The sequence below is a fragment of the Moschus berezovskii genome, chromosome X (assembly GCF_049115385.1).
Source record: "Moschus berezovskii isolate FMDL1 chromosome X, NW_MosBer_1.0, whole genome shotgun sequence".
Lineage (NCBI taxonomy): Eukaryota > Metazoa > Chordata > Mammalia > Artiodactyla > Moschidae > Moschus > Moschus berezovskii.
This window is the reverse complement of record NC_142488.1, coordinates 90,102,180-90,174,268: the sequence shown is the minus strand read 5'-3', so window position 1 is coordinate 90,174,268 and position 72,089 is coordinate 90,102,180. Positions and strand designations below refer to the sequence as shown.

The 72,089-nt window shown below is 41.4% G+C and overlaps 2 protein-coding genes and 1 pseudogene across 2 annotated transcripts in view; 2 read left to right on the top strand and 1 right to left on the bottom strand.

The window, feature by feature from the left end:
• The window catches only part of LOC129535139 (nuclear RNA export factor 3-like), an 8,355-nt gene extending 391 nt beyond the window's left edge, over positions 1 to 7,964 (top strand). Inside the window, exons 2-18 of the mRNA XM_088834283.1 lie at positions 2,123 to 2,273; positions 2,502 to 2,655; positions 3,271 to 3,354; positions 3,461 to 3,565; positions 3,688 to 3,768; positions 4,085 to 4,180; positions 4,298 to 4,405; positions 4,553 to 4,662; positions 5,242 to 5,278; positions 5,642 to 5,710; positions 5,793 to 5,848; positions 5,989 to 6,096; positions 6,217 to 6,275; positions 6,368 to 6,483; positions 6,585 to 6,627; positions 7,239 to 7,311; positions 7,883 to 7,964. Of these exons, the coding sequence (XP_088690409.1) occupies positions 2,123 to 2,273; positions 2,502 to 2,655; positions 3,271 to 3,354; positions 3,461 to 3,565; positions 3,688 to 3,768; positions 4,085 to 4,180; positions 4,298 to 4,405; positions 4,553 to 4,662; positions 5,242 to 5,278; positions 5,642 to 5,710; positions 5,793 to 5,848; positions 5,989 to 6,096; positions 6,217 to 6,275; positions 6,368 to 6,483; positions 6,585 to 6,627; positions 7,239 to 7,311; positions 7,883 to 7,964 (1,532 nt within the window). The remainder of the gene's footprint in view (positions 1 to 2,122; positions 2,274 to 2,501; positions 2,656 to 3,270; positions 3,355 to 3,460; positions 3,566 to 3,687; positions 3,769 to 4,084; positions 4,181 to 4,297; positions 4,406 to 4,552; positions 4,663 to 5,241; positions 5,279 to 5,641; positions 5,711 to 5,792; positions 5,849 to 5,988; positions 6,097 to 6,216; positions 6,276 to 6,367; positions 6,484 to 6,584; positions 6,628 to 7,238; positions 7,312 to 7,882) is intronic.
• A 34,001-nt stretch (positions 7,965 to 41,965) lies between these two features.
• LOC129534849 (protein BEX2) lies at positions 41,966 to 43,499 on the bottom strand. The gene is made up of 3 exons (XM_055393342.2): positions 43,373 to 43,499; positions 42,911 to 42,988; positions 41,966 to 42,553 (listed from the first exon to the last, which is right to left on the bottom strand). The coding sequence occupies exon 3, from the start codon at positions 42,546 to 42,548 to the stop codon at positions 42,162 to 42,164; it is 387 nt and encodes a 128-aa protein (XP_055249317.1). The 5' UTR covers positions 42,549 to 42,553; positions 42,911 to 42,988; positions 43,373 to 43,499; the 3' UTR covers positions 41,966 to 42,161.
• A 21,686-nt stretch (positions 43,500 to 65,185) lies between these two features.
• Positions 65,186 to 67,178, top strand: LOC129535245 (E3 ubiquitin-protein ligase RNF168-like; annotated as a pseudogene).
• The last annotated feature ends 4,911 nt before the right edge of the window (positions 67,179 to 72,089 follow it).

Here is a 72,089-nt window from a genome sequence, read left to right as displayed (position 1 = left end):
TAAGTCACATTTAAAAATCCTCTCCCTCTAGCTGAGTTTTGTTTGCCATTTTATGTGTCACTCAGTGAGATGTGTTAAAATTTCTCACTGTGACTGTGGGTTTGTCCATTCCCTCTTATTTCTGTCAGGTTTTATTGTGCACATTTTGGCTCTATTTTAAGACGTGCATACAAATTTGGAATTTTGTATTAATATCTTCTTATTGCATTGAACCTGTCATCATAAGGAGATCTCCCTCTTTCTCTTATAATGTTTCTCTTTAAACTGTACCTTTTCTTTTACTAATATGGTTATACCAGTTTTCTGTAGGTTAATGTGGACAAGATATACATTTTGTCATTTTTTACTTTCAGATTTTCCTGATCATTAAATTTCACGTTTCTCTTTTCAAGAGTGTTTGATGAAATGTTTCTTGTCCAGTCTGAAAATATCTGTCTTTCTATTTAGAATATTTAGCTTGAATCTTTTAATGTAAAAATAGATATAATTTGCTTTGTGTGTATCATATTGCTACGTATTTATTTTGCTGCTTCTAAGTTCCTTTTCCTTTCCTTTGAAATGGTTAATATTTTGTAACTATTGAATTCTTAATTCATGCAGATATCTAAACATTTTTTTGCTATTCTTGTAGTGCTTACCCTTCATATTACAATGTGCATTTTTGCCTTTTTACAGTCTGGTAGTGGTGCATGGTAAGTCGCTTCAATTGTGTCCAACTTTTTGGGACACCACTGACTGTAGCCTGCCAGGCTCTTCTGTCCATGGAATTCTCCAGGCAAGAATACTGGACGGGGCTGCCATTCCCTTCAGCAGGGTATCCTTCCAACCCAGGAATTGAACCCAGGTCTCCTTCATTGTAGGTGGATTCTTTACCATCTGAGTCACTAGGGAAGTCCTTTCACAGTCTAATATTAGTTAATTAGTTCTTTAATACTCCTCAGACAATTATGGGACCTTGAGACGCTTTGATTCCACATACTCTCTCCAAATTTATTGTCATTTTCATTCTCTATATATATGAGCCCCCAGAAAATATTGCTATCATCATTTTATATAGTTTAAATTTGCCTACTCGTTTAAATTTCCTTACATATTCACAAATGACATTAGTCTTTCTTTCCTGTATCTATGTAACTCCACCTGGGATGATATTTCTTTTGCCCAAAGAAGAGCCTGTAATATTACTTTTAGTTTGAGTCTTCCGGTCACACAGTTTCTGGCTTTTTGTTAAGTTATGGTGAAATGAATACATTTTTAAAGAAATGTTTTTCCTTAAAATTTATTTTTTCTCCAATAAACATTGTTATCCTAATTTGATATCTTGTTACTTTTGGAAACTTCTCAACCAAGTTCTCTTCAAATATCATTTCTCTACTTTTTCCTCTCCTTCTTCCTGGGATTCACATTAACCATGTGTTTGGTATACTCACTGCATCACATTTAATTCTCTACACCTCGCTTTTGGTATTTTCCATATTATATGTGGGAGGAGAAGGGGAAGACAGAGGATGAGATGGTTGGATTGCATCACCAACTCAGTGGACATGAGTTTGAGTAAACTCTGGGAGTTGGTGATGGACAGGGAGGCCTGGCGTGCTGCAGTTCATGGGGTCACAAAGAGACACGACTGAGCGACTGAACTGAACTGAATTATCTTTCCAGGCTCCATTCTGGATATTTTCATCAGACTTATCTTTCATTTCTCTAACTCTTCCTCCAGTGAGGCAAACGAGCTTTAATCCTTGGTCATCACACCAGGGTAGAGTTCAGGGTATGCTTTATTGTCCCCCTAGAGCAGAGCAGAGAAGTGAGACTTGGGGATTAAAAGTCACTTGTCCCACATCACCTAGCCTGAACCAAGTAGAGCAGGATCTAACATCACAGACTACACTCTAGGTCCAGACCCTCTCCTCTGTGCCTGTTTTCTTCTTGGCTGGGAATGCTCTGCACCTCTCATTTCCTGAAAAGTGGAGCCACAGTGAAGTCTCTCAGCCTTTGTTTTTAGCACGGTGATGCATTTCTGTTTAGATGATACAGTCAGTGATATGTTTTCCTTAGCCATGATATTTACCCAAGACTTCTTCTGGTATTGGGACCACTGATCTGTTGTTGTCAATTTTAGATCACACTGATAAACTGAACCCTTTACAAAGAAGAGCACGAAGCTGGAGTTTTTACCGAAGGCGACGCAGCTATTCGTCTGAACATGTCACTTCCCAGCAGCAGCAAGATAGAGATTCAGGTGATGTTCCCATGGACATCCAAGCAAGATAGTAAGTGACCAGTCAGCATGGCTGACATGTGAACAACAGTCGACCAGTGAACAACAAAACCTTGTAGTTAAACGTGTTCCTCTTCTCTCCAATCTGGAAGAGTGAGGAATGATGGGATACGGCTAATGTTTAAGCAATCTTTATTGTAGCTCTGATATCATGTGGGAAAATGTGGAGAAGACTTTCTAAGTCTATATGGACCACTTTCTTCTCTCCACTTCCCCACAGTGCTCCCTATGCTGTTCCATCCCATCGTCAGAGAAGCCGTTTTCAGAAACAAGACCAGATGAATATGAATATGGAGACAAAGCAAAAGCCTCCAGAGAGAAGAATGGAGAGAGACAGACAGAATGAGACCTTGGGGAGCTGGTTCAAGATCATAGTGAGTGTCCTGGCTAAATGGACCTCATATGTAGAAGATGACAGAGAGAGTCATGTTGGATTTGTGGCGAGATGCTGGGAATTTTTCTGGGGCAGTGGTGTTGGTAATGTCTTGTTATTACTAGGGACTATCTTCCTAGATCATCTAAGGGCAAGTTCAGAGAAGCAATAGAAAGGAAACAGACTGAATGCAAGGAGGAGCATGGGAGAGGTTGTCTAAAAGCAAAGGAGGAAACCTACTGCCAGGGAGATGAAGCACTTCACACCAGATCACACAGTTTGACTCAAGCTGAGTGTGGGAGGAGGTTGGGTCTCTGGGGTCCATGTCAGAGTGGCAGGCCTGGTCTATCTCACGTGGATCTCTTGGAGCTTTATAAAAGGAAACACATGTGAAACATATTAAGTTATTTTTTTCAGGAAGAGGATATGAATGAAAAGAAACTATATTTAACAAATCCATGCCTTGTACAAAAGTTAGTGATAACAGATATTGCCCTATCTTAAGAATTTATTTAAAGCCTGAAAATAGGTTCTAAAGTAAGACACAGTTGAGTCTTATCTTAACCTTGGATTCTATTGCATCAATTTTCTTTCCCATTTCTTCTTTGACCCCTAGATTCCCTTTGGTGTAAAATATGATGACAAGTGGCTGCTGAATTTGATTCAGAAGCAATGCAGTGTCCCCTTCATCCCAGTCGAAGTAAGAGAGGACATGGAGGCAATGAGAAGAAACGGGGTAGATGGCAGGCCCAGATGAGAAATGGCTCTGGTCTCATCTTCTGCTTCTCTTGTCACTCTTGCTACAGTTTCACTATGAGAAAATGCAGGCCCAGTTCTTTGTAGAGAATGCCAACATTGCCTGTGCATTGAAGAATGTCAATGGCAAGATTTTCAATGAGGATAATGAACAGGTGTGTGTCAAAGGCATGAACAGGGATGAATAGGGGCAAGAGGGAAGGAGAGGGGCATGGTCTTGCTTGATCCCATGCACAGATTTCCTGAGATTACCCAGCCCCTCTTGTGTCCTCTGCAGGTATTTATCTTGGTTGAGCCCTGTGATGCGCCCGAATCTGTGCAGAAAACACTGAAGTCTGAAAAGGTGGAGCAGATGAAGGTAATGCAGACTCAGCACAAGCTGTGCACTGATACCCAGACCCACCTCTTCCCCCCGCTCACCCTCAGACACAGAGCCACTGAACCCCATCCCTAACTCTGCAGCTGACCATGAACAAACCATACGATGTCCACCAGCAATCTCTTGACGTTCAGAGACTCTGCTTTGGCCCTGGTATGGCTGTAGCAGTAACTGTAGGGCAGGTGAGGGTAGAGGGTCTGTCTGGGAAGGACACTCGGGGATGATATCATGGGGATGTCCTGGTGCTGGAGGTACACCAGCCAGGGCCCTCTCAGCCTGTGTTTCCCTCCTGGAGGAGGGAGACTTGATGATCTATGATATTGGAATGACGTGGAACCCTAGAAATGGCATGCCTGCCTCCCTGCACATCCATCCAGGGATCAGGTCCAAGGTGAGGACCTAGGCCCAATGTTGAGGCTGATGGTGAGGATTGGAGAGATCAGATAGAAGAGGCATATTGGTCTCAGATATCCCCTTTGGGGTCCTCACTCTTCTTTCTTCATCATAGCTTTCGTCCTTGGACCAGAGCAACAAAAAACCCTACGTGGAGCCTAGCCTGTCCACTATTATGGAGAGTGCTTCCCACACCAAGAACTTGAATGTTTCCGACACTGAGGTGAGGTGGAGCACTCAGATCTTCCTTTAAAAGGGATGTGGGAAGGCTTATGGGGTGGTGACAGATGAGGGGAAGTGGATTTGTAGGGAAAGGGTGGGTGTGGATGCAGAGCCATCAAGTCCTTGTGGGTGTTCCCCATAATTCCAGGTGAAGTCTGCAGGGGAGATGGACAAGGATCAACAGCTGGAACCAGAAGGGATGTGGGCTGGCAGAAACGCCAAGGGCACCACCTTCCCTGATAAGTCAACCAACATAAGGTCTCTCTCTGCCTTGTCTCTACACCCTTATGTCTCTCTCATCTCTCCCCTCCTCCCTCCACTCCATGTCTGTCTTCATCCCCCTCCCTCCCTCCTGAGTCCCACCTCACTCACCTCCCTGTCATAGCCTCCTGGGTCATCCCTGAGGTTTGTCCTGACTTGACAGAGTGATGAAGCCCCTGTGAAGTAGCAAAGCCCTGGGCTCTCATCCCCCCATTTCCTCTTCTCTCCACAGCCTTCACTGGGTGGTGGAGGAAGGAAGGGAGGGAGGGGAGGAAGACCTCCAGCAAGGGTTTGAATTGCTGGTCCTTGTGGCACTGGAGAAGGGAGTCAGGACAGTCTGGCTGGGAGCTACTCAGGGGAAAGGAGTGGGAAGAGGGGGTGGGAGGAAGGGATGCAGGGAACAGTCTTCCTTTGGGTCAGTCCATGGAGTGGTGACCAAGGCCCTGGAAGGCTAGCATACTGCGTTGTGGGAAGGGGCCACACACAGGGCTGTGACTGCTGTAAGTGACTTGCTCCCATGAGGAGGGTCACGTCCACAGTTTCACTGGCTTTTCTCTTTTGTCTTGACTTTGGCAGCACCATCCTGGAGTTGTTCCCCAGGTTACTAAGCTTGGTAAGCCTACCCCTTGATCACAGACTCCTCTAACTAGCACTGACGGTGCCCACAAACTACTCTGAAACCCATTAGGACCTGTCCAAGTTCCATTTTTGAACCTGACCCTTACGTGTCCTGTGGGAGGAAGAGTGTACCATCCTCTGTGGGAACCTGAAAAGGCCCTGGATCTTCTTCAGCCATATTCTCCACAGGCTTTGGGGACCCATGGAGATGACAGAACATGTAGTCCTGCCCCTGGCAATTCCAGCACCCTTTCTCCTCTGATCTCAGACCCCTACCCCATCCTGGGCCCATTCTTTCCCCTGATTATCTAGCATCACATCCTGGACTGCCCTGCTGACTTCCTCTTCCCTCCCCTAGGATGGCCAGGAGACACCCTCAGGGTCTAAGTGTGCTATTGAAGCCCCCAAGTGCTTACCAACATGCAAGGTGAGCACGGAGGATCCAGCAGGGTTCTAGGTGGTACATGACGGGGTGTCAGTCCTGGTCCTGAGGACTGTTTTGGTTCTAGGGAAGCTTCTTTGGATCTGATGAGCTGAAGAGTCTAATCCTGCAATTCCTGCAGCAGTAAGTACCCTTGGGAATCTGAGCAAGGGGAGGGCTAGTACAGGGGAGGCCACCCAACCTCAGGTCTGCTCATGGGAGTTTTCAAGTCTCCTTTGAGCTCCATACCACAGAACTAGACTGTCCTCACTGTTCCCCCTCAGGTATTACTTGATCCATGACTATGGGGACCGCCAGGGACTCCTGTGTGCTTATCACGAGGAGGCCTGCTTCTCCTTGACCATTTCATCCCACCTCAAGGACCCAGGCCCGTGAGTATCACAGCCCAGACTCCTCCCTTGTGCCATCTGGTTCCCCAGCAGATGCAGGCCAGCTCCTGCTGACACCTCTGCTGGTGGGACCACCACCCAAGTTTCCTCTGTGTCTCCTAGAAGCAGCGTGTGTGCATACTCCAAGAACAGCAGGAATATGCAGAACCTCAAGGACCCCGGTGAGTGTGTTGTGGGAAGACTAGGCAGGAAAGGGTGGTGAGTGGAAGATTCATAGGGTCCCTGACCTTTGCTTGCTTCCCCTCCCCCACAGATCTGAGGTTCCAGCTGCTGAAACGCACAAAACGTGACATTGTGCATGCCCTCTGTGGGTTGCCCAAAACTCAGCATGACTTCAAGTCCTTCACGGTGGACATGTTGTTCCAGTCGGTGGGCACCTGCTTCCTGCCTTGTTGGGAGCAGGGGGGAAACTGCAGATGGGGAGGAGTCAATTTGAGGGGTAACTGAGTACCTGGGTTCTTTCCTTTCAGGAAACAATGCTCTGCTTCTCTGTGAATGGGGTGTTCAAGGAAGGTGAGTGTTCACAGATCCCTCCCAGACCCTCCACGGCTCCCTCCCCTGGCTGGGCTCCCTCCCTCCCTCCTTCCAGCTTCCCTCCCCTCCCCTGCCCTCCATTCCGTCCCCTCCTCTGGACTCCCCTCCCTCCCCTTCCCTTCCCCTTCTTTCCCTCCCCTCCCCTCCCTTTCCCCTCTGTGATCTCCAGCCCTCAGTTTTCCACCGACAACCCAGGTCTGAACCGACCCAGGTCTGAACCGCGTCCGTGTCTGCCCTGTTCACCCTGGGCATTAGGGACAGAGGCGGTGGAGTTTCGTGGCTCCCATACCAGATCCTTACACCGAGAACTTGGGCCAGTACTTAAACTCGCAGTTTCCCCATACACCCACATCTTGGCCAGTTAAGAAAAATGTATCCCATGAACTTGTGAAGTGGTTGTCATGGGAACATGTTACTGGGAGCAAACCGCCCTCCTGTTGCCCTCCCCATTCCCCACACCCAGGCTCCCCAAGTGAACAACTGACCCCTCAGCAAGAGTGTCAAGTCAGACTCTGACTGGGGACCCCTGTGGGAACCTGTAAACACATGGGGCTCTAAGGGGTACTCTTGTTTATTGTTTGTTGTTGAAGTAGAAGGAAGGTTTCCTGGCTGTGTGCGTGCCTTCACCCGGACCTTCGTCACTACTCCCGCCACCCCATTCAGGTAAGAGCTGTGTTGTGGGTGGGATGGTCCATCCAGTCTAGTCTCAGGGCCCTGGGCATGTGGGGGTGCAGACCTTAGGCTGACTCAGTATTTTGAAAGCCAGCAGGTAGTTCCAAGGAGCAGTCTAGCCTAGTGGTTAGGAAGAACATGGGCTTTCTCACCGGCACATGGGTTTTCTCCTTGAGCACATGGATTTTTCTCCTTGACCCAACACTCATTCTCTGTGTGACCTTGGTTAAGTCACAGGGCCTCTCTGTGACTTGGTATCTTCTTCTGAAAATGGGGATCAGAATGTACACTCCTGTATTGTAGTGTACTGGGCTGCTGTTCAGGGTAGATGTGAAGTTGTCCCTGGGCTGGGGATCAGGCTATCCATTGAGTGAAGCTGGGAGACAATCTCTCTGAAAGTGGGCTCTGTACAAGGGGCAGAGGAACCAGTCAAGGAGCCTGGGGACAGACACAGGACGGGGATGGAAGGAATCTGGTTGCTGAGTGCCAGTGGAAGCAGATCGTTGTTGGGGGTGTGGGTCGGTACATCTGTCAACTGTCTAAGAGTCCATATTTCCTCCAGTTTTTGTATTGTGAATGATAAGCTGTTTGTGAGTGACTTCAGCCCCAAGAAGACAGCCTATGCTCTTCATCCCAAAGCCTAAACCTTCTGTCAACTCCATGCCCAACTTCTCCTTGGAGCAACAGGAAACGGTGCAGGATTTCTCCATCCAGTCGGGGATGAACTTCCAGAGTCTCAGAAGTGATGCTGAAGATCATAGTGCACATGCATGCACACATATACTCATTGCCTTGGAAAATCATTCATTCTGTTCAATTTTGTGGGGAGATGAAGTTTAATCAAAATGTAATTGACAGCATATCTGTGTGTGTATGTTTCTCTTTCTAGGTCTCCTCTAGCCCAATCACCCCCTTCTCACTAGTGTAAATTTTCCTTCAGCTCATACTCCCACTGGATTCCAACCTCAGGATTCAGTAATCCAGAAAATGATAGATAAGGAGGGATTGCTGCCAGGTGGTGAAAAATTCCAGAAAACTATGATTGAAGCCATTATACCAAGATCCCAAGTTCCATCCCTTCTTTCCCCTTGCTGAACACCCTAGTCTGAGGCTCTCATAGCTGACATTCTTATCTGGCCACCTGGTTCCATCCATTTTCACTTTTAAGGAACAGAAGTACACTTTGCAAAGAATAACAGATGTCTTGGAGTGGCTTGTTTAGTATGAATCCAGTTCTGATTGGAAAATTCTATGTATATCACAGCAATTCCATCTATTGTTGACCCCAAAGCTACATCACATTCATTGGTGTATCTCTTCCCCCATCAATGTAGGTTGACTTGTTCCCACTGTAGAGGGTCCCTCCCAAGGAGCAGAGTGTTTACCTCCGTCACCCACCTCTGTATGAGCTGCCCAGTTCTTCTCCCACACCCTGTCTGTCATTCCATGACTGGGACACTGGATACAGCTGTCCAGACTTCAGTCTCTGCCCCATTCCTCTTAGAACCCTGTGTTTCCCTCTGCTGACTGCCGATGCGCTACTGCTACCTGGTGATTCGTTGTATGCAGGCTCTGGAGTATGTTTTAACAGCTTCTTTAACACCTATCAGATTTCTTTTTTCAGACAGAATTAAAATGACTTTATACTTAGTTCAATATGCTGGCTTTTAAGGGAGAACATTGTCTCTTTTTTTCTGCTCTTTAAATAAAATTCTTTGTAGAGAACTCGGATACTGGAGTTATGTTGGCGCTACCTCATGACAGAAGCCTGACAGCAGCTTGAACAGGCAGAGCAGGCAGGTGGGAGGGAAGGTCTATGTGTTGCCAAAATTCACCAGACAGAGCTTTCTGAAATGTTTTATAATGGTTGAAGTCATTATATCAAGATCCCAAATTCCATCCCTTCTTTCCCCTTGCCGAGCATCCTGGTCTGAGGCTCTCATAGCTGACATTCTGATCTGGCCACCTGGTGTGTGAAGAGAGAAACCCAGTTACAGGTACACTGTGGTATCCAGACAGAAAGCACAGCCCCTCTCCACGTGCTAGCACTCTATTCACCCTTTGATTTACTTTCTCTGCAACCTCTCACAGATTTTTCACTAAGGGCCTTCTCCTCACTGACTGATGAGCTCTGCTCATCAGCTCAACACAATACTGTTCTGCCAAGTTTACCCCAAATTTAACATTCACCTTCATTATCTTTTTAAAATTTTTACTTGTGATTAAAAAAGCATAAAATATAGTTTTATACCTTAATCACTTAAACATTTTAAAGTGTGTAGTTCAGTAGTATTAGTTTTAATAATCTTTTCATTTAGCCTTTATATTAAGTGGTTAATATCCCAATCTGTTACAGAATTAGATTTTTCCAAACATGACAGTATATTTACCTTTACCAATGCATTGTATGCTTTCATATGTTTTTATGTCACTGACTAGCATCTTTTTCATTTCAGCGTTAAGAACTTCTTTCAGCATTTCTTGCAAGGCAGGCCTAGCAGCGATGAACTCCCTTAACTTTCATTTGCTTGGGAAAGTCTTCATTTTTCCTTTATACCTGAGGGATAACTTTGCTGGGTAGAGTATTCTTGGCTGAATTTTTTGTTAACAATGTGACAAATTATATCATTCCATCCTTTTCTGACCTATAGACTTTCTGCAGAGAAATATTCTGATAGCCAAATGGGGATTCCTTTATAGGTTACAATCTTTTTTCCTCTGGTTGCTTTTAGGATTCTATATGTTTGATTTTTTTTGACAGTTTCATTTAATGTGTCTTGGAGAAGGCTCTTTTACCTTGAGATGAAGGTGATTTATTAGCTTCATGAACTTGGATGTCTAAGTTTCTCCTCAGGTTTGGGAAGTCCTAATCCATTTTTAAATAATAAACTTTCTGTACCTTCTCCCTTTCTTTTTCTCCTGGAATCCCCATTATTTAACATTTTACATTTCAAAAGGGCCCCCCAGGTGGCTCAGATGGTAAAGACTCCGCCTGCAATGCAGGAGACTTGAGTTCAATCCCTGGGTTGGAAGATGCCCTGCAGGAGGGCATGGTAACCCAGTCCAATATTCTTGCCTGGAGAATTCCATGGACAGAGGAGCCTGGAGGGCCACGGTCCATGGGGTTGCAAAGAGTCGGACATGACTGGATGCAACTAAGCACATAGATCATTCAGGCTTTCTTTGCTCTTACTTCTTTGTTCTCTGTTATTTCACATTTTCTGTCCTTCAGATCACTTATTATATCTTCCATTTTGTCTACCCTGCTGTATATATATGCTGTACATATATATATATATATGCTGTATATATATATGTAGTTGTATATATATAGTTAATTGCATTTTTCATTTCATTAATTGATTTCTTCTGCTTCAGAATTTCTGTTTGATTCTTTTTAATGATTTCTGTTCTTTTGTTAAATTTCTCATTTTGCTTACGTATTGTTTTCCTGTGTTTTATTGAACTGTCTTTCTGTGCTTTCTTTGAGTTTCCTCAAAACTACTGTTCTGAATTCTTTATCAGCTAGATCTAGGTCATTGAGTTTGATAACTGAAAAGTTTATCACTATCTTTTGGTGATGACATGTTTCCTCGTTTCTTCATGATCCTTGGATTTTTGTTGCTACTTTCACATTTGAAGTATTGACAGCAGTCATCTCACAAAGTTTATTATCTGTCTTCAAGTAGAATGTTTTTTGTTGGTCCTGCTTGTATCTAGGGTTTTCTCAAATCTTGGATGGAGACACCTGCTCTGCTCTTCTGCACTCACTCTGGTAGCAGAATTCTTAGCCTTTTATGTCCTTTTTGGTTCTTGCCAGGCTAGATGCTGGAAAACTGTTTTATTTTCCATAAGGTGGCACCATAGCTCAATGTGTATTTTTCCCCTACCTGAAACCCTGGTCTGTTTTTCTGAAAGCACTCTGTTTACTCTCCCCTCTGCACTTGGAGGCACACACAGGGAGCCAGTTTCAGAATGAGGGAGGTGTGAGTTTAGCACTCAGTATTGGGATAGCCCACAGACCAGTGGGAGGATCCTTCAGTGAAGTTCTCTCAGAGGTTTGTGGGCCAACTTCTGCCCCGTTCCCAATATATTTCCTCTCCTGAGTCATTGGGGTCCCCCCTCAGTCCTCTAGGTGCTGCTGGTGAGAAATGCATCCCACAAAGCTGGAATAACTGGTACTCACTCACTACTCTTCTTTTCCCTTACGAGAGAGGTCACCACCAACTGGGTCACCCTCATGCTCTTTTGCCTTAGGGGATGAGCAGCATTCGTAAAGTTCCTCTTATCTTCTTGAATGCATTCAAACTCAAGGAAAAATATAATTGCTTAGAATGGTAAATAGCTTCTAAGCAGAGTATTCCTTATACAAGAAACTATTGTTCACTAATCTAGTAGCTCATATGGTAGATAAGAACTGCTCTAAGCTGAAAGTTTTATCACTGTTTTCTTCATGGTATTAAAGATTTTTTGTTGCATTTATTTCAAGTTGAAATATTTTTCATATGATAAAACAAGTTGCTAACAATGGTGATTGTAAAAGTTATTGATACTTTAAAATATGTAACAGTAAATGTAACACATCAAGTTCAAAGCTTGATAAGATTTTTGTTCAAGATAGAAATTTGTTTTCCCTCTGTGGAAGTCAGTTTGTCTCGATAACATAAGGAAGAATTATTTTAAAATTTTCTTCCAATTGAGACAAAAACCAAAGTAAGTGTGGCAGTGTTCTTAAATCTTAAATGCAGTGCAAAAGATTGTGTTTTATTTACATCTCCATCATGCAGAATCACATATAAATTTATGCACACATAGAAGCATCTTACTCTTTTTAATGGATGCATAGCATTCCACTGTATTGGTATACTCAGTATTGTTTAACAACAAGTGTGGTTGATGCCTCACAAGAAAAAGGGAACCCTCTTACACTGTTGGTGGGAATGCAAACTAGTACAGCCACTATGGAGAACAGTGTGGAGATTCCTCAAAAAACTGGAAATAGAACTGCCATATCATCCAGCAATCACACTCCTGGGCATACACACCGAGGAAACCAGCATTGAAAGAGACACATGTACTCCAATGTTCATCGCAGCACTGTTTATAATAGCCAGGACATGGAAGCAACCTAGATGTCCATCTGCAGATGAATGGATAAGAAAGCTTTGGTATATATACACAATGGAGTATTTTTCAGCCATCAAAAAGAATGCATTTGAATCAGTTCTAATGAGGTGGATGAAATTGGAGCCTATTATACAGAGTGAAGTAAGCCAGAAAGAAAAACATCAATACAGTATACTAACGCATATATATGGAATTTAGAAAGATGGTAACCTGAACCCTGTATAGGAGACAGCAAAAGAGACACAGGTGTATAGAACAGTCTTTGGGACTCTGTGGGAGAGGGTGAGGGTGGGATGATTTGGGAGAATGGCATTGTAGCATGTGTATTATCATATGTGAAATGAATCACCAATCCAGGTTCGATGCATGATACAGGATGCTTGGGGCTGGTGCACCGGATGACCTGGAGGGAGGATATGGGGAAGAGGGAGGTGGGAGGGAGGTTCAAGAAGGGGAGCACATGTACACCCGGGGCAGATTCATGTCAATGTATGGCAAAAACCAACCAATATATTAATGTAAGGTAATTTGCCTCCAATAAAATTAAAAAAATAAAAATAAAAAAAAGAAGATTGACCTCATACCCCCAAACACCAGTGTTGCTCCTGTTGAAAAACACTTGGAGTTTTGGATTCTTAATAAAATTTCACAGTCATCAAATCACTCCCATTAAGCTCCATGAATGTTATTTGTTCTCTATAAAGATTGTGAAATTTAGATATTACAGTATCTGTTTGCCCACACTTTCAAGTTATTTTAAAATGCAACATGACAAACATATATGCATGTGCAATAAAGTGCAGAGAATAAATTTACAAACACCAAAGTACCCATTACCCAGATTTGCCACCTGCTGCTATTTAGCATTCTCTCTTTATAGTCCTCACACTAATTGCATCAGAGCAACATACTAGAAAAATAAGTGACATGCTTTGGATGAACAGACTAGAAAGATAAGTGACACGCTGTGGATGAAGAGCGTATGGGTGTTTCCTGCCAATAGTGGGATTGGGAATTGTCAGTGAAGCTTCAAGAAGGAGGTGCGATTTGAACTGATGAAGGATGAGTAGCCATGGAAAGGTCTCCAGAGGACATTCCAGGTATGAGCCAAGATACAGAAGAGACAGTGTACAAAGGTATACTTGGTAGTTATGATGAACAGTCCAGTGTTGCTTCAGTTAAGATACTTGGATGGATGATATGAGTGAGAACTGATGAAAGGATAGGAGCAGACAAATCTCAGAGCTTAGAACACTGTATCCAGGGGATCAAGATGCTACCCTGTAGGTTTGTTGCTGCCAAACCTGGCAAGCAACAGAATCTGATTTTTGTTTGCTTGCTTAATTAATTTTGCTGATGGGAGTGGTGAGGGGAGAAAATGTCAAGATCTGATCTAGAAACCTTCAAGGTAACATCTCAACCTATCATTAGGCTTGGACAGTCTATGTCTGTAGTTTTTGTCTAGAGATGATTAACGGTCTCTAAAACTTTGGATCCTAATGAGAGAGGATCTACAAGTTTTACCTGAAGTCTCCACATTTATATCTCGAAGAAGTTGCACACCACCAGCACCAGTGACTTTCCACTGTGTCTGTAAAGTACGAATCCTCAATTAAAAACTTAATATCTCAGAAATGTGGGGGTACCGGAACTGTACAAGGTGTGAGTTCAACAACAACACTTTTCATGAACACCACCATATAACTCCAACCCCAATCAGGTATCGAACATTGCCATAACCCCTGAGGAGTCCTTCATGGCATCCTCCCAGCCATTACTACCACTGCCCCTATGCAAAGTTCACTACTACTTGGATTGCTAAGTCATGGATTAGTTTTGCCTGGTTTTGATGTTTGCAAATAAAGAACCATACAGCCTGAATTCTTTTGTGTCTGGCTTCTTTATGTCTGTTATCACTTTTTGCAATATTTTGTTCATTTTCATTGTACTGCAGTTTTCCATTCTTTGACTTTACTAAATTTAATTTATCTGTTCTTGTTTATGAGCATTTGGCTGTTTCCAGCATTGGATTTTTATGAATGATGCTCCTATGAACATTTTATACATATATTTTTCCATACACACAAATTAATTGTTGTGAAGTATTATGTAGTTGTCCATGGGGTTGCAAAGAGTTGGACATGACTGAGTGATTAACACTTTCAATATATATTTGCCTATGGGTGTAATATAGGCTATCAGGATAACCTGTAGACTATCAGGTACATGCAAGTTCAGCCTTAGTAGATACAGCCTAACAGTTTTCCAAAGTGGCTGTACCAATTCACACCCGTATCAGCCATGTGAAGGGTTCCACTTACTTTATAGCTTCACCATTATTAGTGAGTTAGTTTTACTTTCAGTCATTCCACAGGGCACTGCATTATGTTTTTAGTTTGGATTTTCCCAAGGAATAATGATATTGAGCAGCGTATTATATGCTAAGTAGTCACTTGGATAAAGTAAGGTCATATCTTTTTCTCATAGCATATGCAATATGATTATATTTGGCTAAAACATATATATGAAATTTATGAATGTGTGCATTTATATGCATTTATATAAAGAATATGAACCTAACTACTGTTAGTGGCAATATTGAGCATTTGTTCTTTTCCAGGCACATTTCTAAAATGCTTCATTCATATAAACTTATTTAGTCCTTATAAAACTTTATAGGGTATATTTTTGAAGCCAATGAAAAATTCAAAATGCAGAAATATTAATATCACATCTATTTGTTATACTGGTTGTCGATGGTTAGTGAGATCCCTGATTATATGCATTTTCTTCTTTATGCTTGATTGAAATGTTGAACGTTGCCAGCACCTAGGAGGAATTCTTCCATGTGTAAAGGGATGAATATGTTGTTTCCCAGTGGTTACTAAAATTCCTCTTAGGACTGGTATGGCAAAAAAATCATGTGGTATTAATCCCTTGCACCCTGATCCTTTGTATATTTCTTAGGTCATAAAGGTGTTATCCGATATAAGCGCAGAGACGAATAGTCCTAAGGCCATTTGGTAAAGTATTTAGAAAAGAGCAAAGTTGTACTATACCACCTGCAGTATAGTTTCATTTAATTTTTTATTGTATGTATGATGTTATATATATGTGCATCTATGGTCATGTGCAGAAAAATAGGTGCAACTGAATAATAGTCAAAGATAATGATTATAAGTGTCAGGGCATTTTCTCTGTACCCCTTTGCCCTTCAAAATCTGACACCTTTGTCACTTGACAAAGTCCTTTCAAAGTGCAGACACCTTTCCAGTCCTCATGGTGAAGTGGATATGAAAAAAGCGTTATTTTGGTTCAGAAGAGCCCTCTGCCTTCTACAGAAAAACCTACAGAGGGAAATACTGCACAGTGTTAACAATGGTTGCCAGCAGGTCTTTTGGTTGCCTGTGTTTACATTATATTTTCACGTGTCCACAGTTTTAAGAAATTGTAAATGGCCACCTAAGGAACATAAATGAGGCAGGCTGAGTGCTGAGGTAATATGTTAACTAGGAAGTGGTTCATACAACAGGTAAGAGTTTGGGGTAGATTGAAAGTAAGCATGTCAACAAGAATGTACTTTTTATCTACAGTTATATGTTTAAGAAGATGGACTTCAATAGAGGGACGAATGTTCCCAGAACATTTTTTGGTGCTTTAATAGATGTTTGGCTTAACATCTTTATATTGAATGCTCTAGTTTTTGCTTTATTTTGTTGTAGACTTCTGGGGAGAGGGACAAATTTAGATCATTTAATGAAAATATTTGTATTAATTTTAATTAAACAAAGCAGACTGAACATATGTATAATGACATCTTTCTTAAAAGAATTACTAACGTGTTAAAATATGCATACACGAAATGCAAACACTACAATGAAACTAACAGCAACTGTCATTAGAAGAGTACCAAAGAATCTTACTTTCTGTGCTCTATATTTGTGTACTCTTTTTTTAAAAAAACAAATGGAGCATATATTCTTTTTTCATTTTTAAATTTTGGTGAAATACACAGAACATAAAATTTTCCGTATTCACCATTTTAAGTGTGCAGTTCAGTGATATTAAATATTTATAATGTTGTACAACCATCATCACCATCCACCTCCATTTATTTTTTCATCTTATAAAACTGAAACTCTATACCTATTAAACCAAAACTCCCCATTTCACTTCCTCCAGTCTCTGGCAGCTGCCATTCTATTTGCTCTCTACTCTAAATACCTCATATAATGAACTAATACAGTGTTTGTCTTTTTGTGACTGGCATACTTCACATAGCAAAATGTCCTCACGGTTCATTCATGATGTAGCATATGAGAGAATTTCATTCTTTTTTTCAGGCTGTGTAATATACCATTGTATGTATATATTGCATTTTTGTTCATCCATTCATCTGTCAGTGGTCCCTTGGTTTGCCCCCATGTTTTAGCTATTTGTGATAATGCTGCTCTCTATCATTGTGGGTGTATAAATATTTCAAGTTCCTGCTTTCAAAGTTTTTGGATAAATATCCAGATTTAGATCATATGGCAATTCTCTTTTTTAATTCTTGTGGAACCACCATACTGTTTGCCACAGTGGCTATACCATTTTACATTCCCATCTACAGTGAAGATGCTCCACATCCTCAATGACACTTGTTTTCTGTTTTTTTTCTCATATTAGCTATCCTAATGTGTGTGAAGTGGTATCTCATTGTAGTTTTAATTTGCATTTCATGGTGACCGCAACCATGAAATTAAAACATGCTTGCTCCTTGGAAGGAAAGCTGTGACAAACCTAGACTGCATATTAAAAAGTGAAGACATCACTTTGCCAACAAAATCTGTATGGTCAAAGCTATAGTTTTTCTAGTAATATATGGATGTGAGATTTGGACCATAAAGAAGGCGGAGGTCTGAAGAATTGATGCTTTCAAATTGTGATGCTGGAGAAGACTCTGGAGAATCTCTTGGACAACCAGGAGATCAAACTAGACAATCCTAAAGGAAATTAACCCTGCATATTCATTGGAAGGACTGATACTGAAGCTGAAGCTCTAATAATTTGGCCATCTGTTGTGAAGAGCCAACTCTTTGGAAAAGACCCTGATGCTGGGAAAGACTGAAGGCAAAAGGAGAAGTGGGCAGCAGAGGATGAGATGATTAGATAGCATTACTGACTCAATGGACATAAATCTAAGCAAACTCTGGGAGATAGTGACAGACAGGGAAGCATGGTGTGCTGCAGTCCATGAGGTCACAGAGTGGGACACGACTTAACAACTGAACAACAACGAATAATTAGTGATGCTGAGCATCTTTTCATGTACTTACTGGACATCTGTATTTGTTTTTTAGAGAAATGTCTATTCATGTCCTTTGCTCTGCTTATTTTTGAATCAGGTTGTTTGGATTTTGTTGTTGATATTAATTTCTTATTATAAATATGATTTGTAAATATTTTCTCTCATTCTACAGGTTGCCTCTGTGGGTTTACTCTGCTGATAGTGTCTTTTGATGAACAAATTGAAAGATTTTTCATGAAGTCCAATTTGACTATTTTTTCTTTTGTTATCTGTGTCTTTGGTGTCATGCCAAAGAAATCGCCAAGTCCAACACTGTGAAATTTTTGTTTTAAAAGTTTTTATAAAGATTTTATCTATTTATTTGGCTGGGTCAGGTCTTAGTTGCAGTACATGGGATCTATGTTGCATTGTGTGGAATCTTTCATTGCAGTGTGCTAACTCTAGTTGTAGCACATGGGCTTAGTTGCTCTGTGACATGTTGGATCATAGTCTCCCAACCAGGATTGAACCTGCATCCCCTGCATTGCAAGGCAGATTCTTAGCCACTGAATGACGAGGGAAGTTCCTTTTGAATAATTCTTTATATTTTTGCTTAAAAATTTTTTTTTTCGAATTGGAGGATAATTATTATACTGTGGTTGTTTTTGCCATACGTCAAGGTGAATCAGTCATAGATATACATGTGTCCCCTCCCTCTTGATCCCCCCTCCCACTTCCCTCATTGTTTTAGATCTTACATTTACGTCTTTGATGCATTTTGAGTCAATGTTTTCATATGTTGTTAGGTAAGGATTCAGTTTAATTCTTTTGCATGTGCATATCCAAATTTTCCAGCACTGTTTGTTGAATGGCCTTGGTACCCTTGTGAAAAATCATTTGACTAGATATATAAGGGTTTATTTCTGGAGTCTCTATTCTTTATCAGTTCAGTTCAGTCGCTCAGTCATGTCCGACTCTCTGCGACCCCATGAATCACAGCATGCCAGGCCTCCCTGTCTATCACCAACTCCCGGAGCTCACACAAACTAATGTCCACAGAGTCAGTGATGCCATCCAGCCATCTCATTCTCGGTCGTCCCCTTCTCCTCCTGCCCCCAACCTTTCCCAGCATCAGAGTCTTTTCCAGTGAGTCAAATCGTTGCATGAGGTGGCCAAAATATTGCAGTTTCGGCTTTAGCATCAGTCCTTCCAAAGAACATCCAGGATTGATCTCCTTTAGAATGGACTGGTTGGATCTCCTTGCAGTCCAAAGGACTCTCAAGAGTCTTCTCCAACACCACAGTTCAAAAGCATCAATTCTTCGGTGATCAGCTTTCTTCACAGTCCAACTCTCACATCCATACATGACCACGGGAAAAGCCATAGCCTTGACTAGACGGACCTTTGTTGGCAAAGTAATGTCTCTGCTTTTTAATATACTATCTAGGTTGGTCATAACTTTCCTTCCAAGGAGTAAGCGTCTTTTAATTTCATGGCTGCAATCAGCATCCGCAGTGATTTTGGAGCCCAAAAAAATAAAGTCTGACTCTGTTTCCACTGTTTTTCCATCTATTTCCCATGAAGTGATGGGACCAGATGCCATGATCTTTGTTTTCTGAATGTTGAGCTTCAAGCCAACCTTTTCACTCTCCTCTTTCACTTTCATCAAGAGGCTTTTGAGTTCCTCTTCACTTTCTGCCATAAGGGTGGTGTCATCTGCATATCTGAGGTTATTGATATTTCTCCCAGCAATCTTGATTCCAGCTTGTGCTTCTTCCAGCCCAGCGTTCCTCATGATGTACTCTGCATATAAGTTAAATAAGCAAGGTGACAATATCCAGCCTTGACGTACTCCTTTTCCTATTTGGAACCAGTCTGTTGTTCCATGTACAGTTCTGACTGTTGCTTCCTGACCTGCATACAGGTTTCTCAAGAGGCAGGTCAGGTGGTCTGGTATTCCCATCTTCTTTATAGTCTCTTTATGCCAGTACTTCACTGACTACTGTACTTTGTAATATGTTTTGAAATTAGAAAGTGTGACTCCTCCAAATTTGTTCTTTTATTTCAAGATTGTTTGGGCTATTTATGGTTTCTTGAAATTCTAAATGAATTTAAAGATAATTTTTTCTCTACCTGTTAAAAACATGATTGGGATTTTGATCAGGATTGAATTAATCTATAATTTGGATACCACTGACATTTGAACAATATTATGTCTTCCAATCCATGAACGTGAGTTGTGATTTCATTTGCCTGTCTTCTTTCATTTCTTTAAGCAGTTTCATTTTTATTGTTCAAGTCTTTAACACCCTTGGTTATTTTCTATTTCCTTATTCTTTTGATGCTATTATAAATGAAATTGTTCTCATAATTTCCTTTTCAGATTATTCACTGCTAAAGTGTAGAAATACAACTGATTTTTGCATGTTAGCTTTGTATTCTGAAAATTTGCTGGATTCATTTATTAATTCTAACAGCTTTTTTTGTAGAACCTTTAAGGTTTCTACATACAAGATCAATTCTTTGGTGCTCAGCCTTCTTTACGATCCAGCTCTTACATCCATACATGACTACTGGAAAAACCATAGCTTTGACTCTACAGACTTTTGTTGGCAAAGTGATGTCTCTGCTTTTTAATACTCTGTCTAGGTTTGTCATAGCTTTTCTTTCAAGGTGCAAGAGTCTTTTAGTATCATGGCTGCTTTCAAATTGTGGTGCTGGAGTAGACTCTTGAGAGTCCCTTGGACTGCAGGGAGATCAACCCAGTCAATCCTAAAGGAAATAGACCCTGTATATTCATTGGAAGGACTAATGCTAAAGCTGAAACTCCAATACTTTGGCCACCTCATGCAAAGAGCTGACTCATTGGAAATACCCTGAGGCTGGGAAAGATTGAAGGGAAAAGGAGAAAGGGCAGCAGAGGATGAGATGGCTAGATAGCATCACTGACTCAAGGGACATGAATCTGAGCAATGTCTAGGAGATAGTGGCGGACAGAGGACCCTGGCGTGCTGCAGTCCTTGGGGTCACAGAATCAGACATGACTTAATGACTGAACAACAACAAATAAGACAACATCATCTACATTTTATTTCTTCCTTTCTAATTTGGATGACTTTATTATTTTTTTCTTGCCTAATTCTTCTGGCTAGAACTTCCAGTACAGTGCTGAACAGATGTGGTGAAAATAGACATCCTTACTTTGTTTCTTGGAGGAGGAAATGGCAACCCACTCCAGCATTCTTGCCTGGAAAATCCCATGGGCAGAGGCGCCTGGTGGGCTACAGTCCATGGGGTTGCAAAGAGTTGGACACGACTGAGTGACTTCACTCACTCACTCAGTTTGTTTCTTACCTTAGAGGGAAACTTTCAGTCTTTCCCCATTAAGTATGATGCTTACTATGTTTTTTGTGTATGGCTTTTATTATGCTGAGGTACATTCCTTCTGTTCCTAGTTTATTGAGTACTTTTGTATCATTAAATGGTGTTAAATTTTGTCAAATGATTTTCCTGCCTCAATTGAAATAATTATGTAGTCTTTTTCAGTCATTATGTTAATGTGGTGAATTACATTGATCAATTGTTGTATGTTGAACCATACTAGAATTCCTGGATCATGTATAAACTGGATCAAACTCTCTTAAATTGTGTTTATCTGAGAAAATCTTTATCTCTCCTTCACTTCTGAAGGATAATTTTATTGGATACAAAACTCTAAGTGAGTGATTTTTTTCTTTTCAACAGTTTAAATAATTTACTCCATTCTCTTCTTGTTTGCATGATTTTTGAAGAGAAGACTGGGGTAATTCTTATCCTTGCTCCCATATAGACTTTTCCCCCTTTCTTTGATTTCTGTCAATATTTTCTTTGTCTTTGATTTCCTAAAATTTGAATATGATATATACTGATGTACATTTTTTAGGCATTTTTACTGCTTGGTGTTCCTGAACTTTATTGATCTGTGCTTTAGTGTCCGTCCTTAATTTTGGAAAATTCTCATCCATTATTATACTATGTATTCTGTTCCTTTATTTCTTTCTTTTAATTCTGGTATTCCTATTCCACATATGTTACACCTTTGGTTCTCGGATAGTCTATACTATTATTTTCTTTCTTTCTTCTTATTTCAGTTTGGGAAGTCCCTGTTGACATACCTTTAACTGAAATCTTTCCTCAGCCGTGCCCAGTCTATGGCATATGCCTACAAAAGACATTCGTCACTCCTTTTACAGTGCTGGGTTTTTTTTTAGCATTTACTTTTGAATCTTTCAATCTCCGTGCTTACATTGCATACCCACTCTTTCGCATTGTCTACTTTTCCTGTTATAGCCCTCACCATAAGTCCATGGTCTGATAATTCAAAAATCTCTATCATACCTGAGTCTAATAGTTGTGCTCTCTCAGAACTATGTTTTTGATATTTGGTGTGACTCATAATTTTTGTTAAAAGCCAAAAATGATGTAGTATGGGAAAGGAATTGAGGTACATAGGCTTTTAGTGTGAGGCTTATGTCTATCTGACTAGAAGTTATGCTGTACTCACTATTTGCTGTAGCTGTAGGTACCAGAGATTAAAATTTTCTCTTGTATTCTTCTTTTTGCCTTCTTTGTTGACTTTGGATTTCCCCAGAGACTTTTAAAGTAAGTTCTCATATATGCAATGTTCATTTTTTTCCATCATGTTCCTCTGTTACTATACAGGAGCCCTATTGATGTGATGGTAAGATGTGAGGGAAAGGGAAGTGTTTTTCTCTTCTATAATTAAGTTTTTGTCTTGTCGTGAGGAAGATCAAGATGGAGGAGTAGGAAGCAGAGTTCACTTTCCTGCAGAGAAACATTGAAAATACATCTACAGGAGGAATGATTTACACAGAACAGCTGCTGAGAGCTGACAGAGGACCTCAAAAAGACAATAAAACCTTCACATAAGCAGGTAGAACAGAAGGATAAAGAAGGAATCAGGATGGGGCTTGCACCCCAGGGAGGGAACCGAAGGAAAGGTTCCTGCACCTTGGGAAGGCTCTTCACCAGCAAAGAAATTAGACTGGGTGGAGGGCAAGTTTCAGAACCTAAAAGCGGGGAAGAGTAACTGGTTTGTGAAAGGCAAAATGGAGTAACCTGCACAGAGGGTTGGCAGCACTACTCTGTGTTTCCCAACCTGAAACACTCCTCTGTCAGTGAGGGTGGAGGTCAGGTGTTAAAGCTCAGACTCCAAAGATCAGCCCCAGAGAAAAGACCAGGGTTAGGTGTGGAAAGAGCTTGAAGAAGATGCGCTGTGGCAGCTGAGGGTGTACTAGTGAGAGAGTTAACTTCTGTTCTGTTCTGTCGCTCAGTCGTGTCCGACTCTTTGCGACCCCGTGGACTGTAGCCTGCCAGGCTTCTCCATCCAAGGGATTCTCCAGGCAAGAATACTGGAGTGGGTTACTGTTTCCTCCTCCAGGGGATCTTCCCAACCGAGGGATCAAACCCGGGTCTCCCGCTTTGGAGGCAGAAGACGCTTTAACCTCTGAGCCACCAGGGAAGCCCGAGAGAGTTAACTTAGGCAGGTTGATAAGGAGTCCAAGCCTAAGGCCCCTTTAGGGTGGAGGTGAACATTCTTTCTTTTTCACATTCTTTTGTCTTAGACAAGTAGGCCTCATAGGCAGCAATATCTCTTGTTCAAGGATGTGTCTTTTTTTGAGCTCAGAATATATGTTATGGAAGAACGTCTGGGTAAAACTTCCACAGCCTTGAGCTCTGGGTCAAGCCGTTCCTTCTGATTAATCTCATGCTGATGTCATCCCAGAATGTATGTAACGGGAAAGGGTCTGGGCAAAATTTTGTCAGCCTTGAGGTATTGTTTTCTATTCTCAACAGCTAGCAAAAAATATGTAATGCCCTGCTTAAAACTAGCAAGACAGGTAATCTCTTTACCCGCTTCTGATATCTATGTCAGAAGCTTTTTCCTGTCACTATCAGACAGGAAATAATAAAATTTCTACTACACAAAGCTCTGAGTGGCTGGGACTGTCTTTGGCCCCAGAGTTAAATCTTCTCCTTTGGAGACAACGAATATGGCAGAACACCGTAAGCTTTCAACTATCACTAGGAAGAAACCTGCCCCACCAGAGAGGCAAGGCACCATTATTGGCAGATGCACACGGAGAAAGGTGGGACAACCATAAGAAATTCTATCCCTGTGAGTGTACCCAGGCCACAGGACAATGCCTATAGGAGCTCAGTGGGCAGGCGTGAGTTGCCGCCACCATCTTGGGTTCCAGAGGTGGGCACTAACTGCCTCTTCCAGACTTGCAGGAAGGCACCAGGCCTTGCCCCTGCAGACACAAAAAGGTGCAGACAGCTTTCCCCACTAGCAATTCTGCCAGTAGGCCTCAGTATCTGCCCCTGCTGGCCTAGAAGGCCATGGTTAGCTCTTGCTACTAAGAAATCCACCAGTGAGTGGATTTATTGGATACAAAACTCTAAGTGAGTGTCAGGACCTGCCCCACTGTCCCAGGAAGGTACAAATAGCTACCCCCACTAGGAAATTCTCCCATAGGAGGGAAGAAAGCAGAGCTGAGCCCTAGGGGTTGGGTGACTAAGGAAGAAGAGCTGAAATCTCTCCTTGTGGTGGTGCAAAATGTCAAGTTATATCTCTACTTATGGCTTCCTTAATTCAGAGCCTACAAAACATCTGAAAGGAAAATTACTCTTGCATCTGGGATGGGGGTGGCTTTAGAAGCTGTGGCCTCTGTGGACATGTACACATGGGGGTTGGGCCAGAACAGAGTACAAGCTCCCACAGAAGGTCCAGGTGCATGAAGCTGCAGTCCTGGGATCTACCCTTGGTGGACCTGCACTGGTGGCCAGGTGAAAACAATGCCTGAGAGTCATCAAGGCCAATTGCTGGCATATCCACAGTTAAGGTGGGCCTGAGAGCAGCACCAGCAGCAGTGCACTTTGTGAGCCCACACAATGGGCAGAAGGGGACAAAACCAACCACATTCACAGGTGAACATCTCCAGTAGATGCGTACTCAGTGACTTCTCTCCCAGTGGGAATGCTCCAATCCCACCTACCTCACACCACAAATCAGAACCACAGCTAAGAAACAGATCTTGGGGGTTTTACTCCAACACCTAGGGAGCAGACCCTGCCCCTGACAAGGCAACGACAACCACAGAGCAAAGGGGAGCCCCCACTCAATATCTAGGGCAGGCTCTGATCACCGCAACTCCAATCAAACTTCATATCAAGGGGATAATGGCAAAAGCCTCTGGACCAACCTCACCCACCAGGGAGCAGACACCATAAACAAGAGGAAATACATTCCTGTAGCCTACAGAAACGGAGAAGGCAATGGCAAGCCACTCCAGTACTCTTGCCTAGAAAATCCCATGGATGGAGGAGCCTGGTAGGCTGCAGTCCGTGGGGTCGCTACAAGTCAGACATGACTGAGCGACTTCACTTTCACTTTTCACTTTCACACATTGGAGAAGGAAATGGCAACCCACTCCAGTGTTCTTGCCTGGAGAATCCCAGGGACGGGGGAGCCTGGTGGGCTGCCGTCTATGGGGTCACACAGAGTCAGACACGACTGAAGTGACTTAGCAGCAGCAGCAGCAGCAGCAGCAGCCTACAGAAAGGAGACCACAAACACAGTAAGTCCAACAAAATGAGACAACAAATAAATATATTGCAAAGGAGAAAGATGGAAACCTACAGAAACAACTAAATGAAGAGAAGATAAGCAATTATCTGAAAAGAACTCAGAGTAATGATAGTAAAGAAGATCTGGGATCTCAAAAAAGAGTGGAGGCATGGATCAAGAAGATATAAGAAAATTTTAACAAAGATCTAGAAGAACTAAGGAACAAACAGACAGATGAACAAGACAATAACTGAAAAGAAAACTGCACTAGAAGGAGTCAATAGCAGAATAGCTGAAGCAGAACTGATAAGCGACCTGGAAGACAGAATGGTGAAAATCTCTGCCATGGAGCAGAATTAAAAAAAAAAGAATGAAATGAAATGAGGACAGTCTCAGAAGCCTCTAGGACAACACCAACTTTCAAATTATAGGGGTCCGAGAAAAAGAAGAAAAATAGAAAGAGTCTGAGAAAATATTTGAAGAGATCATAGCTGAAAACTTCAGTAATATGGGAAAGGAAATAGCCACCCAAGTCCAGAAAGTGCAGAGAGTCCCATACAGGATAAACCCAAGGAGGATCATGCTGAGACACATATTAAACAAACTAAAAAATTAAATACAAAGAGAAAATATTAAAAACAACTAAAGAAAAGCAACAAATAACACACAATGGAATTCCAATAAGGTTATCAGCTGATATTTCAGCAGAAACATTGCAGATCAGAAGAGAGTAGCAGGATATATTTAAAGTGATGAAAGGGGACGACCTACAACCAAGAATACTCTACCCAGCAAGCTCTCATTCAGATTTCATGTGTGTGTGTGTGTGTGTGTGTGTGTGTGTGTGTGTGTGTGTGTGTTAGCCATTCAGTTGTGTCCCACTCTTTGAGATTCCATGAGCTGTATAGCCTACCAGACTCCTCTGTCCATGGAATTCTCCAGGCAAGAATACTGGAGTGGAGAAATCAAAAACTTTACAGATAAGCAAAAGCTAAGAGAATTCATCACCACCAAACCAGCTTTACAACTGCTAAAGGAACTTCTCTAGGCAAGAAACACAAGAAAAGGTAACAAAGGAAGAAGGGAAGGAAAAAGAACTACAAAAACAAACAAAACAATTAAGAAAATGGCAATATGCGTGCTTAGTTGCTCAGTCATGTCTGTTTGAGACCCTATGGAATGTAACCCGCCAGTCTCCTCTGCCATAGTAATTCTCCAGGCAGGAATACTGGAGTGGGTTGCCATGCCCTCCTCCAGGGGATCTTCCCAACCCAGGGATCTAACTCAGGTCTCCCACATTGCAGGAGGATTCTTTACCATCTGAGCCACCAGGGAAGCCCATGAATACTGGAGTGGGTAAGCCTATCTCTTCTCCAGGGGATCTTCCCGACCCAGGAGTTGCACCAGGGTCTCCTGCATTGCAGGTGGATTCTTCACCAGCTGAGCTACCAGGAAAGCCCATATGTATAGATAATTACATTAAATGCAAATAGATTCGGAGAAGGCAATGGCAAGCCACTCCAGTACTCTTGCCTAGAAAATCCCATGGATGGAGGAGCCTGGTAGGCTGTAGTCCATGGGGTCGCTAAGGGTCGGACACGACTGAGCGACTTCACTTTCACTTTTCACTTTCACACATTGGAGAAGGAAATGGCAACCCACTCCAGTGTTCTTGCCTGGAGAATCCCAGGGATGGGGGAGCCTGGTGGGCTTCCATCTATGGGGTCACACAGAGTCGGACACGACTGAAGTGACTTAGCAGCAGCAGCAAATAGATTAAATGCCCCAAATAAAAGACATAGATTGGCTGAATGGATACAAAAACAAGATCCAAATATATGCTGTCTATAAGAGACCCACTTCAGATCTAGGGGCACATATGGATTTTCAAACCATGAGGAGATTGAAAAAGTAACTCTATGCAAGTAAAAATCTAAAGAAAGCTGGAGTATCAACACTCATATCAGACTAAATAGTCTTTAAAATAAAGACTGTTACAAGAGACAAGGAAGGACACTACATAATGATCAAAAGATCAATCCGAGAATGGTGTCTGTGTGTATACATGCTCATTTGTGTCTGATTCTTTGTGATCCCATGGACTGTAGCCTGCCAGGCTCCTCTGTCCATGGGATTTTCCAGGCAAGAATACCAGAGTGGGTTGCCATTTCCTACTCCAGGGTATCTTCCCAACCCAGGGATCGAACCAGCATGTCTCTTGCATCTCCTGCATTGGCAGATGGATTCTTTACCAACTGTGCCACCTCCACCAAAGAAGACATAACAGTTGTAAATATTTATGCACTTAACATGAAGGCACCTCTGTATATAAGGCAAATGCTAACAATCATAAAAGGAGATTGAGCTTAAGCAGGTTGCCTATATGTGTTTGTGTTTTTTTATTTTACCTTAAAAAATGGCAGTTTATTAGGATTTAATCTACTATTTCGTGGGACTTATGTGTCAGGCCCTGGGCTAGTTGCAGGATATGCCCTCTTAAATAAGAAAGATACGATCTCTCAGAGCATGAAATGAACAGTCTAGGGTGGAAGAGAAACACTAAACAAACATGTAATCCCAAATTACAACAAAGAAAGAAAACAAGTTTCTGTGAAGCATAACATGAGGAGCTAGACCAGGGATTAAGAGTAGGCATGATGTTTAAATTGAGTCCTAAAGGGGAAATAAGGAAATGAGTTAATCGGGGCCAGTGAGTAGGTTGGGAGGGAAAGTGGTTAGCCTTTAAGGAGCCATGGCACGTGCACAGGCTCTAGGGCAGAAAAGTCCTTGGCCCAGTTAGAAGCAAAGGAGGGCACTGTAGCTGGAGCTTATCAAAAGAGGGGGAGGGTGGCCTGGCTGAGTGGGAGAGGTGACCAGGAACCAAGTCTTGCAGAGCTTGAAGGCCATGGTAATGATTTGTTTTGTTTTGTTTTAAAGTATTCAATTGCAATGGAGGAATTTAAGGGATATAATCGAAAGAAGGAGCATGTTTTAATTCTTCTTTAAAGTATTAAAATATTCCTTGGACTCCCATATAGAGACTGGATTGGAAAGGGGCAAGAAGAGAAACAGACTAGTTCACTGAGTCAGTGGTCTAAAGTCTGTGAAAGATATAAAACAATTATAAAACACGATCCAAGATATCTCAGGGAAAGGAGAACAAGATGGGCCTGGGATGGTCTGCTATTGCACATAACTTCTAGTAAAAAAAGAAATTGAAAAACTATGGGGTTCTGTCAGCTTAATAGGAGTCTAAGAAGGGAGATTTCCACAGAGCCAGGAAAGCTGTCATGAGGAAGAAGGATCTTGGTTGAGCCTTGAAATGTAGCTAAGTTTGGAACTGTTTTTTCTAGGAGAAGGAGTTCTGGAAAGAAATAATAAATAAAAGAGAGTAGCCTGGCTCGGGTAGAGGTCATGAGCCCACCAAGTGAGCAAGCAATGTCCAGTGGAAATCCCTACAAACCCCAATAAGGTTAAAAGCTGAGATGACTAAAACTTGCTTTTTAGAAATGTTGTTAAGCGACATTCAAGGCTGACTTTCTACCTACTTCAGAACAAAGGAATGTGCCCAACACATCTGGCACTGGTCCACAGGGCAAGGCAAGATTCTAAGAAGGGAGGAGTTACATACGTGACGAAAGTGGAAACTGTGAAAAATTTATCTCCTTGGAGTTATCTCCACTGGGTTCTCTTTCTCACTGACTGGTTTCTCGGGCATCTGTGGGCACAGACCCACATGAAGTCCGTTGAGCCATGGTGAGTGGTCTTACTGGACCTGGTAACATGGAGCAACTTCCCCTTGTTTTGGTTTTGGTTTTTGATCATAGGACTCCAGGGACATCTCAGATTTCTATCAACTGGGCAGCTTTTGCCAAGTCACATTCATGATTTCTTCTCTCTCTCTCTTTCTCCCCCTCCCTCCTTTCCCCCCACTCTGTCTCTTTTACCTTCCTCTGCATGTTGGCATTTTTTTTTGAAAGTTCTGTTTTTTATGGTCTATCTCCTTTCCTTCCAACGTTTATTCAAGTGTGTCTTCATTTGCCACTCAGGGCCTCTTGGAGGTCAGAGTGTTCTGAGGCATTCTTATTTTTGAGGCATCCAGTGTATGCTTAGCTAACACCAGTTTCCCACTTCCTCACTAACAGAACTCCAGACATCGGAATGTTTACCTCCCTGATAGCTTCTGGGTGCAAGTCATTATTCTGAACCTATCAGGATCTCGAATCTCCCTGAGTACTGTTACTGTCTGAGGGTGGCCAACAATCTTAAATGGCCCAGTCAGATTGAAAAGGCCTTATATTCGATGGATAGAGGAGAAGTTTATCTCTTTTCTCCTGAGGGACAGAAACAGAGAAGAATGTGCCCTCAGTCACTATAAGCAACCATCTTGTTGCATCAGGGGTAACCATCAGCCTCAGGAAGAAGGTAACACTTGGTGTGGGGGAAGCTGCCCAGGGACGGAAGGACCTTGGGTCTTGATGCCATACTTCAGTGGTTGAATCAGTCAGTCCTGAAGCCTGCTCTATCTACTTCTGCTCTTCTGGCTAAATGAAATCATAAATTTCCTTAATATTTTAGCCAGTTTCTGTCAATTATTCTTCACTTATAGCTAAAATTCCCCATCCAATATTTCTTAGAGAATTTTCCATTTCATTCTGTTCAGAACTAATTATTTATAATGACTGTATAGTTTTCCAAAGTCTTATTGAACCCAAATGTATTTATTTTCTACTTTATTTACGAGTATTAAAGTTGTATTCAATTTTGTGGTTTTCTTGATATTTCAAAAATGCTGAAATAAATATCTTGTTATTGAATATAATTATATATTTACACACTTGGATGTTTTCATGGCTCAGACACAAAACATTTGTGTGACTTTTCATCTGGGATGTAGTCATAGGCATAGAAATTTGGGGTTAAAGACTGTAGAATTATTTTAAAGTCTTTGATACATACCTTCAAACTAACTTTCAGAAAAGTACCAGTTGTCATTCTCACCAGCATTATATGAAAGTGCCCACTTTTCTGAACCTTCACCTCTAGATATAAATCACTAATAATGGCATGGACTAAGAAGTCAGACTGTTCAAATTCTAGCTCTATACCTTAATAGTGATATGACTCTGAGTATGTGATTCATTATCCTTAACTACAAAATGGGCCTAACACTGGTATCTGCATGCAACTTATGTAGGTAAGGGAAATTAAGTAAGACATACAAGGCACTTAGATTATAAGTGATCAATAAATGTAGGTTGTTATTGTTATGAAGATTATTTACCAACTTGTGATTTGAAAATATTTTCTTATTCTCATTTGAATTTCCTTGATTACTGATGAAACATCATTTTTTCTCATATCTATTGCCCAACTGAAAAATGGTTTACCTTTTCCTTTTTTGTTTATTTTTATATGTGTTGCCCTTTCCTTGATGATTTGAACCCAATTCATTAGTTATAATAGTAACTCTTCGTGTTTTCTGTATGTTATTTTTCATGCATTTTATTTGCCATTTAAAATTATATCATGTAAAAGTTTACTTTTAAAGTAATAAAAGTTATTTTTCTGCATGATTTCTGCCTTGGATTATATGTTGAGAAATACCATTAGCATGCTAAACTTAATCATCTGTATTTTCTCCCAATTCTATTGCTATTATATTCAATTTGTCAATCCATTTAAGTAGTGATTTTATTTCAAATAATTCTTAAAGATACCAAAAAAGGGTTATCTTAAAAACGAGAGGGTAACAGGTAGGAAGGCTAGAGGTCCCCAAGTGAGAGGAGGAAATAAACTGCAACTGGCAGACATTTGTTTTTTCCTCCCTTCTCTATTAATGAAACCAGTTCTGCCTAACTTTTTTTCTTTTCTCAAATCTTGGGCTGACAATGGCTCAACAAACCAGTATTCAAGTCAATTGTTTTGTGGCTGGTGGGGGCGGGGCAGAGGCAGGATGACACACCTCATGCTATCCTGTCTCAAAAATGCATACCGTGGGAAAGAGGCCTCGTGAAACTCCCTCAGCCTTGACATGTCTCTCTTACCTGGTTAGCAGCTTGCTAACAAAGCGAAAATGCCTTGTTAAAAGCTAGCAAGCAGGCACTCTTACTGTCCCCTTCTGATGTCTATATCAGACGCTTTTCCTATCTCTATTATACTTTGATAAAATTTTGCTACACAAAATGCTCCAAGTAGGCAAGCCTCGTCTCCTCCTGGGGGGATGTCACGAATCCCGGCCTAACACAGGCCACAGCAGCAACCTTTCAAAATGTTAAGTGGAAGAAGAGCATACAAAATAGCCTATAGAGTATTATCAAATTTTTATAGAACAAGATTTCATTTGTGGATATTTTGTGTAGAAAGAAAATAAACTGAAATATTTAACATGTGTAGCAGGATTAAGGGACTTCCTAGGAAGCTCAAGTGGAATTCCATCATTTCCACTAGCTTTGTTCATAGTAATGCAGGTGGAGGTGATAGAATTCCAGTTGAGCTATTTCAAATCCTAAAAGATGATGCTGTTAAAGTACTGCACTCAATATGCCAGCAAATTTGGAAAACTCAACAGTGGACACAGGACTGGAAAATGTCAGCTTTCATTCCAATTCCAAAAAAAGGCAATGCCAAAGAATGTTCAAACTACTGTACGATTGCACTCATCTCACATGCTAGCAAAGTAATGCTCAAGATTCTCTAAGCTAGGCTTCAACAGTATGTGAACTGAGAGCGTCCAGATGTACAAGCTGTATTTAGAAAAGGCAGAGGAACCAGAGATCAAATTGCCAACATCCATTGGATCATCAAAAAATCAAGAGAGTTCCAGAAAAGCATCTACTTCTGCTTTATTGACTATGCCAAAGCCTTTGACTGTATGGATCACAACAAACTGTGGAAAATTCTTAAAGAGATGGGAATACCAGACCACCTTACCTGCCCCCTGAGAAACCTGCATGCAGGTCAAGAAGTGACAGTTAAAATCCAACATGAAACAATGGACTGTTTCCAAATTGGGAAAGGAGTACCTCAAGGCTGTATATGGTCAGCCTGTTTATTTAACTTACATGCAGAGTACATCATGTGAGATGCTGGGCTGGATGAAGCACAAGTGGGGATCAAGATTTCAGGGAGAAATATCAACAACCTCAGATATGCAGATGACACCACCCTTATGGCAGAAAGCGAAGAGGGACTAGAGAGTCTCTTGATGAAAGTGAAAGAGGAGAGTAAAAATGTTGGCTTAAAAATCAACATTCAAAAAACAAAGATTGTGGCATCTGGTCCCATCATTTCAAGGCAAATAGATGGGGAAACAATAGAAATAGTGACAGACTTTATTTTCTTGGGCTCCAAAATCACTGCACATGGTGGCTGCAGCCATGAAATGAAAAGACACTTGCTCCTTGGAAGAAAAGCTATGAACAACTTAGACAGCATATTAAAAAGCAGAGACATTGCTTTGCCAGCAAAGGTCCATCTAGTCAAAGCTTTGGTTTTTCCAGTGGTCGTGTATGGATGTGAGAATTGGACTATAAAGCAAGGTGAGCATCGAAGAATTGATGCTTTTGAACTGTGGTGTTGGAGAAGACACTTCAGAGTCCCTTGGACTGCAAGGAGCTCAAACCAGTCAATCCTAAAGGAAATCAGTCCTGAATATTCATTAGTAGGACTGATGCTGAAGCTGAAGTTCCAATACTTTGGCTACCTGATGTGAAGAATTGGCTCATTGGAAAGACCCTGATGCTCTGAAAGATTGAAGGCATGAGTAGAAGGGGATGACAGAGGATGAGATGGTTGGATGGCATCACCGACTCAATGGACGTGAGTTTGAGCAAGCTCTGGGAGTTGGTGATGGACAGAGAAGCCTGGCATGCTGCAGTCCACGGCGTTGCAAAGAGTCAGACACAACTGAGTGACTGAACTGAACTGGGTAGCTCAAATGGTAAAGAATCTGCTTGCAATGCGGGAGACCTGGGTTTGATCCCTGGGTTGGGAAGATTCCCTGGAAAAGGACATGGAAACCCACTCCAATATTCTTGCCTGCAGAAGTTCATGGACAGAGGAGCCTGGAGGGCTACAGTCCATGGGGTTGCAAAGAGTTGGACATGTCTGTGTGATTAACACTTTCACTTTCTTTCAGGAGGATTAAGATGATTTTTTGAATTTCTTTTTTATGATTCTTTGTGTTTATCAAAATGAATGCGTATCATTTGTTATGAGAATTAAAAAAAAATAAGATTAAATAAAAAAAAAATCCAGGTCTCAATTTTTCCTGTGAAACTATGAATAAAGGCAAAATTAATAGCCAAGGCTTTAAAAAATATGTGCGTTTTGATAAGGGCTTCCCAGGTGGCACTAGTGGTAAAGAACCCACCTGCCATATGTTGCTAGTTACATTTTGCTGATAAAAAGCACTTGGATCACACTTTGCTTTAATAAGCCTTTGAAATTCCTTTTAAAAAGTTCAAATGATCAAATTGAGACAGGAATCCAAGTTCTTGTCTGTGGAGCCAATGAATGGAATCCATGAACACACAAATACTCATGGTAGCAAGCCAATAGGATTTATAAGCATAGACACAGAGGGGGTAAAGAGTCCCCCACAAGGTGGGACTTACAGTAGTTTTTATATCCTTCCTTAAATCACATTATTTCTAACCAATCAATTTAATGGTCAAAATACTTAACATCTTTATGGCTTCTCTTGATCCTTGGATTAAGTCACTACCCTTTTTCATGCCCCCTGGCCATTTTACCATTGACCAGATGTATGGGCTCAGGATTAATGATCACCAGTATTTTTTTTTTCCCCTCAAGCATATGGAACAGAATTTAATTACTGCCTTTCCCTGGGTCTGAGTGCTGATAATTTATGAGACTAAAGACACATTCCAGGAATTCAGGACAATGAAGTGGGATGTTTACTAAGAACAAGACTAGGTCTCAGAGTTCTACACTGACTGTCTAGTAATTTCTACCTCAGAATGATCCGTAGTAAAAATCAGGACAGACCCATGTAAATCCAAAATACATACTTGGAAAGGCAACACATTTTAAAAATAATAATTTTATTAAATTATTTTTGGCTGTGCTAGGTCTTCATTGTTGTGTGGGCTTTTCTCTAGTTGCAGCGAGCAGGGGCCACTCTAGTTGCAGCGTGTGGACTTCTCATTGCAAGGAAGAAGAAGGGGAAACAGAGACAGAGAGATTGAAGAGAGGAGCAGGAAAATCTGCATATACGGCTTCTCTGCATCAGGAGAGTGACTTATCTTTAGGAAATTTACAATGTGTATTAGGCAAACGGTAGACCATTAAGGTAATAATTCACAATAATAGAACCCGAATCTATCGATGCCTTATTTAATGCAATACTAAAAAATAAGATTATATTTTAATTAAAAAATGTGATATTTCTTAAAAATGATTTGGAATGGTGTAATTCAATAGAAAGATAATGTAAGTCACATATCTAATTTTAAATTTTCAAGTAAACTCACGCTCAAAAGGAACAAGTAACTGGTTAAATTAATTTTTGTATTATATTTTGTTTAACACAGTATATCCAAAATGCTATCATTTTAACACATAATCCATGTAAAAATTAACAAGATATTTTACATTCTTTTTTTAACAGTTTGATTCATTCTAGTCTAGTCTTTTAATCATCATTTATATACATTTTTAATAACAAAGTAATTTCTTTTTCTGTACTATGTGTTTGAAATCCTGTGTGTGCTTTACACTTTTACCTGTCTCAAATTGCATTAGTCACATTTCAAGTTCTCAATAGCCACATGTGGCTCATGGTTATCATATTGTACACTTCAGATTTGCAACATAAAAATGTCTTGAGTCACAAATTAGGCTGAATTCCACTCATTTACTGTACCATTACTCTAAATTACTTTGAAATGTAGTCAATATGGATTAGGGGCTACAGACTGAAATGCCTCTAAGGTCCAGAGAAATAACTGTAATTTGAATAAGAAGAGATGGGTACCAAAAGTTAAACTGAAATGTGTCTTTCTAAAGAACTGAAGCCACTACTAAGTTCCCTGTAGTAAATTGGTGCAAGAGAATGCAGACTGAGGGTTGACAGACCTACTGAATTTTTTATTTAAACCGAAACTCTGGATTTACCAGACCATCCTGTCTTACCTGCCAGACCACCTTACCTGTCTTCTGAGAAATCTGTATACAGGTCAAGAAGTAACACTTAGAACTGGACATGGAACAACGGACTGGTTCCAAATTGGGAAAGGAGTGCCTCAAGCCTGTATATTGTCACCTTGCTTATTTAATTTATATGCAGAGTGCATCATGTAAAATGCCAGACTGGGTGAAGCACAAGCTGGAATTAAGATTGCAGGGAGAAATATCAATAACCTCAGATATGCAGATGACACCACCCTTATGGCAGAAAGTGAAAAGGAACTGAAGAACCTCTTTCGATGAAAGTGAAAGAGGAGAGTGAGAAAGTTGGCTTAAAACTCAACATTCAAAAAACGAAGATCATGGCATCTGGTTGCATCACTTCATGGCAAATTGGTGGGGAAACAATGAAAACATCAACAGACTTTAATTTCTTGGGATCCAAAATCACTGCACATGGTGACTGAAGCCATGAAATGAAAAGACACTTGCTCCTTGGAAGAAAAGCTGACCAACCTAGACAGCATATTAAAAAGCAGAAATATTACTTTGCTGACAAATGTTCGTCTAGTCAAAGCTATCATTTTTCCAATAGTCATGTATGGATGTGAGAGTTGGACCATAAAGAAAGTTGAAGATAGTGCTAAGTTGAGTCCGACTCTTGTGAGCCCATAAACTGTAGCCTGCTAGGCTCCTCTGTCCATGGGATTCTCCAGGCAAGAATACTGGAGTGGGTTGCCATTTCCTTCTCCAGGGGAACTTCCTGACCCAGGAATTGAAGCTAGGTCTCTCCCGCATTGCAGGCTAATGCTTTACCAACTGAGCTACACAGGAAGCCAAAAGAAAGCTGAGGGCTGAATAATTGATGCTTTTGAACTATGGTGTTGTGGAAGACTTAACAGTCCCTTGTACAACAAGACAATCAAACCAGTCCATCCTAAAGGAAATTGGTCCTGAATATTCATTGGAAGGACTGATGCTGAAGCTGAAGCTCCAACACTTTGGCCACCTGACGTGAAGAACTGACTCATTGGAAAAGACCCTGATGCTGGGAAAGATTGAAAGCAGGAAGAGAAGGGGACAACAGAGGATGAGATGGTTGGATGGCATCACCAACTCGATGGACACAAGTTTGAGCAAGCTCCAGAAGTTGGTGATGGACAGGGAAGCCTGGCGTGCTGCAGTCCATGGGGTCGGAAAGAGTTGGACACGACTGAGTGACCAAACTGAACTGAAACTCTGGATTTCCTGTGCAATTTCTCAATTATTAAATATCAATGATGATTAAAAATTGAACAGTACTTTGTGCGACAAATCGCTTTCACCAAATGTAATCATTTTGGGGGCTTCCCAGGTGATTCAGCAGTAAAGAATCTGCCTGCAATGCAGCAGTTCAGTCCCTGGGTTGGGAAGATCCCCTGGAGGAGAGCATAGTAACCCACTCCAGTATTCTTCCCTGGAGAATCCCATGGACAGAAGAGTCTGGTGGGCTATAGTCCATAGGGCTTAGGAGGCATGCATGCAATCCTTTTTATGCCAACTTTTGACTAGTGGGATCAATACATACTTTCAAAAATCCACTAATTCTAAGTTTGAAACATTAAACTAGTCAGTTTTAGTGACTAAACATTTTTTCTTTTCATTTTACATGTGTGTTAACATTAACAGCTAACATTTACTGGGAGAATAGCATATGACAGGCATCTTGTTAAACACTTACCACATTTTACCAATAAGAGAAATGAAACTAGGAAATTGACCAACTTAGTATAAGGTCACAAAACTTGTGAGTGATGAGGACAATATTTGAACTAAGGTCTGCCAGACTCCAGTCTGTGCTTTTACAAACACACCTTAAATCACCTGGGAGTATCCATGTCTAGGTAATATACCAATCACTCTCTTTCCCTCTCTGTCTCTGTCTCTCTCTCTCTCACACACACACACACTCATACACACACCCAATCTCTGTCTCACATACATGCGCACGCACACTCACACAGACATGCACACATACTCCTCCAGTCCTTTTTCTCTTATGCGCTGCCTTGTTTTCTTTTATCTTTCTCTCCTTTATGCTCATCCTACACCTCTTTTTCAAAAGACATTTCTTTTTCCCATTCTGATCTTTCATTTTCCTTGCATAGTACTGTCCCTGTTTTAACCACCTTGGTAAGGGAGGCTCTCAGCCAGTGGTGTGCTGAAGCTGGCTCTTAATGGCTCAGAACAGCTAATTGTGCATATGTCTTCTCAACTCTACATTAAGTGTCATCATGTTGGTAGCTGAAAATAAGCTTAGTAGGAGTATTTACACAGTGGAAATAGGCTAAAATTATAAATGTGTGTATATCTGTGCTCAGTCGTGTCTGACTCTTTGAATCCCACGCACTAAAGCCTGCCAGGTTCCTCTATCCATGAGATTTCCCAGGCAAGAATACTGGAGTGGGTTGCTGTTTCCTTCTCCAGGGAATCTTCCTGACCCAGGGATTGAGCTCATGTCTTCTGTGTCTCTTGCATTGTCAGGTACGTTCTCTACCACCTGCTATGAATAGTTTACTGGAAACCTAGTTGTTTAATAACATTTAGTTCATCAGCACACCACTGGCTTTAGCAATGTTTACACATTTGATTTTTTCTGTCTGGGGGTCACTGTAGGTATTAGGTAGCTTATCTGTCCATCTACTTCTCCCTTTGGTTTTGTACATACCATTATTTTCTGGAACCCAAACTTTTACATTATCTGCTTAGATTATTACTACATTGATTCATAGTGTGTGTGGTGTGTATGATTATTACATTGACTCATAGTGTGTGTGGTGAATTTTACTTCTTTGACAGTCAGAAGACAACTTTATTTTCCAGTTATGGATGAACTGAAATTACTTTTTATTCTTCTGAAAGAGATTTACTTTTAGTATTGTGAAGGTATGTTAATTGATATCTCTTCTGAATGCATTTCCCCACTCTGACAGCTAGATATTATGGTCAGAACTCCCTCCAGCTCATTTTGCATTACTTTTTGTCCTGTTTTTGCATGTTTCCTTCTCTCTTATGCCACATTTATGCCATCTATTCCATAGTTTCCTTCCTTAAAGTCTTCTAAAGTGTTCTTGAACCTCTACCTGTTTTAACCTCAAGTGTCTTAAAGAATCTCCCAGACTGCTTCTTATGGGCATATTATTATTGTTTTCCTTCCTGAAGCATTTCCATGGTCCTGCCTGCATTGGACAACTCCCAAATGATGCTAATTGGAGTTCTAGAGCTTCCCAACCTTTATATTACCACATTCACAGATAATTTCTTGTGTTATTCACAGAGATGGAAAGCCATATTCATTGCCTGTCAGATTTACCAATTTAGAACTTTCAGCGGGTATCCACATTTTCAAGATTTGAGGTCCGGGTGACCCACAGATTATATTCCCCATGTACTTATTTTTTTTCTTTTTTTCCTTTTGATGCACTACACAGATTGTGGGATCTTATGTCTCTTACCAAGGATTGAACTTGGGCCTTGGCAATGAAAGTGCTGAGTCCTAATCATTGGAAATTCCCGTCCTCCACGTACTTGTATTTGTTATTGTTGCTTAGTTCCTAAGTCACGTCAGACTCTTTGTGACCCCATGGACTGTGGCTTGCCACACTCCTCTATTCATGGAATTTCCCAGGCAAGACTCCTGGAGTGGGTTGCCATTTTTGTCTCCAGAGGATCTTCCCAACCCAGGAATTGAGCCCACGTCTCCTGAATTGGCAGGCAGATTCTTTAAGAATGAGCCCCTGGGAAGCCTAATGTACTTATGTTAGTCCTCCAAATTTTGTGTTTCTTGAAAAAAAACAAATGACTTCCTAATAACATAATCTGTGCCTTATACAATTAAAGCAGATGATAAAATAGTTTCATATACTTGTTTGTTCATCTGTTACCTTAGTCCTACCTTTCCTCCAATTGTAACTCCATGATCGAACTTTTTTTGCAGGTATTTTTTACCCAACCACAAGAGTGATTAGTAGGCTGATGATTTATGCCTGCACCTTTCCAACATTGTCAGTCTGACCACTTTTCCTAGCCAATGCTATTTTTCCTAGAGTTAAACAGATTATTTTGGCAAATTTGATTAAGTCTAACTGTTTTCCAAGATTTCTGCAAAATACAAGGGTCAAAATCTCAGATGACTGTTTTGGTTATGAAATTGTCTATGTGATTCCCTTTCCCAAACCTGATGCTACCCTATATTTTCATTGTATAGAACTGACTAATTTCTTTCTTTACATTTGCTGATTTTCAATATCTGTAGCCTCAGGTCTATGTTGGCTTCAGAAGTTATGAGACTCTTAAGCATACACTTTCGTCAGATTCCCAGTGGAAAACTTTACATTAGGTTGTTCCTGTCATTTGCAACCTGACAAGGTCAATAGTGCTGCTCAGGAACCCAATTTATTTTTTGTTAGTTTATATAGTTTGTGGTTAAAAATTATGAAACCATTGGAAATTTGAACCATGACCAATTATTAAATAATTGTTTCCCACATTTACTTGTGATTATGATACTGTGGTTATGTTTTAAAAGCATTATTACCCTTTAGTGAAAAGCATTATTATCCTTTAGCGGGCTTCCCTGGTGCCTCAGCAGTAAAGAATATGCCTGCAATGCAGGAGACCTGGGTTTGATCTGAAAGTTGGAAAGTTCCCCTGGAGCAGAGCATGGCAACCCACTCCAGTATTCTTGGAGGACTAGGACTGAGAGTCTTAGTTCCTTACTGCTTATTGGCTGTAAGATACTCTCAGTTCTTTGCCATATGGGTCTCTCCAATATAGCAGCTTGTTTCCTCAAAGCCACTAAGGCAGTAGAGGTCAGGGAGAGAGTCTCTTAGTAAGATAGAAGTCATAATCTTCTGTAAAACAATTACAGAAGTGGCATCACATCACTTTTGCTGTATTCTATTGATTAGAAATAAGACTTAGTGGTTTTGCCCACATTCAATAGGAGAGACAATTAAACCATGGAGGCTTCCCTGGTGGCTCAGACAGTAAAGAATCTGCCTGTAATGCAGGAGACCTGGGTACAATCCCTGGGTTGGGAAGATTCCCAGGAACAGGGCGTGGCAACCCTCCAGTATCCTTAGCTGGAGAATCCCATGGACAGAGGAGGCTGGTGGGCTACAGTCCATAGGGTCGCAAAGAGTCGGACATGACTGAAATGACTTAACATGCATGTGTGCATGAATACTCTATCTCTGGGTAACTTGAAATCTACATATCTTTCTGTCAATGAGAATTTTTTATGTACCTCTATTGCATTTATAAGCTCACTGAAGAGTTCTTTGGATCTGGATCTATTTCTTTTCTGCACAAGTAATCCATATGCCTTAAGACAAATGTAGTTGAGTACAAGGAAAAAAAATCACCCAATATCCCACAAAAGATAACCACTGTTAACTTTTTAGTGTATATATTTTCAATTTTAATTTTTATATGGTAAACCTAAAGGTCTTTTAAATTTTCTCCTTTGCATTTTAATGCTTCTTTCCACTGAATTCAGATATTCATCTTTATGTTCTTCTAATTATTGTGGTTCCTACTGAAGAACTGAGATCATAATAAATATATACACACTAGTAGCCTTTTAGACATTAATGTGCATCTGAATCACCAGGGAAGTTTGCTAAAAACAGAAGTTCCAGAGCTCCATTCAGTAGATTTGGACGGGTACATTTTTAAGAAACTCCTCAGGTGATTCTCACACAGGTGGCTGATGATCATAGTTTTAGAAACACTAAGACATTATTAAATGAATCCAGTGTTTCTTTCAGAATTGCAAATAATCTCTTCTAGAGAATTGAAGTTACATAGCCAAGATTATTTTATTCAGGGACCGAATGAGACAAAAACTCAGAGCTCTTGATGCAATCATTGTTAATTGTATTTTGCCAAGTGCCTACCTTATGTCAGGCAGAATCACAAACTGACTAGCATAAAGTGCAGCCCTGAGGGGAGGAAGGATGCTGGACTAGGGAGATCTATCTTTGGGGACTCTGCTAAATATTTAAAGGGAAAATCTGAGGGTAGGGGGTTCTTGCTTAATATGTGGAGATGGGGACAAAAATAGGTAAAAGCAGCTCACACACACCAGACCTTGTTTCACAGTCATGTGAAGCAAATATAATTCCCAATTTGTAAAGAATTCCTGGGTTAAATTCATCAGGCTTAAAGATTCAAATTTCATAACCAAGTCTTTATTAAGTGACTCTATGGCTCTCATAAAATCATTAAAAATAGTTCCACATCTTCTCAAACTATGCAATTATAGAAGACATCAACTCATCTCACAGAAATGAGTCCCTGTATTAATCTTTTGGTACATTAATTTCAGCATTTTTCTCTTTATGTATTAGATAAGTATTAAATTTGAAATAAAAAAGAATACATACAGAAATTGCTTTTTAAAACTGCTTTATTTACTTCACAATATATAATAAGCATCTTGCCATGCAACAGGTAAAATTATCCTGTTAACAAAATCTTACAGACTGGGCCAAACATTCAACTACAAGCTGGGAATATGAGACCCACCAGAAATGAGTGGCAGCAAAAGGTTTATGACAAAGGCACATCATGAACATGTAAGTTTAGGAAGCAAGTGTGTCTCCCTATTAACATCAGGATTTAAGGCATAAGGCAAAACTCATCATTATGTTCATGGTGAGGGGGGTCAGTGCTAACTGCCCGCAAACTGTGACTCAACTGCTTTTCCCTCAACTTTTGCATGTGTTGTCTCATCTCTTCCCCAATCCTTTCTATATTCTCTTCTCTCATCCTAGCCTGTGGCTTTCCAAGCCTCTGAGTCATGTCCCATCTATAATGTAGAATGGGCTGCCTAACACGGAACCGTCTGCGATTTCCTCTAGGTACACAATATTCACCAGCTCCCAAAGAGAGGGCCAAAGGCTCTCCTTTATTAGCATCTTGCTCTTTTTCATCCTTTTTTTCATTTTCTTCGTTGGCATTTTCCGTGGTGAGATTTTTCAGCACACGTTCCTCTTTAGGCATCATTGCTCCTAGGAGATAAAAGACAAGAAAAGCGACTGCGTGTTTGGTTGACAGATCAGCACCGAGGACAGAGGCCTAACTACGAATTTTCAGAGGTCTAGATATCATGGTTTTCTTTCTTTCTTTTAATTTTCACACCTGAAAGGCTTCGTGAGTCCTCTTAGGGGGCCCCCAGTCCGAGCCCTCCCCGTTCCTTCTCAGTTCTTTCCCCTCCCTCCTCCCAAACCCACCATTTTCCCTACAGATCCACCGCTCCCCTCACCAGGCCATTTCAAACATCAAAATGAAGGTCGGGGCGTGGGGAAGTTGAGAGGGGGTATGACGGGGTTCTGCACCCCCCTACGCACACTGTCCCCTGCACCGACCTGGGCCTATCCTTGCGGTCTCCTCCTCTTCCCGATTCCTGCTGCAAAGTGAGTTGCTGAAACACTTGACACGCAGATCTAACGGGATGGAGGGAGGGAATACTGTCACCAAGCTCTCGGTGCCGAACCACCGCTCCTCCCCCGCCCCAGCCGCCCCCCCGCGACCAGCGTCCCCCGCCCCACGGCTAGGTGCCCCATCCCCGCCCCACTCCCGGGTTCACCATTGCCCTGCCGAAATTCAAGGATGATTTCCCATCGCTCTTAGTTGCTCTGCGGCCCTCCCTGGAACCCTGCCCCCCACCCCCGCACGCCCACTCCAGGAGGCCCCTATTTCTGTTCCCAGGAAAGGTGGGGTGTGGAAAGAACTCGCCGGGACTCTCCACCCTGAACCCCTGCGCGGGCCTCTAGGGTAGGTTGGCCACTGCCTCCCTGGCGTCAGAGCGCTGGCCCAGGGGCCCTTACCTGCTCCGCTTGCCACGGCCCGATGCCAGCCCGCTGAGCTCAGGGCAGCAGGGAGCTGATAACCAGACAGGAGTGACGCCTGCACCTAAGGCTGCATCACTCTGCAGCTGGCGGTCACGTGAGGGCGTCGCCTCACAGGCTACTTCGCCTTCCAACCCCCCCTCCCCCAACCCCCAATAGGACCCGCCCCTCCACCTCTGCATGCTAGAACCTCCCAGTCCACACAGCTGTGTGCTAGGCCCTGGGCTCAGCTCAGTCCTCTCCAATCTGAGACCCATAGGTGGCCTCGCTGCCTTATCTTTGAGGTTTGACCTTCTCTAGGTACCATGGAGTGTCTACATCTCCCAACCACTCCAAGGCCTTGGTATTAACTTTGGCCTCTTCTGCTTTTTTTCCCTCCTGTTCTCCCTAGCTGTGTATTGACTTCCCACTAATTTTTCTTTATTTCCTTTTTAAAAATCAGTATGTCTCAAAAAAAAAAAAACAAAACAAAAACCCTGAGAATTAGGAAATTTCATTTTTGAAAGACATGTTTCAAGCTGGGGAAGTAAAAGAGAAAAAACACTCATTATTTATGTTCTCTTGCACCTCACAGAAATTATTTTCTGTGGACTCCACACAGCTTCATTTTTAGAACGTTCTAAATTGTTTCATGGAATGAAAAAAAATGGGGGAATCTTTCTAAACAAACACAGTTGGTGTTTTGAAAATGATCTGTGAAGTTAACCTTCAAGAAAAAGTATGATTGCCAAATCTTGGCTATTTTATGTAAGTAATCTACCTTTATTCCCCAACTGGGACAGATTTCAAGTCTTATTAATAAACATTTATATTTTATTCTACTATAATAAACATTCATTAAATATGAAAAGCATTTGCTGGCAATTGAAGTCATCTGCTGAAATTTAACAGCTATTATTAAAGATGGTTTTGAAGACCTAAGCAAAGGGAAGGGCCTTGAGGCAGAAGCAGGTTGAGGGATACAGAGATAATGGCCTCACCCCATCCTGTCAAGAGATTGGGAAGGGACTGGTCTTCCTGCTGTCACATTCCAGAATCTCTCATTTCCTACATTCAGGCTCCTGGCAGTTGCTTACTCCAAAACTATAGATGGACAGGTGACCAGGGTCTTGACCTGAATAAATTCCTTTGGTTTCTTCCCTCCATTTTCCCCCCAAATCCAACCTAGAAACATATCTCCCAGATAGATGAGGGAACCTAGATAAGGTTCTTCTACCCCTCTGTGGTGGGGGATTCCAAGAATTGCAGAAAAGTAAGTGCTATGGAGAGAACCACTGTAAATTTCCCCATTCTGGACATTTTATATGAAATGTCCAGAATGGGGAAATCTACATATTTTCATAAACCATATAATATGTGTTCTTTGGGGGCTGTCTTCTTCATTTAGCATAATGTTTTCAAAGCTCATGGTAACATATGATTAATCATTTGAGGAACTGCCAAATTGTTTTTCAAAGTGTTTGACCATTTTACATTCCTACCAACACTGTATGAGAGTTCTGAATTTGCCACATCCATACCATATATTGTCAGCTAAAACTTTGTATCTACTCATATTGGTGGGCATGAATTGTCGACTGAAAAAGTTTACAATGTGAAAGCTGTGAGTTCAGTTTTATTTGAGGACTTATTGAGGACCATAGCTGGGAGATAGTCTCTCAGCTAGCTCTGGGGAACTGCTTTGAAGATGTGAGAGGTCAGTATATTTAAGATTTTCATAAAGGAATGTGCAATCAAGCATACATCTCAGTAGAAGGTGGTTGCTACTCATGAGGACCAAATATCTCTGATAATGATTTTAAATGCTTTGCTAGGTATATGAAGGTGCAAAAAAATCAGGTTCATAAAATTGTCTCCCCAAAATATTTACTTATCTGAAGGATCTGAAGGCCTATTCTGCCAGTTTTCCTAGAGCAGAGAGTATCTCATTCCTGAGTTCCTTGCAGGATGTGTTTGTTCAAGGTCAGTGACTGCAGTAGCTAAGTCACTTCATTCTTATAGAACTAGATTGGTGAGTGACATATTTTCGTTGTCAGTGCTCCTACCTCTCCTCCTCTTCCCACTCCATGGTAATAAATTCGACCATGTTTTGGGAGGCATTTCATGACTATTTTATCCCACAGAGCTAGGAATCCTCATTCCTAGGTCAGGCAAAGATTTCATTGATAGGTCACTCAATGTGCTATTACTGGACCAGGCACTGTTAACAGTAGTCCAAATCTTTGGGCCATCTGACTTACTAGTCTTTGATGGTCTAGGAAATGATTCCCTCTTATTTCTTCTTCTCATATCTAGTGTTACACTATCACAATCAGTTGATCTTAGAGAACTATGTATTTGGTCAACTGTTTCAAGTCACCTTATTTTGCAGCCAACGATGGAGAACTTCTATATAGTCAGCAAAAACAAGACTGGGAGCTGACTGTGGCTCAGATCATGACCTCCTTATTGCCAAATTCATACTTAAATTGAAGAAAGTAGGGAAAACCACTAGACCATTCAGGTATGATGAGAAATTGATATAAGGGACTAGAACTGATAGAGTGCCTGATGAACTATGGATGGAGGTTCATGACATTTTACAGGAGACAGGGATCAAGACCAACCCAAGATAAAGAAATGCACAAAAGCAAAATGGCTGCCTGAGGAGGCCTTACAAATAGCTGTGAAAAGAAGGGAAGTGAAAACCAAAGGAGAAAAGGAAAGATATACGGATTTGAATACAGAGTTCCAAAGAAAAGCAAGGAGAGATAAGAAAGCCTTCCTCAGTGATCAATGCAAAGAAATAGAGGAAAACAATAGGATGGGAAAGACTAGAGGTCTCTTCAAGAAAATTAGATGCCAAGGGAACGTTTCCTGCAAAGATGGACTCAATAAAGGACAGAGATGGTATGAACCTAACAGAAGTTGAAGATATTAAGAAGTGGCAAGAATACACAGGAAAACTATACAAAAATGATCTTCATGACCCAAATAATCACAATGGTGTGATCACTCACCTAGAGCCAGATATCCTGGAATGTGACGTCAAGTGGGCCTTAAGAAGCATCACTATGAACAAAGCTAGTGGCGGTGATGGAATTCCAGTTGAGCTACTTCAAATCCTAAAAGATGATGCTGTGAAAATGCTGCACTCAATATGCCTGCAAATTTGGGAAACTCAGCAGTGGCCACAGGAAAATGGTTCATTCCAATCCCAAACAAAAACAATGCCAAAGAATGCTCAAACAACCACACAGTTGCACTCATCTCACACGCTAGCAAATTAATGCTTAAAATTCTCCAAGCCAAGTTTCAACAGTACATGAACTTCCAGATGTTCAAGCTTAATTTAGAAAACGTAGAGGAACCAGAAATCAAACTGCCAACATCCATTGGAACATCGAAAAAGTGAGGGAGTTCCTAAAAATCATCTACTTCTGCTTTGTTGACTATGCTAAAGCCTTTGACTGTGTGGATCACAACAAACTGTGGAAAATTCTTAAAGAGATGGGAATACTAAACCACTTGACCTGCCCCCTGAGAAATCTACATGCAGGTCAAGAAGCAACAGTTAGAACTGGGCTTGAAACAACAGACTTGTTCCAAATTGGGAAAGGAGTATGTCAAGGCTGTATATTGTCACCTTGCTTATTTAACTTATATCCAGAGTATATCATTAGAAATTCTGGACTGGAGGAAGCACAGTCTGGAATCAAGATTGCCGGGAGAAATATCAGTCACCTCGGATATGCAGATGACACCACCCTTACAGCAGAAAGTGAAGAAGAACTAAAGAGCCTCTTGATGAAAGTGAAAGAGGAGAGTGAAGAAGTTGGCTTAGAACTCAACATTCAGAAAACTAAGATCATGGCATCCAGTCCCATCACTTCATGGCAAATAGATGGCGAAACAGTGTAAACAGTGACAGACTTTATTTTTCTTTTGGTCTTCAAAATCACTGCAGATGATGATTGCAGCCATGAAATTAAAAGACCCTTGCTCTTTGGAAGAAAAGTTATGGCCAACCTAGACAGCATATTAGAAAGTAGAGGCATTATTTTGCCAAAAATGCTCCATCTAGTCAAAGCTTTTGGAGAAGGAAATGGCAACCCACTCCAGTGTTCTTGCCTGGAGAATCCCAGGGACGGCAGAGCCTGGTTAGCTGCCGTCTATGGGGTTGCACAGAGTCGGACACGACTGAAGAGACTTAGCAGCAGCAGTAGCAGCAGTCAAAGCTTTGGTTTTTCCAGTGATCATGCATGGATGTGAAAGTTGGACTATAAAAATGCTGAACACTGAAGAATTGATGCTTTTGAATTGTGGTGTTGGGGAAGACTCTTGAGAGTCCCTTGACTGCAAGGAGACCCAACCAGTCTGTCCGGAAGGAAAGAAGTCCTGAATATTCATTGGAAGGACTGATGCTGAGGCTGAAGCTCCAACATTTTGACCACCTGATTCGAAGAATTGACTCATTTGAAAAGACCCTGACTCTAGGAATGATTGAAGGTGGGAGGACAAGGGGTCGACCCAGGATGAGACGATTGGATGACATCACTCACTCAATGGACATGAGTTTGGGCAAGCTCCAGGAGTGGGTGATGGACAGGGAAGGCTGGTGTGCTGCAGTCCATGGGGTCGAAAAGAGTCGGACATGACTGAGTGACTGAACTGAACTGAACTGAAAGACACATTCCAGGAATTCAGGACAATGGAGTGGGATGTTTACTGAAAACAGGGCCAAGGTCTCAGAGTTCTAGACTGACTGCCTAGTAATATCTACCTCAATCCCCTCTCTAGAGATGGAGACTCTAACTGCCATTATGAGGAAAGGGGAGATGACCAATCTGGCTTCTTCAAGCTGTGTAGGGTGTCATTAAGGGATGGCAGTTAGGTCTCCACCAGGGTGATGATCTAGTGGACCTCAGTATGTCATCTTAGCCTCCATTTCTATAACCATTTGAAGTTTGATAGCTTCTATGTGAAACATTACAATGCAAGAGAGACAATTTTGAATACAAGGGCCAAAAAGCAATAAGAGCAAAACACTGCTTCAGATCAGGACCAGGGTTTTCCACCAGATGGAAGTTGATATCTAGGTCTATAGCGTGGTCCCAAAAGCAGAAGTGTAATTAGCCATTGCCTAGACTTGACTTTTCATATCCTGGATCCTTTTTTAACAGTTGTCCTTTCAGTCCTTCTAAGGGAGTGCATTGATATTCCAAACACTGAGAATTTTCCTCTGAATTTTCTTCTGGGGGTGTTAGATGGTCCTTGTAATTTTCTCCAGGAGAATTCCAAGGCTTTATCTGTGTGTGAGGAATCCAGGCATCAATACCTGTAACCTTACCAGCGGTGGGTGAAGAGAGAATAACAGAATTATGTCCCTCCCATGTGGGAGTTAAGGTCAGACTATTGTCAGGAATAGCTTTTACTAATACCAAGTTCCCACGATTATATAAGGACTTTTTATTTTCTTTTGGTTGTGAGATCCCATTTTCTAAGGATTGTAACTATTTTTGAAAAGAAGTTAGTGACATATTTTGTTAGTTCGGCGGTTTCTTGAGAAATGGCCTCCCATATAACATTTCAAAAGGGCTGAGTCCCAGTGACTTTGGAGTATTTCTTATTCTCACAAGATCTAATGAAGTAATGAAGTCCAGGAAAGGTGAGTCTCTTGTGAGAGTTTTAATAAATGTCTCTTAATCATACTATTAGTTTTTTCTACCTTCCCAGAGGATTGAGGCCTCCAGGCACAGTGTAAATGAAACTCAATTCTTAGGGCCTGGGAGACGCCCTGGGCTATTGTAGCCTTAAAGGCAGGGCCATTGTCACTTTGAATTCCATCAGTTCAGTTCAGTTCAGTTCAGTCGCTTAGTCGTGTCCGACTCTGCAACCCCATGAACCACAGCACGCCAGGCCTCCCTGTCCATCACCAACTCCCGGAGTTCACTCAAACTCATGTCCATAGAGTCGGTGATGCCATCCAGCCATCTCATTCTCTGTCCTCCCCGTCTCCTCCTACCCCCAATCCCTCCTAGCATCAGACTCTTTTCCAGTGAGTCAACTCATCACATGAGGTGGCCAAAGTATTGGAGTTTCAGCTTTAGCATAAGTCCTTCCAATGAACACCCAGGATTGATCTCTTTTAGAATGGACTGGTTGGATGTGGCAGGCCAAAATGAGGAATGATCTCCTATATTAAAGTTTTAACAACTTCTCTTGCTTGTTCTATTCTACAAAGGAAAGCTTCTATCCACCCGGTAAAGGTATCAACCCAATCCAGTAGGTATTGATGTCCCTTGGCTTTTGACATATGAGTGAAATCTATCCAGTCCTCTCCAGGATATCTTCTTGTACACTGTAAGCCTGGGAGAGCTGACTGGTTGTTATGGGGATTATTCTTTTGACAGACTTCACATCCATTTAACAATCTGGCTTAGAGTTTTTATTAATCCTTTTCCCTTGAAAAGACTCTTAGCAGGTTGGTAAGTATTTTCAATTCCCAAATGGAAAGTTTGCTGTAGAGGTTTAAGAATTTTTCATTGGGTGCTGTAGGGCAATACAAGTTTTTCATCGTCTGTTTGAAGCCATCCAGAGGGGAGTAGAGTATCTTCATGAGAAAGAGAGTGTTGACATTTCTCGGGAGAATACTGGGATTTCTTGTCACTGGGGATCTTATTCCAGAGGGAGGGAGCCTGAGTATTAAAAGACTGGATGGCTGCCTTTTTTAGCCTGTTGGTCGGCTTTCTTATTTCTCACTGTTATGTCAGAATAATCCCTTTGATGGCCCCGGCAGTGTATTACAGCCGCTTCTTTGGGTAGTTTAATTGCATCTAAGAGGCACATAATTTCTTGGTAGTATTTAATGGGACTGCCATCTGAGGTTTTAGAACTAAACAGACATTTCTCCAAAGAAGACATAAAGATGGTTAACAAACACATGAAAAGATGCTGAACATCACTCATTATCAGAGAAATACAAATAAAAACCACAATGAGGTACCATTTCATGCCAGTCAGAATGGCTGCTATCCAAAAGTCTACAAGCTGGAGAGGGTGTCGAGAAAATGGAACCCTCTAACACTGTTGGTGGGAATGCAAACTAGTACAGCCAGTGTGGAGGTTCCTTAAAAAACTGGAAATAGAACTGCCATATGACCCAGCAATCCCACTGCTAGGCATACACACTGAGGAAACCAGAATTGAAAGAGACACATGTACTCCAATGTTCATCACAGCACTGTTTATAATAGTCAGGACATGAAAGCAACCTAGATGTCCACCAGCAGACGAATGCATAAGAAAGCTGTGGTACATATACATAATGGAATATTACTCAGCCATTAAAAAAATACATTTGAATCAGTTCTAATGAGGTGGGTGAAACTGGAGCCTATTATACAGAATGAAGTAAGTCAGAAAGGAAAAACAACAATACAGTATACTAACACATATATATGGAATTTAGAAAGATGGTAACGATAATCCTGTATGCGAAACAGCAAAAGAGATACATATGTATAGAACAGTCTTTTGGACTCTGTGGGAGAGGGCGAGGGTGGGATGATTTGGGAGAATGGCATTGAAACATGTATATTATCACTTGTGAAATGAATCGCCAGTCCAGGTTCGATGCATGATACAGGATGCTCGGGGCTGGTGCACTGGGATGACCCAGAGGGATGGGATGGGGAGGGAGGTGGGAGGGGGGTTCAAGATGGGGAACACATGTACACCCGGGGTGGATTCATGTCAATGTATGGCAAAACCAATACAATATTGTAAAGTGAAAAATAAATAAATAAAAAATAAAGTTTCTTTCCTTCCAGATAACAGCGTGAACATGAAGGACTAAGTAAGCATACTTAGAATCAGTATAGATGTTCACTGTCTTGTCAGTCCCCAGCTCTAAGGCCCTGGTTAAAACAGTCAATTCAGCTAATTGAGCACTAGTTCTAGGGGATAGGGGATTCCTTTCTAGAATTTTAGATGATGTGACTATTCTGTATCCTGATCTTTGTTACAAAAAGATTAGACTGGTCTCTTGCAAGCAGGCTGAGGAGCTTCCCAGGTGGCACTAGTGGTAAAGAACCTGCCTGCAATGCAGGAGACCTGGGTTCGACCTCTGGGTGGGGATGATCCCCTGGAGAAGGACATGACAACCCACTCCAGTATTCTTGCCTGGAGAACCCATGGACAGAGGAGCTTGGCAGGCTACAGTCCATAGGGTTGCACAGAATCGGAGACAACCGAAGCGACTCAGAACAGGCAGGCTGACAGCAGGAACCTGAAGAAGAGCCTGTTTTAAAGTCTTAAATGCATATATTTCTCCAGGTTCCCATTGTAATGCCTTTTGTCCTGATTCTCCATATCTGGGAATCCAAATCCAGATGTAACTGGTTATGCCAAGGAAACCATGGAGTTGTCTAAGAGTATTAGGTATTGGATGTTGTAAAATGGGCTCCATTCTTTCTTTTCCCAAGGTTCGAACTCCATGGGAGAGTTTGAGTCCTAAATATTTGACTTCTTGTTGGCACATTTGAGTTTTGATTTTGATATCTTGTAGCCACATGGAGCTAGATAATTAAGAAGGTCACAGATGGCTTGGTTACATTTTTTGTCTGTGTCAGCACAAAGGAGAATATCATCTACATATTGAAGGATTTTTATAGACTCAGTTTCATGAAAGGCAGCTAGGTCTTCGGCTAACACCTGCCTGAACAAGTGAGGGCTATCTCTAAATCCTTGAGGAAACTCTGTCCAAGTTGAGTAGAGGAATCAGATGGATCCTCAAAAGCAAACAAACATTGTGAACTTTGAGCTAAGGGTATGAAAAAAAGGGGGCAGCCTTCAAATTTAAAACAGTAAAATAAGTGGCTGTTTCTGGGATTTGGAAGAGTAGAGTACAGGGGTTAGGCACGACAGGCTGTATTAGTATTACAGCTTCATTAACGAGGTGGAGGTCCTGAACTAGACACTATTCCCCATTAGGCTTTTGAATTCCCAGAATAGGTGTATTATAAGGGCTGTTACATTCTATTAAGAGCGCCTGCCCTTTGAGGTTTTCAATCAAGGGAATAAGTCCCTGTTTTGCCTCTGGCTTTAGAGGGTATTGTTTCTGGTAAGAAAGTTACTGGGATTTTTAAGAGTTATCTGTACTAGTCAAGCTAAGATGGCTCTTCCTATCTTTCCTCCGGTTGCCCAGACTTCAGGGTTAATTTCTACTTCTGTCAGGGGTAAGCATAAGTTTTCTGTAGATTCCATTTCCATATGAATTGAAGCTTGCATTTTATTTTTTTTAATTTAATTTTTAAAAATTATTTATTTTAATTGGAGAGTAATTACTTTACAATATTGTATTGGTTTTGTTAGATAGACCATCTCTTCCTAGGATGGGGGTTGGGCTTCTGGTATTATCAGAAAGTCATGAGAAAAAAGAATAGAATCCCAGTTACAATTCAACTGTTGTGTAAAGAATTTTGTAACCAGCTTTTCAGAAATGCCACGTATAGTAGCTGACTTGGTAGAAGGAGGACCCAGATTATAGAGGAGGGCTGAGAAAGTAGCTCCTCTACCAAGTATGAAGATAACAGGATGGCCTCCTACAGTTAGAGTCACCCAAGGCTCTTGTGCGGTGATGAGGACATGAGCCAAAGTGGGAAGCCTCAGGTCCCCTCAGTCTTGATCCTGGGTCTGAGTTTCTGACTCCTGAAACTTACTCCCCTAGAGACAGTTACTTTTTCAGTGATCTCCTTTGCAAGTGGGGCAAGGCCTCGATGGTGACCTCTGCTTGCACTGGGGGCATTGTCCCTTAAAGTGTCCATCCTTTCCACAATGGAAAGAGGCTCCAGATTTTTGCTTTTGTCCTCCTGCCTTTGCAGCCCTAAAGTTAACTCCCTGTAGGGCCATAAAGAGAGCTTCCACCTTTCTCTTATCTCTCCTGTCTTTTTCCTTATGTCCCCCCTTATCTCTATTAAAGAATACTGATGTGACAGCTCTTAGGAGGCACTCTAAATCCATATCTGGGCCAAAGGACAATTTTTGGAGTTTCCCCCGAATATCTGGAGCTGATTGAGTAATAAATTTGTCTTTAAGAATAATTTGGCCCTCTGGGGAATCTGGGTCCAAAGAAGTGTTTTCTCAATGCCTCCCTGAACCTTTCCAAAAAAGCTGTGTGATTTTCCTCCTTTTACTGAGTCACTCCTGATAGTTTGGACTAGTTTAATGGCAACGTGATCACTGACCTAGAGCCAGACATCTTGGAATGTGAAGTCAAGTGTGCCTCAGAAAGCATCACTACGAACAAAGCTAGTGGAGGTGATGGAATTCCAGTTGAGCTATTTCAAATCTTCAAAGATGATGCTGTGAAAGTGCTGCACTCAATATGCCAGCAAATTTGGAAAACTCAGCAGTGGCCACAGGACTGGAAAAGGTCAGTCTTCATTCCAATCCCAAAGAAAGGGAATGCCAAAGAATACTCAAACTACCGCACAATTGCACTCATCTCCCACGCTAGTAAAGTCATGCTCAAAATTCTCCAAGCCAGGCTTCAGCAATATGTGAACCATGACCTCCCAGATGTTCAAGCAGGTTTTAGAAAAGGCAGAGGCACCAGCGATCAAATTGCCAACATCCACTGGATCGTGGAGAAAGCAAGAGAGTTCCAGAAGAACATCTATTTCTGCTTCATTGACTATGCCAAAGCCTTTGACTGTGTGGATCACAATAAACTGTGGAAAATTCTGAAAGAGATGGGAATCCCAGACCACCTGACCTGCCTCTTGAGGATCCTGTATGCAGGTCAGGAAGCAACAGTTAGAACTGTACATGGAACAACAGACTGGTTCCAAATAGGAAAAGGAGTACGTCAAGGTTGTATATTGTTGCAGAGTACATCATGAGGAAGAAGCGCAAGCTGGAATGGAAGAAGCGCAAGCTGGAATCAAGATTGCTGGGAGAAATATCAATAACCTGAGATATGCAGATGACACCACCCTTATGGCAGAAAGTGAAGAGGAACTCAAAAGCCTCTTGATGAAAGTGAAAGAGGAGAGTGAAAAGGTTGGCTTGAAGCTCAACATTCAAAAGACAAAGATCATGGCATCTGGTCCCATCACTTCATGGGAAATAGATGGGAAAACAGTGGAAACTGTCAGACTTTATTTTTTTGGGCTCCAAAATCACTGCTGATGCTGATTGCAGCCATGAAATTAAAAGTTGCTTACTCCTTGGAAGGAAAGTTATGACCAATCTAGATAGTATATTAAAAAGCAGAGACATTACTTTGCCCACAAAGGTCCGTCTAGTCAAGGCTATGGTTTTTCCCGTGGTCATGTATGGATGTGAGAGTTGGACTGTGAAGAAAGCTGATCGCCGAAGAATTGATGCTTTTGAACTGTGGTGCTGGAGAAGACTCTTGAGAGTCCCTTGGACTTCAAGGAGATCCAACCAGTCCATTCTAAAGGAGATCAATCCTGGGTGTTCATTGGAAGGACTGATGCTGAAGCTGAAACTCCAATACTTTGGCCACCTTGTGCGACGAGTTGACTCACTGGAAAAGACTCTGATGCTGGGAAAGATTGGGGGCGGGAGGAGAAGGGGACGACCGAGAATGAGATGGCTGGATGGCATCACCGACTCTGTGGACATGAGTTTGGGTGAACTCCGGGAGTTGGTGATGGACAGGGAGGCCTGGCGTGCTGTGATTCATAGGGTCCAAAGAGCTGGACACGACTGAGCGACTGAACTGAACTGAACTGAACTGAAGGCGACAAAAGAACTGCATACAGAAAATTATAAGATACTGATGAAAGAAATCAAAGATGACCTGAACAGATGGAGAGATATTCCGTATTCCTGGGTAGTGAAAGGTTGTTGCGGAATGACACAGACACCGGGATCTTGGCCTCCGGAGAAGAATTCAATCCGGGGCCAGAGACGAGGCTTGATCGCTCAGAGCTTTTGTGTAATAAAGTTTTATTAAAGTATAAAGGAGATAGAGAAAGCTTCTGACATAGACATCAGAAGGGGGCAGGAAGAGTACCCCCCTGCTAGTCTTCAGCTGGATGTTGTATAGTTACTAGCAGTCTGTTAGTGAAAGAAAGGAATGTCTTAAGGCTCAGAATGGCACCAGGCCCCTCACCCATAAGATGCATTTTGGGATAATTTTGACACCTGACAATTCATCCCGGGACATAAAATGATTAACTTGAATCTTGTAAAAGGGCAGATTACCATACAAATAATTTCGTTTTACATAGATTAAGGGAACAATATCTGAGTATAACATACGGGTTTGTCAAGTAGGTTCTGAGCCATTTGGCTGAACCGACTTGAAGATAGAGTCTGGGGCAAATGTGTAGTACATTAACATAGCTTAAGACCAACATTTCCATAAGAAAAATGCATTGGTTAACTCAAGATTGGAGAATAGTTAACTTCAGGTGAAACCAGGTGTCATTATGGCAACATAGTATTTTAAGAGAAACTTCCTTTTAAATTTGTATAAAGAAGGAAACAAATATGGCTAGTTTGTTTCCTCCTGCCACCTAAGAGAGATAAAAATGTCTGGCACTTGCAGGCTATTTCCTCCGCTTGGAGACCCCTGGCATTCCTGCCTGTTAACCTCTCAGTAGGAAGAATCAATATTGTGAAAATGACTATAGTACCAAATGCAATCTACAGATTCTATGTGATTCCTATCAAATTACCAATGTTATTTTTCACAGAACTAGAACCAAAAAAATCACAATTCATATGGAAACACAAAAGACCCCAAATAGCCAAAGCAGTCTTGAGAAAGAAGAATGGAGCTGGAGGAATCATCCTTCATGACTTTGGATTATACTACAAAGCTACAGTCATCAAGACAGTATAGTAATGACACAAAATCCGATATATAGACCAATGGAACAAGATAGAAAGTCCCAAAATAAACCCATGCACCTATGGGTACATTATTTTTGACAAAGGAGGCAAGAATATGCAATGGGGTAAAGACAGCCTCTCCAGTAAGCAGTGCCAGGAAAACTGGACAGGTACATGTAAAAGAATGAAATCAGAAAACTTCCTAACAGCATACACGAAGATTAGCTCAAAATGGATTGAAGACCTAAATGTAAGACCAGAAACTATAAAACTCTTAGAGATAAACATAGGTAGAACACTTGGTGACATAAATCAATGCAAGATCCTCTATGACCTACCTCCTAACCTAATAGAAATAAAAACAAAAGTAAATAAGTGGGACCTAATTAAACTTAAAAGTTTTTGCACAGCAAAGGAAACTATAAGCAAGCTGAAAAGACAGTCCTCAGAATGGGAGAAAATAATAGCAAATGAAACAACTGAAAAAGGATTAGTTTCCAAAATATGTGAGTGGCTCATACAACTCAATACCAAGAAAACAAGCAAAACAATCAGACAGTGTGAAAAAGACCTAAACAAACATTTCTCCAAAGAAGACATACAGATGGCTAACGAACACATGAAAAGATGCTCAATATCACTCATTATTAGAGAAATGCATATGAAAACTACAATGAGATATTACCTCACACTGGTCAGAATAGCTGCCATCAAAAAGTTTACAAGCAATAAATGCTGGAGAGGGTGTGGAGAAAAAGGAACCCTCTTGTAAAAGGAATCCTCTTGTTGGTGGGAATGTAAATTGATACAGCCACTATGGAAGATGGTATGGAGATTCCTTAAAAATCTAGGAATAAAACCACCATATGACCCAACAATCCCACTCCTAGGCATATACCCTGAGGAAACCAAATTGAAAAAGACACATGTACCCTGATGTTCATTGCAGCACTATTTACAATAGCTAGAACATGGAAGCAACCTAGATGTCCATCGACAGATGAATGGATAAAGAAGTTGTGGTATATATACACGATAGGATATTACTCAGCCATAAAAAGGACCACATTTGAGTCAGTTCTCACTAGGTGGATGAATCTAGAGCCTATTATACAGGATGAAGTAAGTCAGAAAGAGAAAGACAAAGGTCCGTCTAGTCAAGGCTATGGTTTTTCCTGTGGTCATATATGGATGTGAGAGTTGGACTGTGAAGAAAGCTGATCGCCGAAGAATTGATGCTTTTGAACTGTGGTGTTGGAGAAGACTCTTGAGAGTCCCTTGGACTTCAAGGAGATCCTACCAGTCCATTCTAAAGGAGATCAATCCTGGGTGTTCATTGGAAAGACTGATGCTAAAACTGAAACTCCAATACTTTGGCCACCTCATGCGACGAGTTGACTCACCGGAAAAGAGTCTGATGCTAGGAGGGATTGGGGGTGGGAGGAGATGGGGACGACAGAGAATGAGATGGCTGGATGGCATCACCGACTCTGTGGACATGAGTTTGAGTGAACTCCGGGAGTTGGTGATGGACAGGGAGGCCTGGAATGCTGTGATTCATGGGGTCGCAAAGAGTTGGACACGACGGAGCAACTGAACTGAACTGAACTGGACATATATAAATGTAATCTAGAAAGATGGTAACAAAAGAATTTATTTACAGGGAAGCAATGGAGAAACAGACATAGCGAACGGTCTTATGGACATGGGGAGAAGGGAGGAGAGGGTGAGATGTATGGAGAGAGTAACATGAAAACTTACATTACCATATATAAAATAGATAGCCAATGGGAATTTGCTGTATGGTTCAGGAAACTCAAACAGGGGCTCTGTATCAACCTAGAGGGGTGGGATGGGGAGGGAGATGGGAGTGAGGTTCAAGAGGGAGGGGATATATGTACACCTATGGCTGATTCACACTGAGGTTTAACAGAAAACAACAAAATTCTGTAAAACAATTATCCTTCAATTATTTTTTTTTAAAAAGAGCACCACAGATAAAGCTTTTATCCAGTAAATGTAGACATGACCTAAATTACTGCAAAGAGAAAACTCCAGAAGGTCAGAGCAAAGAAAACAAAAAAGTACCCCTCAAAAAAAAAAAATACTTGATTTTTGAAACTTGCTAACAAATATCTGAAAGTTCAGTGAGCCATCAATTTTTGGTTGGTGGAGGGTCAGGCATGTTTTCTGATGGTTGCTGCTTGATTAGGTTGGTGGTTGTTGAAGGTTGGGGTGGGTGGCCATGGTAATTTCTTTAAATTAAACAACAATAAAGTTTGCTGTATCAGTTAACTCTTCTTTTTCAGAAAAAATTTCTCCATAGCATGCAATGTTGTTTTATAGCATTTTACCCACTGTGGAATTTCTTTCAAAATAGGAGTCTGTCCTCTCAAAGCCTGCTGTATTTTATCAACTAAGTTTATGTAATATTCTAAATCCTTTACTGTCATTTCAACAATCGTTACAGCATCTCCACCAGGGGTAGATTCCTTTCAAAAAACCACTTTCTTCACTCCCATAAGAAACAGTTCCTTGGCAGTTAAAGCTTTATCATGAGATTGCAAAAATGCATTCACATATTCAGGCCCCTTTTCTATTTCTAGTTCTTTTGCTATTTCCTGAAACCATAAAACTCCCAGGTGAAAATATAAGAAAAAGCTCCTTTGCATTGGTCATGGTGATGATTTTGGATATATTATAAAAGCACAAGTAACAAAAGCAAAAATCAACAAATGGGACCACAGAACGAAACATCTTTCACAACAAAAGAAACAGTCAACAAAATAAAATGGCAACCTGTGGAATTGGAGAAAATCTTTGTAAACTATATATAATATGGAATTAATTTTCAAAATATATAAGGAAATCATACAACTCAATATAGAAAAATCTGATTAAAAATGGACAAATGACCTAAAGAGACATTTTCCCAAAGATTATATGCAAATGGTCAACATGTATATGAAAAGGTGTTCAATATCATTAAAACTGCATAAAGAAGAAAAAAATACCTAGAAACAGATTTAACAAATGAGGTGAAATACCTCTATAGTGCAAATAGTAAGAAAATGAAAAAGACACAAATAAATGGAAAGATATTCCATCTTATGGACTGAAAATATTAAATTTGTTAAAATGACCATAGTACCAAAGCAACTTACAGATTCAAATCAACCTCTATCAAAATGACAATGACATTTTTCATCGAACCAAATCAAATAATTCTAAAATTGGTAGAAAACAACAAAAGATCCTGAATAGACAAAATCTTGATGCTCACTAGAGTCATCAGAGACTCCTGAAACAGGAGCTGGGCCTGGGACAGTGGGAAAGACTTAAGGGAGGTGGATGGAAGGGAGGAGATGGGGAGTCCACTCTGATTGGAGGGAAGAGTGGGGGCTCCCAGGTGAGCAGATAAGGCTCAGAGGTAACTGATGGGACATTGCAGGGAACTGAGCCCATCTGGGTGGAGGCCTGATTGGGGAAGGACCACATTTGCCTCCATGGATACTACACAGCTCCTTTATACACTGAAATGGCACAACGATGGTAAGGAGTAAAGTGCCCTCCACGTCTGTCACTGGTCCACGGGGCAGAGAAGGACCAGGTCCACTGACAGTAAGGAAGCTGTGCTGATACTCAGTGCCTTGCACCTCCTTTAAAGTAGGAAGCAGACATAAAGGGGACCGATTCATGACTAAGAGAACCCCCATGCCATCTGGAAACCATACACCCTCTTTAGTTTTTCTCTGATCCCAAGTCCCATGGACTTCATCTGCCAGTGAGGTTCTACCTGCCTCCTGGAGTCACATTTCTAACCAGAACATTCTGTTCACCTGTTACTTTCTCCCCACACCCTGGATTGTTCTATCACTGTATCGTCTCTGACATCACTCAGGTTTTTCTCCTTCTTTGTTGTCTCAACTCCTTTCATCATCTCAGTGAGGTGTATTACAACACAGCACTGTCATGACAAACTAACCCCAAATTTAATATTCAGCTACACTGTCATTTACATATTGCTTTTGTGCACTTCCCATTTCTGCAGAGCTAAAATCTAACAGCCACAACCTGGTCGAAGAAGACAGTGACTGCAAGGAGTGTGTTTTCCTGTGTCCAGACTAACATCCAAGACTTTTGGTCACTTTATGGATGCTTCAATTTTGAATGTGATCTAATTTTGTATTACTAATGTCAGGCATGTGTATATTTTCCTTTCCTGGGATTATTTTAGGTTGCCCAAAGAAGAATTATTTTAGGTTGCCCAAATCTTGTATATAAGATTTCCTATACAAAAATCTTAAATTTTGCATAGATTTAAGATCTATGCAAAAAAAGATCTTAATGACCTGTATAACAACAATAATGTAGTTCCTCACCTAGAGCCAGACATCTTGAAATGTGAAGTCAAGTGGACCTTAGGTAGCATTACTACAAACAAAGCAAGAGGAGGTGATGGAATTTCAGCTGGGCTATTAAATATCCTAAAAAATTATGCTGTTAAAGTGTTGCACTCAATATGCCATCAAATTTGGAAAACTCAACAAGGGCCATAGGACTGGAAAAGATCAGTTTTCATTCCAATCCCAAATAAAGGCAATGCCAAAGAATATTCAGACTACCACACAATTGCACTCGTTTCACATGCTAGCAAGGTAATGCTCAAAATCCTTCAAACTGGGCTTCAGTTTGAAAACCAAGAACTTCCAGATGTACAAGCTGGATTGGCAAAGGAACCAGAGATCAAATTGCTAACATCTGTTGGATCAAAGAAAAAACAAGGGAATTCCAGAAAATATCTACTTCTGCTTCATTGATTATGCTAAAGCCTTTAACTGTGTGGATCACAATACACTGTGGAAAATTTTTAAAGAGATAAAAATACCAGACCACCTTACTTGCCTCTTGGGAAACTGTATGCAGGTCAAGAAGCAACAGTTAGAACCAGACATGGAACAACAGACTGGTTCCAAATTGGGAATGGAGTACGTCAAGGCTGTCTACTGTCACCCTGTTTATTTAACTTGTCTGCAGAGTACATCATGTGAAATGCTGGGCTGGATGGATCACAAACTGGAATTAGATTGCCAGGAGAAATATCAGTAACCTCAGACATGTAGATGATACCACTCTAATGACAGAAAGCAAAGGAAAACTAAAGAACCTCTTGATGAAGGTGAAATAAGAGAGTGAAAAAACTGGATTAAAACTCAACATTCAAAAAATGAAGATAATGGCATCTGGTCCCATCACTTTATGACAAATAGATGGGGAACAAATGGAAACAGTGATAGACTTTATAATCTTGGGCTCCAACATTACTGCTGCTGGTGACTGCAGCCATGAAGTTAATAGACATTTACTCCTTGAAAGAAAAGCTATGACAAACCTGGACAGTGTATTAAAAAGCAGAGACATCACTTTTCTGTCAAAGGTCCATATAGTTAATGCTATGGTTTTTCCAGTAGTCATGCAACAAAGTGATGGACCATAAAGAAGGCTAAGCACCAAAGAATTGATTCTTTTTAATTGTGGTGCTGTAGAAGACTCATGAAATTCCCTTGGATGGAAAGGAGATAGAGACTGTCAATCCTAACAGAAATCAACTCTGAATAGTCACTGGAAGGACTGATGCTGAAACTGAAGTTCCAATACTTTGGCCACCTGATGTGAAGAGCTGACTCACTGGAAAAGACCCTGATGCTGGGAAAGATTGAAGGCAGGAGGAGAAGGGGGTGACAGAGGATGAGATGGTTGGATAGTATCACTGACTCAATGGACATGAGTTTGAGCAAACTCTGGGAGATAGTGAAGGACAAGGAAGCCTGGCGTGCTGCAGTCCATGTCCAACAAAGAGTTGGACATGAGCAATGACTGAACAACAACAGCAACAACAAGGAAGGTACTTCAAAGACAATTTCACTTACCTCTGTTGACTGTTCCCGGGGACTTTGTCTGAACGATCCTGGGACTAAACTTTCCCCCTGACACCTGCCCTCTGAACATTTTCCCTTCTGGATGCTGTGGGGCTGGGTGATCTCATGGAAACTCTCAACATTTCCCTTCTCTGTGGTATTCACTGCTTAGCTAACTGGGTGGTTAAACCCACGAGCTTGCCTTCATTTCAAGAGAGTTTATTTGGAAAGGACAGAGCAATGCATGTTGTGAAACTACTTTCAACTCAAGATCTTAGTTAAAATCCTGGGAAATGGAGATGCTTCCTAACTGTTGAATGTAACATTTGTTTAGAGACAGATACCCTTCTCTTACCCATGTGATTTTCCTGAAGTTGCTCAATTGGGATGTTCATATGGTAGACTCATAAATGACTCTTGGGTCCACAACTATTACCTATGTCCTGTGTGAGTATGTGTACCTCATCTTTGTCCCTTGGTTTCCCCTTTCCTTGGGGCACCTCTTACATGCTTGATCCTCCTGGAAATTGCTGGCAGGGAGTATGCTGGGCTGAATGTACCCTACATGCAGCAGGAGGCAGCATGTGGTCTTCCTGGGGTCTGGGGGCCTGAGGGGATGTGTAAGCAAATCGTGGCACCTGGTTTTCATGGGGTTACTGGGGGATATGAAGGTGAGACTCAAACTGGGGGGCTGGTGACAAGTTTCTTGGCAAAGTCACCTGGACTGGGGGAGCCTATCCTGGCCTGATGAAGGCATTGCAGACCCACACAGTTCTCCCACTATGCAGCAAGCCCCCTAGGCCCACTTACTGGCCTCAGTCTCATGGTTCACCTCATCTGGATCCAGTCAGGATATTTCAAACCCTCACACTCTGGATCTTTGACCTCATGGAAGCTTCCAGAAATGGGGGGGGGGGGAGCATTGAAACGTACTTTCAATGTCTGAGTGCAAAGGACATACCCCATAACTTCCTGGCTGCCCTCCAAGGCCCATTCTCTACAGTGGACCCTGGCCCACCTCCCACAGGCAGCAGGTGGCCAGGCTTGTGACAGGAACCTGAGAATGGAAAGAGCAGGTGACTCCCATGCTGGAAGCTCCAGGATTTCCTAAGTAAAGGATTTACTATGGAAATGCCCATCAGCATCCTCAGCATGGGCTTCCTCCTGCCACGGAGACAGATATCAGCCTTCAGCTCCCCAGGCAGCCTCATGGGGGCTAGGGCAGGCTGTGGGGGTCTCTCTGCCCTGGGAGGGGGTGCCCATGGGAAGGGTGAACTTTGTTCCCCAAAGAAGTGCCTCCTGAGGCCTGACTTGAACCCAGTCAAGGCCCTGAAGGACAGGAGTATATTTGGGACCCCCCAGGCCCCGACTAGCCCAATGATGACCCACTCAAGGCTTGACCAGTTGCAGGAGGAGAGGATCTGGGGGAGCATGGGGTGGCGCCCATGACCTGCACTGACTCTGGGAATGGGCTTTGTGTGGCTGGAAGTCCTTCCATCCCCTGTAGGTGTTGGGCATGTTTATTTCTGGGGGTGGATTGGAACCCAGGGGCCATCTGAGGAGCAGCTGGGCACTGACTGAGGGTTCCTGAGAGGTGGCTGGTCCAGGACCTGGGGACAGTGGATACAGTGGGCCCAGGAGGAAGGCTCCTGTGAGTGGTCGCTGGGTGAGGAGCCCAGCAAGATCTAGGGGTGGGGAGGGAAAATCCTTCAGAAGGTGAGAGCCCCTAGCATGGTGGGGCACCCAGACCCTGAAGTGTGCTAGCTGTCCTATTCTCAAGGCCCTAAGACAAATGTTCCAGAACTCTAGGGCCTTAGGTTGAATTGAGGCTTCAGCAGTTTTCTGCGAGAACTTTGCCTTGCTGTTTATCTTCTTGAACTTTAAAGAGTCTTAGAAACTGCTGTTTAGTCATTCATTTAAAACAATTAAAAAAGAATGGCATTGAAACATGTATGTTGTCATATGTGAAACGAATCACTAGTTCAGGGTCGATGCATGTTATAGGATGCTCGGGGCTGGCATGCGGGGATGACCCAGAGGGAGGATAAAGGGAGGAGGGAGGTAGGAGGGGGGTTCAGGAGGGTTTACTTATGTAAACCCGGGGCGAATTCATGTCAATATATGGCAAAACCAACCAATATAATATTGTAAAATAATTTGCCTCCAATAAAAAATAAATTACTTTAAAAAAAAAACAAAAAAACCCCCACCTCATTAGCTGTTACCACCCCCGAAAAAAATAAAGAAAAAGAAGAGAGAAGGTTGTGATGTTCCTAGCCCTTGCAGGACTGCTAGAGCACTGCCTCCAAGATTAGGTTTTTTAGCTGACCTAAGAGGGGATTGTGTTTCCCTGTGGCTCAGATGGTAAAGAATCTGCCTGCCAATGCAAGAGACCCAGGTTCGATCCCTGGGTGGGGAAGAGCCACTGGAGGAGGAAATGGCAACCCACTCCAGTATTCTTGCCTGGAAGATCCCATGGACAGAGGATCCTTGGTGGGCTACAGTCCACAGGGTTGCAAAGAGCTGGACACTACTGAGCGAGTAACACACAAGAGAGGTGAGGGCAGACTCTGAGCACTGAGAAGTGTACAGGAATGACTCCACAGCAAAGGTCAAACAGAACTCCTTCTGCTGAGGAAACTGGAGTCCTGAAGGAAGCAGCTTTCTTCATAGAGGAGTGGCCCAGAGACTTTGAGGCTCGGTGGCCTTGGGCTTGGCTTCCCCAAGCTAAAGGAGAACCCTCAGTTGGTAAGAGGGAGGAAGGGAGCTTGGCGCTTTCCTTCTGCCCTGCTCAGACGCCATTGCCCAGCATCTGCCCTACTGCAATGGTTGTTAATGCCTGGGAGCTGTCAAGGTTTATTTGTTTTCTTTCTGGATACTTGTCTTAAACATGGACAAATACACCACCCTCCACAGTCATACTGTTTACCTGGCCCTCAAAACACCTTTTTACGTCAAGTGGTCTGATGCGCTCAATCCCTGAATTGTTGTATTGATGTTGACTACACCTTATTAGCATATTAAAATGGCTGTGCCCAAAGACACTATCCCTTCCTTGTTATAATTCCAGTACCAGATCTGTGTGGAAATCCTCATTGAGCCTGTGACACTACCTTGTAACCACATGCTCTGTAAAGTATGTTTCAAGTCAACTGTTGAAAACACAAATTTGTGCTGTCCCAGCTGTCACTGCCAGATAGCCTTCTGGACTTGGTGCCATATCCAAAGAAATTCTCTTGTCAATATGGAACGGTGGGAGATAATTCAAAAACACTATCCAGAGGAATGCAAGCTTAGAGTCTCTGGGCAACAATCAGAGGAAATCGTTAATGTCAACCTGGGGAATTAAGAATAGAATGTGAAAAGGAGAGAAGCAAGATGGAGGCAGAGTGAGGAGCCAATCAGGAAGAAGAAAACAAAGTCAGTGAAGAATACATACAGAGATTACTGGCAGAGGAGGAAGAATAGGAAAAGAGAGAGGTAGAAAAAAGCCACAGAGAGATGGAGGAACAACTGAAAAGTAATAAAGCCCTGGCAAGAAGGCTAAGACTTAATATTAGCAATATCTGTGAGGGAAGTGTCTCGGCTTCCCCCTTGGATTCCAAAAAATCTTCCTGTCACAACCAAATCACAAAGGAAAAGGAAGAGCAAACAAAAATAACACTGGTGATATTCAGAAGCATTTATCACCAAATTCTCAACTTGGGTCAGCATTACGGTTTGAAGTTGTAGAAGACAGGAAAATCTCCATGTCCAAGGAGACTGACAGCAGTGATGTGAAGAACCCTACATGGCAAGATACAGAAATTGAGGAAGGTATGCCCACACTTTCTCCTCAGATATGCCTTGAAGTTCAAAAGCAAGGTGCAGAATCTTCAGTGGAGTCACATAAACCTCAGTTATGTGCCAGAGGTGGAGAATGGTGCCTTGAAGGAAGTCAAAACAAAGCAGTCATGAAAAAGGTATGTGTCACAAGTCATAAAGAACCTAAAGCCAGAGTTCCTTCTTCTGGAGAAACTGCAATTAAGCCTTATGGCAAAACAGAGAGTGGATGTACAGTATCAGATATAACACAGACACTTGAAAATAACACAGTTGTGACAGAAAATGAGGAGTCTCACCTACTGACCAATAAAGATATCTCCAAAACAAAAGAAAAACAGGAATCTTTGTCTGAAACAGTCAGCGATCCATGTTGTTTTACAAAAAGAAGAAAAATGTTCCCCAAATCTTCCTCAAGCTGAGTAAACAAGTCCACTTTAACCCAGGACTGATAGATTTGGAACCTCTTTGAGAGACATAAACTAGAAGAATGGGACAGGTTGTTTTCTGCTTCATTACAGCTTCAGAAAGAGGTGGATCAAGAACAAATGAGGCTGATCTGGCCAAAAGGATCCCCAGATGAATATCAGTTATGGGCTATGTCTTCACCTCCAGACAAAGTACTAAATGGACGGAGGAAGAATGCAAAAGTTAGAAGCTTCAAAAGACAAACTGATCTAGAGCATCCACTGAAAACCTCAGTTCAGTTCAGTTGCTCAGTCGTGTCCGACTCTTGGCGACCCCATGGACTGCAGCACACCAGGCTTCTCTGTCCATCACCAACTTCCAGAGCTTACTCAAACTCATGTCCATCGAGTTGGTGATGCCATCCAACCATCTCATCCTCTGTCATCCCCTTCTCCTTCTGCCTTCAATCTTTTCCAGCATCAGGGTCTTTTCAAATGAATCAGTTCTTCACATCAGGTGGCCAAAGTATTGGAGTTTCAGCTTCAGCATTAGTCCTTCCAATGAATATTCAGGACTGATTTCCTTTAGGACAGACTGGTTGGATCTCCTTGCCTGAAAAAATGAAAACTGACAACCTTCTAAGATCCAGTTGAAATGTTAAGATCTAGTTAATGGAAGAAAGATACCAACTACTACTACAAAGAATTGTTCCCAACACTGCTCATTCCCTACAGCCTAGTAAGTCACAGAAGAATATTTTTGAGATGTTTCAGAGATACACAGAGTAATGCTTGGGTAAGAAGAGTGTTTTACATTCTAGTAAAGCAGGATTGTGTAACTCTGTATCATAGATTATAAATTTTTCATTCTGCTATGTGGGCACACTCATTGTCCCTAATTAAAGGACTGTGTGATTATAGGGGAGGAATATACAAATGTGTTTTTGCCAAACTCAGTTGTAAGCAAGAGTCCCACTCCTTTCCTTTTTTAATAACTGTGACATACTAAGTTTTAGTTGACAGTTGTTATGGATATAAAAATGCCTTGGCCAACTGTCAAGAAAACTTCATTTCCATGTATGTCCCCCAAATGCATATTTTATTGCCTTTGAGCACCTTTTTATCCTGACTAAGTAACCAAAGCAACATTATAATATACCAAGTAGCTACGTAATCCAGGCAAAGTTTAAAATCTGTTTCCTTGCAACTTTTCCATTATATTTGTAGAGCACTTGAAAATCACCTTTGACAACTCTAATTTCCATCTCTACTTTCAGTATTACAGCAATTTCTATGACATCAATGGCTTAAGCTCAACATGAAGTCAGAAAAATCAGACTTTCCTAGAAAAGTAGGACTTAGTGTACAGAAAAGAAACTAGACCTTTGATGCAAAAGGAGTTAATCTTGGGTGAGGCTGACTGACTGGGTAGATTGAGAATTTGTAAGCACTGGAACTGAATGGATGATCAGACAACTGGGTCTAGGATGGAGTAGCAGGTGCAGTTTGGCAAAATATTCTTCCTCATCCTTTCTTTGCTTAATGACACAGAATTTTGGATTTTACAATTTTTCACACTATTCTGTGTAATCTGCTATTCTACAACACAAAATTGGATTTTATTTTGGCAGAGTTATGTCACTGTATCCTATGTTGTAGAACTTGTGTAAGTATGTATTTGTTTTATTTTGTTATCATTTGTATTGATACTGACTTTTACTTGAGTTTATGAACAAAAATAGAAAGTATGATACTTAGATTTTGCCTTGTCATACCCCCAAATGTTAAATAAGAAGGGAGCAATTATGTTCTGTGAAATTCAGACATTATTACTTTTTTGTTTCATTGTTATCAACAACTTTGAGCAAACAAACAATAGTTTTAACAACATTTCTACCGATGTCTACTTTGTCATCCTTTTAAGGTCATAATACAATAAAATGTCCTGGAGCTAATAATTCTAGGTTAAGTTTGTCAGTATTTTTAAGCATTTTTCAGATTTTTTTCCTCCAAATTCTGAAAATGAAATTCTGTAATCTTTGCATATGTGATTCTATTGGGTAATTGTGTGTAGAATTCTGATGCTAATTTAAAATTTAGTTTGCCCTCTGTTATAAATGGTTATCCCCTGAATAATGATAGAGTTGAAGTGTAGTTAGCAACTAACCACATTTGTCTAAATAGACAAAAATCTATCCTTTCATCAGACCAATATTTTTTAAGACAAGTTTTGGTTTACATTTTAGGTACTCCTCAAATTTAAAGTTATGCAATTAAATCTTCCTGGAATAGTCCATGACCAAAAAGGAGAAAAACAGTGTAATGTATTAAGGTTTACATATATAATCACTTGTTTGTCTGTGAAAAGTCTTCCTCACTCTAGTTGGTTTGCAGATAATTTTCAGTGTCTCAGTTAGTCTTTCTGATACTCGTACCATATGCATTTTTGTGAGAATATGTTAAGTGTTATGTATTAGGCATTAGAATGTACTGATTAGCATTCTTATCATTTTTGTGCAAGCAATATGAAAGTGTTCAATTTCTCATGGATCACTAAACTGTAGAGATTGAGAATCTGGAAATTAAAGTAATTGTTAAAATAAAGAGAAGGCAAGAGAGAAATGTCACACAGGAAAGAAGGCCATATAAAGATGGAAGAAGAGATTGGAGCTAAACCAAGGGTCCAGAAACCACCAGACCCTAGAAGAGTCAAGAACTGATTCTCCCCCAGAGCCTTTGGAAGAAGCATAGTCCTGCCCAATGTCTTGATTTGGGCTTGAGGTCTCCAGGATTATGAGAGAATACATTTTTGATATTTTATACTACATAGTTTCTGGAGATTTGTTCAATGATTTTTGGTAGCTGATAACACTGAGTAACAGCATACCTGAATGTATTGTGAATAATCATAATACTATATTCTATATTTTTCAGCCTATGTTGATAGAAGTGCCAATAAAGATATATAAAATTAAATAAATGTAGATAGCATTTATTATTACCATTTTTTTAAAGTGTATTGTCACTTTAAGTGCTCTTAGCAACCCTATGAGGTAGTCACTGTTGCTAGTTCTCATTTTATAATAGGAACACTAAAAAAAAAAAAAAAAGAGGAAAACTGAGAAACAGTGAGAACAGGATTTAACACAGGACTGCATAGTTAGGGAACAGGACAGCTTGTACCCAGTAAGTACTTCATGCTCCAGAGCCTGGGAAACTGTCAAAGATTTATTAAGTGACAGGTGCAGTCTGCTCAAACATGGTTATATCACATGGTCATTAAAAATAATATTATGTGAATACTTGCACAAAATAGCTGGATCTACAGGCAAATGGGTGGCTTGTGACCTTGGTGAGAGCATGTTCTTTGCAATCATGGGGGCAGAACCGAAAATGCAGTGAGATGAGAGGTTGATGGGAATGAGCAATATTTACAGGGAATGTAGAAAATTTTCTGATGTTAATAGGGAATGTAGAAAAATCTTTGTGAAACTTACATTTTAAAGTGTATAGGTAGAGAGAGAGAAGGAGAAAGAGTCACCTGTGTCTCCATAGACAGTAGGGGACATGAGAGGTTTTATTTTTTAATGTGCAACGTCTGTACTTCCCTGGTTGTCCCTTGGCTAATTCTCTGTGCTTGCAAGGTTGAGGGCCTGGGTTCAATCCCAGGTCATAGAACTAGATCCCACATGCCATAACTAAGACTTCACATTCCACAACTAAGAGTTCCCATGCAGCAAGTAAGACTGGACACAACCACATAATAAGTAGTTTTGAAAATTCTCCATGCCAGGAAGTTGGAACAAGTTTAAAAATTAATATGAATGGGACATCTTATGTCAGATTTAACCCTTGAATTTTCCTATATGTTCATTTCCCTCCTTATTTTCTTATTTTTTTTCATAGTAGAGTTAATGAAACATTTTCAATGGACAAGATGGTTTCTAGCATGTATTTGTAGTTATTAGTAAATAAAAGAATAGACAATTGTGTCCCCAAATGCTAGTGATTCGTGGATTTTTGCCTTTCAAGGAGGCAGCACGTAGCTGAAATCCTGGTGTGACATGATCTGAGGCTCCCTGCACTGTTGAATGGGAGACAGGTCGAGAATTTTCCTATCAGTATATTAACATAGGGAGCAGTCCAGGAGCAGCAGTTAGGGTAACACCACAGCTCACTGCTCTGGTGCCATCTCTCACTGAGATCACCAGGTGTGTCAGAGGCAAGGCTGTCTTCTCAGTGTGGGGAACTGGATTAGGATCAGTGCACAAGTGTGACATGGAGCAGCCCTTTGGAGCTTTAGAGTCTCCAAGAAACTAGAGATCCTTCTGTCGTTAAAACTTTGAAGTCAAGGCATATCAGAGAAATAGTTGCTTCCTGTGTAAAGATAGCTATCTTTTCATTAGGAGAAACAATGAAAAGCACCTTTCCACAATGCCTGCCTTAGCCATAAGACTCAGCCAGAGCCTACTATGAGTCCTGACTTTGAAAGAGCCCTTGAAGTCACACCCTATACCAAATGCTTTGGGTATGTTTCTTCATTTTCTCCTTGTGATAGCCATGTGACAAAGTTGATAGACAACAAAGTTTAGGGTCATAGCACCAACAGTATCTCTCCAGATCAATGGCAGGACTGGAAGGAAGTTACATACCTCACCATAAGCTGAAAACACAGAGAAGCTTACTTTTTATAAAATGGGCTTCCCAGGCTTGAGAAATGAGCATCTTCAACTCCCTGATATTGTGGCACTGAGAGTACACACCCCCAAATCCCACTTGACAATGATGACAGTGCACATATATGAGCACATAGAGTCTTAACATTATAAAAATTCATTGTGTTCAATTTTATAGAACAAAGAAAATTTCAAGATTGAACTGACACTGTATCTATGTGTGTGCATGCTTGTTTCTATACCTCTTATAGTTTGTACATGCCACATTTACAACTGTAGCTTTCTCTTCAGATCAAACTAGAGACTGATTCCAATCTCAGATTTATATATGCCAGAAAAAAGAAGATACAGACAAACTGCTACCAGTAAGTGAAAAATTCTGGAAAACCCTGGCTAAAACCATTAACCCACATCCCAATCGTCCTCCTCACTCTCCTTTGTCAAGCCATCTGTTCTGAGCCTCAAACTGCAATCAGGACTCCGGCCTGCAGGTGGCTCCCATCTCCATTTTTCTTTCACACACATACAGACACAAGTGAGCACACTGGTCATAGAAAAGAACCTCTTCCAACAATACAAGAGATGACTCTACACATGGACCTCACAGGATGGTCAATACCAAAATCAGATTGATTACATTTTTTTGCAGCTGAATATGGAGAAACTCTATACAGTCAGCAAAAACAAGGCCAGGAGCTGACCGTGGCTCAGATCATGAACTCCTTATTTCCAAATTCAGACTTAAATTGAAGAATGTAGGGGAGACCAATAAGCCATTCAGGTAAGTCAAATCGCTTACAATTGTACAGAGGAAGTGAAAAATAGATTCAAGGGATCTATAGATAGATCTGATAGATAGAGTGCCTGAAGAACTATGGATGGAGGTTCATAATATGGTACAGGAGTGGGTGATCAAAACCATTCCCAATAAAAAGAAATGCAGAAAGACAAAATAGTTGTCTGAGGAGGGCCTACAAAAAAACTGAGAAAAGAAGAGGGAAGTGAAAGGCAAAGGAGAAAAGGA

Bases quoted from the DNA above. Each gene is read 5' to 3' on its own strand.
- LOC129534849 (XM_055393342.2), bottom strand. From the start codon at position 42,548: ATGATGCCTAAAGAGGAACGTGTGCTGAAAAATCTCACCACGGAAAAT.